Raw genomic sequence first — 68401 nt, forward strand, 5'->3', positions numbered from 1 at the left:
CTTAGGGCAAACGCACATTAAGGAGAGACAGGGAGTGAGGGAAGGAGGGGGAGGAGAGAGTTGGAACCTCCTTGCTTCGTAAGAGCAAAGTCTGGCGGCCAGGCCTCAGAGTCTTTCTGACCCGCCTCGGGCCCCGAGGGGACCCTTGGTGGCAGTGGCATTAATAAGTGGCTTAGTTCTGCCGTCCACTGTGGGGCTAGTGAACTTCGGTTCAGGGAGAACAGGCTTGCTCTGGGTCACAGGGCAAAGCGAGCCATGGGGCTGGAATTTTCACTTCCTCTGGAAGTCCCACGCACCTGACCTCAGAGGCTGCTGCCATATGTGTGTGTGTTTCCCCAGGGGATTGTGGTTCATGGCTCTTCTGAGCAGTAGGTCAGCCTGGGTAAGACGACAGAGTTCGAGCTTTCCGACCGGTAATGGAAACAAGGCCAACACCCAGAAACACGAAAACATTGACATCAGACAAGCGAGTTAGAAAACACGTCCCGTTCCCTAAATGTGGCAACGGGGACATTCGAGCGGCGTCACGGGTTCTAATCCTGGCTGTGAGTGTTGTCTGCCGGTGGCCCACAGAGCAATTCTCCGGCAATCCGGAGAATTGCCTTGGTGGACAGGAGCCATCTAGTCATGGCACCCCGTTGCGGGCGATTGGCCGTGAAGACTTTATGACACAGGGCTACAAAATCCCATCCCCTTGTGTTGAGATGGAACAGCCCTGTGCTGCCACTGACTCCAGAACTCCCAGAGCATCTGGCTGTGGTCAAACCTCAGCTGAAAACAGCCTTGCCTGGCCTCTCCATCTGCCCCTTCCTGCTTCCCCTCTTTTTTCTTTTCTTTCTTTCTTTCTTTCTTTCTTTCTTTCTTTCTAGAGAGAGACAGAGAGACAGAATGTAAGGAGGAGAGGGGCAGAGAGAGAGGGAGACACAGAATCCGAAGTAGGCTCCAGGCTCTGGGCTGACAGCTCAGACGACGCGGGGCTTGAACCCACGAATCTCGAGATCATGACCTGAGCCAAAATCGGATGCTTAACCGACGGAGCCACCCAGGCGCCCCCTGCTTCCCCTCTCTGACCGGCTGTCATCCCAAGAGCTCTCCCTTCCCGTGCCCTGTGCACAAAAACCTCCGTCTCAGATTCCGCGTCTAAGGAACTCAACCAAACTAGCAAGTGGGACCAGCACAAGGCAAAGTTAAGGGGACCTCGTTTGCCAGAAGAGCTTGGAGCTTGTGGACAGACCAACTGGAAGGAAATCCTTCAACCTGCTCCCAGCTGGGTAACTGACATTTAAAGTTCAGCAGGTTAGGGGCGCCTGGGTGGCTCAGTCGGTTAAGCGTCCGACTTCGGCTCAGGTCATGATCTCACGGTCCGTGAGTTCGAGCCCCACGTCGGGCTCTGTGCTGACAGCTCAGAGCCCGGATCCTGCTTCGGATTCTGTGTCTCCCTCTCTCTCTGACCCTCCCCCATTCATGCTCTGTCTCTCTCTGTCTCAAAAAATAAATAAACATTAAAAAAGTAAATAAATAAAAAAATAAAGTTCAGCAGGTCAAAGGGGCCCACTCCACTTTCTCCAGCATGGGGCTCCCGGGTTCCAGCGTCACACAGAGAAAAATTGCCCCCTCCCTGACCCCTGGTGAAGGCACTCAAAGGGACAGGGTCCGTGGGGTGTCTCTTTCTTCACATGATCAGCCCCTCAAGAGGCACACGAGGAGGAAAGCCGATGGAAAGGAAAAGGTATCTCCTCCCTGCATCTCCGCTCTTCTCCAAACCACCTTCTTCCTTTCTCCATCACCCCCAAGACCACCCACCACTTCTGCAGCTGCCGCCCAAACATCCACCAGGTGCCAGGCACCCCTCCAGGCACTGGGATACGGCGATGATCACCACGGAGCGGCCTGGCTCCCCGAGAGTTTGCGTTCCTGTCAGTGGAGGCTGGAAAAGGGACATAAGTCTATTAAACAGAAATAATACTGACTACTGTAAGGAAGAAACAGCAGTTATTTAGAGAGAGACTGAGTCCTAGGGGGATAGGCCACTTTGGATAGGGGTCAGAGAAGGCCGCTGGGAGCTGACCCTTGAGCAGAGCCATCAGCACCAAGAGGCCAGTCCAGCAAAGATTTGGGGCAAGGGCATCCAGGCAGAGGGAGCAGCATGTCCTGAGGGACATCAAATATGTCCAGACTGGGAGATCCAGGGAGATCTCTGGGGAGCCTCTCGAGATTGTTTTCCCTTCCGTCTGGTTCCTCACAGGGATCATGATGAAAGCAAGAACTCGCCTATATCTGCCTGACCTTCATACACGTTCACGTCGAGGCTCATCGTGACAAGGGAGAGAGCTCTTTGCTGGGGTAGCCTCTCCTCTTCCGGACGGCGAGCTAGGTCCTTGAGAAGGACAGAGGACAGCCTCGTGTTCTCTTTTCAGGGCCTCAGGGAGCACTGGTACAGACTGCAGGCTCCCGCGTGCCAGGGGTAGGGGGTGACAAAGCTTCCTGACCATGCGCAATGCTCCCTCTTACTTCCCTCTGGATGCAAATGCCTTGGAAACTGACCAACCAAGACGGTCCTTTTTGGCAACGTGGGCCCCACATGCTGCTTCGAGCCCAGCGAGCAGGGAGCTTGCGCTCTTCTCCCAGGAGATGCGGAGCCGGGCAAGGTTACCGGTTAACGTCCCAGCAGGCTCCCTGCCGAGGCCTTCTCCCCCAGGCATCCTCACCCAGTGGCTCAGCTCAGCCCCAAAGCTGGCTTCCTTCCTCCAGCCTCCGAGCCGTCTGGGCACCAGCGTGGCTCACGACGGTCTAGTTTACTTACTTGGTCAGGAAGACATCCGAGGTCCTCAGTGATAGGTCAGATGATTCGACTCCTATCCCAAGGCACAGGGGGCCGTCTACTTGCTTTTGTCATTTCAGGGAGGTCCTGGAGGGTTTCTCTTTCGGGCCCTTCAAAAGCCATTCTCCACCAGCCACTGTGGGCAACACAAAGAGAGACCCAGACCCTGCACGAGGGAGATGACTGTCCCTCTGCCTCTGCCCTGACCACCACTCTGGCAGGGAGGAGAGTGAGAGGCTGGGGAGGGGACCGACAGAGAGGAGGCGGGAAGGCAGGCCAGATGGGGCAAAGGCAAAGGAAATGGGTGGCCAGTCTGAAGACAGACGGACAGAGTGGGGGGTGGGCAGGCGTCAGAGCAGGGGGTACTCAGAGGAGTGGGTGTGACTACCCAGGGGCTGAGGAACGGGCAGAGGTCACTTCATTCAAAGGAGGCGCGGCTCAGTTCTGCGGCAGCCCAGCAGAGAAAGGGGGGTACCTCTCGTGGTGGGCGCCCCCACCCCACCCATGCCGAGCCTCCAGAAGAGCTGGTCCTGGATCCGGACGAGGCCTGCATGTGGGGCAGACTGGATTAGAGCCACACAACCCGGGCAACTCCTCCCTCCGCACGCAGCTGAGGGGCAGGACATGCTCCCTTGGGATCCCCGGCTTCCCACGAAGCTAAGTCCTAACAGAGCTGGGGTCCACACCTGCCACCCTTCTCCACCTAAACCGACACAGCCAACACCGAGAGGGACACGGTGACTTCTAGACTCCCTTTAACTCTTTTTTTTATTTATTTTTTTAATTTTTTTTCAACGTTTATTTATTTTTGGGACAGAGAGAGACAGAGCATGAACGGGGGAGGGGCAGAGAGAGAGGGAGACGCAGAATCGGAAACAGGCTCCAGGCTCTGAGCCATCAGCCCAGAGCCTGACGCGGGGCTCGAACTCACGGACCGCGAGATCGTGACCTGGCTGAAGTCGGACACTCAACCGACTGCGCCACCCAGGAGCCCCATAGACTCCCTTTAACTCTTAAACAACGTCTGATTCTACGAGACTGGGGCGTCAGGGTCACCTCAGGGTAATAAGGGAGATGCAGGGGTCAGAGCGGCTAAGCTGTGAGTGGCTGTTTGGTGGGGGGGTGGGCAGTGTTTGCAAAATCCGGGCCACATGAACAATAACAATATTGTGGGATACTTGACTGTAAGTCACATTCCACAGGGTCGGTCCTCTCAGTGACGCTGTCTGGCGAGCAGAGCTGGTACGACATCATTCAGGTGTCCCTCCAGAGAGGCGAGCAGGACGGGCCTCCACTTCCTGTGCCCGTCACCCTGCCCGCGACCTTCAGGGTCTCCCTTTTAGGTGCTGGAAGGAAGCTGAGAGCTGCAATCCTCCCAAAAGACCCCTCCAGACTCACTCACAGCACTCGCTGGAGGCAGACCCGCCAAAAATCAATCGGCAGATTGATTTGCAAATCGAATCGATTTCCCTCCCCAACTCATCGATATTTACTTAACTTCTACTTCATAGAGCAAAATCAATTCAGCTTATTCCCTCCTGGAGCGCCCAAGCTAGAAATGATCTCTCCCCGCTCTAAACTTCAAGCCTGTCTTGCAGAAAGACGGCTTATCACATCATTCAAGGCTGGTCTCCCCCATCTGCTCCGCCTCCCCGAGCTTGTGTTTCTAGCCAGGAGAGTTTCGGCAAGAGACCTCGCCTCCCCAAGGCCGAAGTGTTGACCGTTGCTCAGACAACAAGGCCCAAGCCTCTTTTTCTGATGCTTTTAGCCCTTTGAACTTGCTCGGGTAACTGGAGAGCCCTGGGGAACCAGGAACAATTGGAGGTGTTCCTGTCCTTTACCAGAATACCTTCCAAAGGGATTGGCCATTTAAGTGGAAAAGGACACCATCCAAGTACAAGGGGCAATCGGGAAATTCTTCTATAACTTGGGAGCGAGCAAAGCTTTCTTAATCCTGACTCAACACCCAGAAGCAATACAAGGGAAGATTAATAAGTTGCAAGGAATTGAAGTTTTGCGTGGCAAAAAAAAGTTAAAGTAGATTGAAATAAATACGGAAGTAAAATGAAAGAGACAAATGATCAACTAGTTAAAAAAAAAAAAGATTCACAACTTGCATCACAGAGAACGCGTTAATGTTATTAGCGTAGAAAGAGCCCCTCGTGTAAGTTAAAAGCCCAACCACCGGGGAGAAAAATGTACTAAAAATATAACCGGTTTTCGGAAGAGGCAAGGCAAGTGTTTCCAAACCACAGGGAAAGATGGTCAACCTCACTTAGTGAAAGAAATGCAAATTGCCCCAAGGAACTATTGCTGGCTGATCAGGCTGGCCAAAATCCAAAAGTTTAACAAAATCCTCTTTTGTCCCGGCCTGAGAAAACAAATAGTCTCACACTTTGCCGATGTGAATGCGAAATGGGACTGTCCCTACGGAAGGGAGTTTGCCAATAAACTGCATGATCCGTTGATCCTGCAATCCCACTTCTAGGAATCTATCCTACGGATCCACTGCAAATAATACAAAAAGACGGAGGGATGTGGCTGTTGATTGCAGCTCTGTTTTTAATAACCAATAAACGAGAGTACATCCACACAACAGAGTACTCCAGAGCCGTAAGAAGAATGAGGAAGTTTCCCCCAAAAGATTAAAAACAGAATTATCGTTTGAAAATATCGCTGGCACCTGGGTGGCTCAGTCGGTTGAGCGTCCAACTTCGGCTCAGGTCATAACCTCACGGCTCGTGAGTTCGAGCCCCGCGTCGGGCTCTGCGCTGACAGCTCGGAGCCTGGAGCCTGCTTCGGATTCCGTGTCTCCCTCTCTCTCTCTGCCCCTCCCCCAGTCTCACTCTCTCTGTCTCTCAAAAATAAAATAAAAACATTAAAAAAAAATTAGAAGCAGACACTCGGAGAGGCAGTCCTGGGTCAAGTGAGACCCAATCAGACAACGCTTGTGAGATGGGGGTGGGGCGGTGTCTAACATTCCCCTGGAAGAAGAAGGAGGTCTGCCACCCTCAATGCTGCTGGAAGATAGCCTGGGGATGAAGCTCCATGGGTAGGAGCAGACCTGAGAGGGAATTGCAGAGGCGTGGGGCCAGAGCCTTGATGAAACCGTGCCTCAAGTCCACTTCCTGATTTCTCAGCCACATGAGCCAATAAATCTCCCCCGTTGCTAAGCTAGTGTGGGTTGGGTTTTGTTGCTGGAAATCAAAACCCTCCTGACCCAGGCAGACCTCCCTGCTCTCTCATCCATCCACCTCAGGCACAACCTCAGAAGCCACGGCCCTCTGCGTTGGTTTTTCCCTGGAGGTCTCTCACGGGGTCTGGCCAAGAGGCAACCGCACCCATGCCCTCCATCTTACGTCAACAGTGAAGAGAGTCAATCTGAAATCCAGGAACTTTTCGGAAACATCCCCCTTCCTAGATGTGGTGGAGAGTGACAGAAGGTCCTGGAAGCTGGGCTTTCGGCACTTTCGTTGTTCCTTCTCATGCCTTCGAGGCCCTCCTAGGGATAACCTGATAGACAGAATTCCCTGATTCCATTCACTTGTTTCATAAGCATTTACTAAACCCCTGTGTGGGCTGCCCCATCAGGGGTCCTGGGCAAACAGAGAGGGGTGAGGAGCCAAGGACGAGCTGGAGCGGAGGGCCGAGTGATCTGGGCAGGGGGCAGGGGTGAGGAACGGCTAGGAGTGTGGGCCCTGAATTCAAACCGTGGGTGTTCTTGGGCAGGTTACTCTGTAGTCCCCTGCCTCAGTTTCCTCATCCGTCAAGTGGCATGTTTGATATATACTTAGTAAAGACTCAACAAGCATTAGCTTTTATCATTCATCAGTACTTTTTATTATGATCAGATTCTTTTTTAAGAAAAGGGACTGAGTAAACCCCACTCAGCTGGATAGCTTGGGCCTGAGGACCCCCTCCCTTGGAATGCAGGAGTTCAGGGCTGAAGGGGTGACTAGGTTGATGGGGCTTAAGGCACACTCCAGAGACCAATTCCAACTCGTGAGATTCCTAAGAGGAAGAATGGAGGAGGGGCCCTCCCTTAGTCCCAGTTAAGTGCAGAGAACCGTATCTCAAAGAGGGAAGGACCCTTCTGGGGCAAGGATTCGACCTTTCCACAGCTCCATTCAGCCACCCAGAGTTTGCTCAGAGGCGCTGTCATGGGCCAGGGCCAGGAGCGGAGATGACAGAGAGCTTCCTGTGTCCACTGAGTCCTCAGTCTCCTCTTGGCAACAGAGGAATGATAGTGCTGTGGCACACAAGTGCCTACTGTCACTCGGGAAAGGCTGAAGGGACCCCCGTTAGAGGAGGAAGGAGATTAGCTCCCATCTTGGAAGCTTCCTGGCAGAGGCAGGGTTTGGACTGGAGTTTGGGAGAAGGGTAGGTCTGATATGTCAAAGGGGACAGCTTTGGGGAGGAAAGACTTAAGCGCAGGGACGGGGGTGCAGCCCACACAGGACACAGTGCTAATGGACAGGCAGGAGGGACAATGGGAGGGGATGAGACCTCATGCGGCCCCAGCCTGCTCTGCCACCTGTCAGGCAACTGTGTCCGGCACGCAGGGGCGGCTTCTGGAAGCAATTGCCCCGAAACGTGAGTATCGCTCAGAAGGACAAGGAAAAGCCAAGGGAAGTGTCAGGAACTTGGATGGCCCCTCAACAGATTTCCTCATTGGTTTGATTCCAACTCTCGTTTCCTTCTGTCTGACTCCTGATTAGAAAGTTCGGGCATTTGGAATGTGTTCTGACCAGTTATGAGCCATGCTTTGTTAGCTGAGTGACTGAACGAAAGTGTGAGATCAGGTAGCCTCAAAGGCACATTCCTGGCTTGAAAACTCTGCCCGATGAAGGAATTTGTTGCCATTCAGATGATGTTAAAGGCAAATTGAACGGGGGACACCCGGGTGGCTCAGCTGAGCATCCAACTTAGGCTCAGGTCATATCTCGAGGTTCGTGAGTTCAAGTCCCACATCGGGCTCACTACTATCAGCACAGAGCCCATTTCAGATCCTCTGTCCCCCTCTCTCTGCTCCTCCCCTCTGTGCACGCTCTCAGAAAATAACTAAAACGTTTTTTTTAAAAAGACAAATGGACTGGAGAACTGATTGCAAATGACAGAAAACATGTCTATTCCTGCATCTGGGGATACAGGCCATTTTAATCATCACACATAGCAATGGCTGGAGGGAGAGAACGGTTCCCCAGAGGAGAATCCGGATCTAGTATAACCAGAAGGAGGTGGTGAATGTTGGGGAAGTAGGTGTGAATCTTGGGGAAAAAATCACCAACTCCAGAAAAAAGCAGGGCATCCGGGTTCCTCCCACTGTTACCACATGCACACCCAAAATGTTGAAAGAACAGCAGAACAGGTAAGCGAGTAGGAAAAAAAAAAAAAAAAAAACAACTAGATATTTAATTCTGACTAATTGTTCCGGGGAATTAAAAAAGGCAGGGATGTTTTTGAAAGGGGGTTCCGTGCAGCTAGAACTAAAGAGGTAGGAAAGGAAAGGGCAGGCAGTCTCCCCTCCCTTGGGAAAGCTGTCCTGGGTCTGACTTAGGCAGACAGGCTTCTTCTAAGCATCAGTCCTAGACCACAAGCTTTGTTAGAAAGTCCTCTACCGAGAAAGCTGAGGGGGCACTCAGGGCCGTGCCGGGGAGGTGGGATTGCCCCAGTTGGGAAGGGGGTCATGTTAAGTGCCCTGATAAGTAGTCAGCTTCAGCTCCAGGTACCCAGAGGCTTTTTGGGAAGAGTTTACTTGATGCTCAGATCCTATGTTTGGAATGAGGGGTTGTGAGCCCTTGGAGGAGGTGTTACCCACAAATCCCAACCCTGGGGCGTCCACCAGTGGCTAAGCAGAGGTCTCCGGGCCCCATGGGGAGCACTGTAGGTCTGAGGAACCAGCCTCGGTCCCTATTAAAAGTATGTTCTAGAAGTATCCTCAGGTCTCAAGAGTGGGTCTGGACCCAGCTGCCCTGCTCAGCGATGCCACTGAATAACCAAGGGTCCCCAGGCTTCCCGGTCATCTCCGAAGCCTGCCAGCCACAAGCATCAGGCTCAGGAGATAGAACTCAAGTCCAAGCCCACAAACTGAGCCTTGCAGGACCCCCAGTAGCGTCTTCTGAAGAATCGCCAGCTCCCACCAAGCAGACTCCAGCTACTAATCAAATCAAACTGCTGATGTTGAAAATCACCATTTGCTGCTGGTGCGATCATAGCGACTCCTTTAAAAGCGCCGACCGCCCGCTTGGATGCCTCGAATTTTCAGAATTGCAGTCGAGGCCTCAGGGCCCCTGATCTGGAAAACTGCTGCACAGCTAGGCTCCGGGTTCCGGTCACAGCCTGTCTCCGGCCAGCTGTGCTACCTCAAGTGAGGCAGTCACTGAACCTCTCTGACCTGCGGTCTCCCCCTCTGCTTACAGCCTGGCTACCTGCCCCACTTCCTCCTTAGAGGCCTCGTTGGTTCCAGCCACCATAAGGTGTCAACTCAGTTTGTGTAAACACTGTGGCATGTTATGTTTACAGGATGATAACGACTCCAAGAATCCTCTGGTCCCGTCTCCAGGAAGCACATGGCCCGTTCTCTAGTAGAGAGAACCAATCCTTTGACATGTGTACCCAGGCCCCTTGGGGCCTCCCACAGATTCCTCCAGTTGAGGACACATTCTGTGGCCACAGATGCAGACAAAGGGGACCAGTCCTCAGAGCAGGGAGCCCGTGACCTTGGCATCACTGTCCCCAGCTGGTGGTCACAGCCCCCAATGCCTCGTAGTGTCCCCAGGTCTCTCCTGCAGAATAAGCCTCACACCCCCAGACAGACTCATCTGCATGCTCTGTGAGTGAGGTAGAAAGAGGGAGAAAGAGGTGGAAAGAGCCAACCTGTGAGACAAGGGCTGGGCGGGAGGCCTGTCCCTCAACAACAGGGAACGTGAGTAGGAGCTGAGATCTGAAATGAAATCCAGCACGTAGTTGTCCGAGAATGGACATTCTCCACTCTGCAGAGGGGAGGGAGGGAAGCCTCTCAGAGGATATGTGAGCTGGCTTCTGAAGACTGGGTCGTTTTTCAGGCAGAAAGTTCAGGGCAAAGGGACTGGCTGTGCCAAGTTCTCCAGGTATGAGGGCATCACTGCTGGGCCGCGGGGAAGGGCTGGAGAGGAGGTCCCGGAGGGGAGTGCTGGGCAGCGGGCAGGGCCTCGGGACACACAGAAGAGTCACACTTGTGTTCTTCTTTTAAAGTAGGCTTCGAGCCCAGCGCAGAGCCCAATGCGGGGGCTTTAACTCATGACCCTGAGATCACGACCTGAGTTGAGATCAAGAGTCGGATGCCTAACCGACTGAGCCACCCAGGCACCCCCACTCTTTCCTTGTTTTTAATTGAGGTATAGTTGACCCACAATGTTATGTTCGTTTTGGGTGGAAAAGTCACACTTCTCCCCCACCCCCCAGCCCCCAGGGCAGTGGAGAACCCTTGGGGAGCCTTTCATAAAGTTGGGAGGGGCAGAAAAGAGACAAGAGGGGCAAGGCCACAGGTGGGAGCACACACAGGCAGGAAACAAGGAGCCTGGCCCAGATGACTGGGGCCTCCTCTCCCCAACCGGCATCAGAAGACACCTCCAGCTATAGGCAAAGCGTGGACACCGTGAAAGACCGAGGACGTCACAAGCGTCGGTTTTCCCAATGGAGGTGCTCCCAGCCCTCTCTGCCCGGCCCCTGCCAAAGCGAGTGCCTCACCCTTCTCTTTCCCTCCTTCTAAGCCCACTGGCACTGCTCCCCACCTGCCACCTCTCCTACTGGTGGAGGCAGTGTGGGGGCAGGGGCGTGACTGAGCTCAGACTGGGTAACATGGGAACGCCACGGAGCTGGGTACCAGGCCATGGGGCGTAGTATGAATTGTGACGATGAGGACACCCACAGTGGGGGAGGGGGCAGCCAGGGTAGCACGGGGGAGGGCTGGCTCCAGATACCGTAAATAAATACAGGCAATAAAGTTCAGAAAAGCCAGGTGACCTCTCCAAGGTATCTCCAAGGGCAGATAGTCATGGGGTCTTTTAGAAGGACATCATCAAAGGCAAGATCCTTGACCTCCAAAGGCCTCCAGTCCAAAGGCAGAGGCCAGCTCTCCACTGGGCATGATGATTCTAGAAGAGATCTCCAGGGCTGCAAGCTGCTAGAAATGGAAGGGCTCCTGGGCTGTGCTGGGGTCTGGGGACACAATGTAACACGCAGCTCAAAGTCCAGTGGGAAGGTAGACAAGCAAACAACAGCCAGGGCCCGAGGGATAAGGTCCCCAGAGAGACATGGTGTGCTGGGCTCTCCCAGCGGGAGCTCCCACAGAGGCAGGAAGCCCTGAGTTGCCTTAAATACGGGGGCCTTCCACGCTCAATCATCCTCAACATCCCAGGTCATGGCTTTGGCCTTAACCTCTTGGAAAGGGGGGATCCGGAGCCCCTAGACTTTGAGTCTACACTGCCTCTGGGTTTTCAAGAAGTGTGTTAAGGCCAAGTTCTCCGAATCGCGGCTGCATCGTCTAGAAATGTACCGGAATCCGCCTCGGTGTCATTCTTTCCAGTTTTGAAGTTTCCGAACTCCAACTTCCTGCACACTTCACTTTCCTGAACCTCGGGGTTAATCCCAGACACTTGAGACGTTAGCTGTTCACTTAAAACATCAACCCAGTCCCTCCCGGTCCCCACCAAGGTTTCCAGCCCTGGGATTTTTCTTCAGCGTCCTCACCTTTGCACCAACTACCTGGGGCTCCGCTTTTTCACATACACATCACGCGATATACACATTCTAGCAACAAGTTTATCGTTGTTTTTAACGACCACGCTGTATTCCACCTTGTGTCCTGGTCTACGTTTTCAGCTTGTGTTTCTGCCAGTGACCATGGCCTTGGGCAAGCCTGGCCTCCTACAGGTCTCTCACCTCTTTATTTGTAAAACATGGTGACGGTGGAAACTCCCAAGTCTTTTCACAGCCTTAATGTTGCAAGTGTCTTATGACTTTCCAGCTGTGGAGTCCTAAACTGTAATCCTAGGGTGACAGTCCCTAGAAGGGAGAGGCCTCACTGTGGGGTGGGACGGCGCTGAGGAAGAAACAGGTAGGAAAAGTGATTACCACTAGCCCCGTTCCTTGGCTGGGTGATCCAGATCCCTTCGTTGTTAGTCGAGCCTAGGCAACGAGCCACATTCGAAGATGGGGGTGTTACCCACTCACTCCTCATAGTGAAGCTACAGCCCTCCAAGCCTCCTAGTCTTTCCCGCCCCTCGATGACAAAGCACTTTTGGAGTCAAAGCTCAAACCCTCCAGACCAGCAGAGTGCTGAGTCACGGTGGGACAGCAGTTGTCGACCACAACCCCACCCCCTGCACCCCCACCCCCCCACCCCGCCTCTTCCCCCTCCAGTTCTGGAATAAGCCAGTGTCTTCCAGAAAAAATAAAAACAAAAGCAACGACAACAACAAAAAAAACTAGCCCGGCTCTTCTCTGGCTTGCCCTCCCTCCCGCCGCTCCCAGCCCCAAGAGGTGGCTGTCCCGGGAGGCCAGCCAAACGCCCCGCCTCCTCCAAGTCACGAGGAGCTGGGGCTGGAGGGGCAGGGAGGCGAAATCCTGGTCAGCAAAGGTCCAGAGGGCAGGTCGCAGCTTTGAAAGAATCTAGAGGCTTGGAAATGGCAGTTCTAACACTCAGGGTTCCCAGAAGGTGGGGAATGGCAAGCAAACACACACACACACACACACACACACACACACACACACACACACACACACACTCAGCCCAGCACAAGATTTCCCTTTCATTCTTCCCAGCCAGCCTCTCCCAATGGCTTACCACAGTCAAAGCTCTCCCTCATGACTGCAACTGTGTTTTTATCTGAGCACAGAGCCAATACTCATTATTGAAACCTACTTTCTGCAATAGACCGACTTCCTTCAGGTGGGTCCAATGTCATGCCGGGTCTGTCCGCCTGGATGTCCTGGGGGCCCCGAAAGTCAGCACCCAGGGTCCAAAAGCAAGCTTGCCTTCCCTCCAACCTGCATTTCGTCCCACACTCACCCAGCTCCTAGGGGCTGGGAGCTCTCTTGCCCACCCCCCCACTCCTTACTTCCACCCTTCGCACTACCAATCAGCCACCTCGTCCTGTCTATTCTGTCCCCCTCATATCTCACATCTTCTTGCTGTCTCCTCTGCTGAGAACCAGGGCTGTTCCCTCCCAACCAGTAACCAGCCCTCTTGCCTGACTGTAATCCACCCTCCGCATTCAATCCTGCAGCCGTCTTCTGTTTGCTCGACGGATACAGAGCACCTAGTAACAAGCGTCTTGCAAAATGCTGAAAGTGCAGGATGAAGGCAGAAACAACCCTGCCCTCCAGGAGCTTACAGTATCCAGCAGGAAAGATAAGCAAAAAGTGACTTATGCGTGCATGACATATAATCATACACACAAGTATTCTATACTTTAGTTATTCGTTGTCACTACTTAACCAAGCTACAAATATCAACTCAATTTGTCATTTGTATTTTTTTTTATATTTATTTTTCAGAGAGAGACAGAGTGCGAGTGGGGAGGGACAGAAAGAGAAGGAGACACAGAATCTGAAGCAGGTTCCAGGCTCTGAGATGTCAGCATCGAGCCCAACGTGGGGCTTGAACTCAAGAACCGTGAGATCATGAACTGAGCCGAAGTCGGAAGCTTAACTGACTGAGCCACCCAGGCGCCCCTGTCATTTGTATTTTTAACTTGGTTTATGGCATCTTTTGCCTTACAGCTTGTTGTTTTATGATTCCATTGATGTGAAATTCTAGAACGTGCGAAGTCAATCAATATTGAAGAATGTCAGAAGCTGGTTGTCTTGGGGGGCACGGAGAAAACGTCTGGAAAGGGATACAAAGGAACTTCTAGGATAATGGAAATCTTCTGTATCTTGTTTCAGCTGGATTCAAGGGTCAACAGTGGCCCTTAATCAAGCATGTAAGATTCTGTGCATTTTATTGTAATTTAAAAAATTAAATCACTCGTTTTTGCAAAGAAAAAACAGTTTTGTTGGCTTTTTATCTACTTGATTCCAGCCTGTTCCATATTCCTATAGCTATACCCACAATTTTTCTTCTAGGTATGCCTCCCTCAAAGATGTAACTACATGTATTTTGGACTTACCAAGTTTTTGTAGGACCATACCCTCTGTTCTTTTTCCTTGAGTGCTCTGTACAACTGAAAGGACTTACTAGGAACAATTTTATTTTATTTTATTATTTTTAAATTTTTTAATATTTATTTTTGAGAGAGACAGAGTGTGAGCGGGGGAGGGGCAGAGAAAGAGGGAGACACAGAATCCAAAGCAGGCTCCAGGCTCTGAGCTGTCAGCACAGAGCCCACAACACGGGGCTCAAACCCACGAACCCTGAGATCATGACGTGAGCCGAAGTCAGACGCTTAACCCACTGAGCCACCCAGGTGGCCCGGAACAATTTTAATTCATTTTCACAAACTCTGTGTGAGCCATGTCCTTGATTTTGGTCACTGTCCTGAGGATTCACCTTAATCAGCATTTGCTACTCAAAGTATTTCTCCATTTTATTTTTTACTGGTTGAAAAAGACAAACAGTTCTAGCTTCAATACCACAAGTCCCAGAAATTTTGGATTCTCTCTGTTCCTCTTGCAAATAGGCCAAGTCTGTCCTAAATTCCTTCTTCCTGTAATCAAGTGCAGCTGATCACCAAGGTAGTTGTAGTAACTTTCAGGTTTGCAAACTTGTTGCAACAATTTGGAGCTCTTACAGGAATTGGGAGTGTCATCGATTTTCTCTTTGGCAGATTCTTTCTCTTCTGAAGACACTGGCCGTTTTTATTTGGCACAATCTCATCGTTGATCGTCCTCCGCATTGTCTCGTGGCGGCCAGGTGCCACTCTCCCACGTGTCTGAGTCTGTCACCTGCTCTCTGTGTCACTGGACCTCTTCAGCCATCCAACTTTTCATTTTTTTTAAGTAGTCAATCTGCCAACTGCCCCTTTATGGCTTTTTACAACCTCAAAAGAACACTCCCTACTCCAGAATTTTAAAAGATAATCTCCTAGATATTCGTTTAGTAACTTCATGGGTGTTTTTGTTTTTTAAAGGCTTGGATCTTTAATCTGTCTGGAACACATTTTGAAATACAATGAGTCATTTTTTTTTCATATGACTCTCCATTGTTTCAACATCATTTGTTGAACCCATTCTTTCTCCCCAAATTTGAAAGGTCACTTCGGCATCTACGAAGTTCCCATAAGTACCCGAATAGGACTGTTAACACTGATAGATCATCGCTTCCTGAGCCGGTACCAACTGCTTAGACGACTTTATATAGTACTTTTTAAATATCAGAGGGCAAATCGGGCCCTGAGGGCAAACCCTCAGAACCTTTTTTCCGACAAATGCTTATCAGCTATTCTCCACATGCATTCTTCCAAATTTAGGATCATTTCGTCAAGTTCCAAAATGTACCATGGAGTTTTACAGAAATTGCATTGAATCTATAGGTTTCCATGGGGGACAAATGACGTCTTCACAAAACTGAGGTTGGCTATCCATGGTGTTTCTTCCTTTATGCAGGTTTTCTTTTCTGGCCAGCAGCAAACATTTCTAATTCTCTTCGTATACTTCCTGTTCACTTTATTCCTAGGTACTTTAAGCTTCTGTTGCCAGTGTAAGTTAAAAATACTTTTTTCTTGTAACATTTTCTAACTGCTGTTTACTGCTAATATAGGAGAGCTTTTCTATGGATTCAGTATAAGATTTCCAAAAATAAAACTAATGTAGTATCTCCCTGCTTAGAAACCCTTTAGTGTCTCCAGATCGCCCAGGATAGAATTTAACCCCTTTTTATGGCCCACAGCCTGTCCCCACCTTGACCCTCTATCAGCCTTCCAGAATTCTCCAACATAGACTCTATCTTCCAGGCCAACACTTTCTTAAGGTACCTTGATTAGGCCATCCATTTCCACACCTTTGCATATGCTGTTCTCCCCGCTTGGAATTCCCTTCCCCATCTCCCTCCCTCCCTCCCTCCACTCCACCTTCTTTCTAGCTTTTTCTTCAAACTTAGCTCAACTGTCACTTCCCTTGGGAAGCCTGCCCTGATCTCCTATCCCAGACACGCTAAGGCACCCCTTGTCTATGCTCTCCCAGCAGCCTTCTGCTTATTATTTTTTGTAGTTCTAGCCCCACTAAAATTTTCTTCCTGAAAGTAACATGTGCTCGTTCATTTTGAAAGGAGTGTAGCAAAGACCCAAGAAAGAGAAATCACAGTAATTCCATCAGCAACTTCTTTTTTTAGTAGAGCTCCTTCCCTTTTTAAGGTTGGGGAGTTCAGTTTCCAGTCTCATGTCTGTGAGCACCCCGAAAGGGGTCTTGGATAGGTCTCCCACTTGCGTTGAAGGAACCCGGTTAAGAACAGTGAACCTCGAAGCCAGCGGACTGGGAATCTGGAAGACAGGAGCCCGGGCCTAACTCCATTTCTGCCATCCCCGAATCCACACCTACTTGTGCCTGGGACACAGCTGCAAGCCACACCCAGTAGCCCTGCCCTTCCAGGGTTCCTTGCACCTGTCACGCAGGTCATTCACCGGCTTCTCTCCAAGGGTAACCCCAGGAGATGTCTCCTGTAAGTGGGGCCCATAAAAGAGGCCATCTCAAAATGGCCTCATGGCTTCGTCTCCAGATCCAAGCGGCTTCTCCTGTCTTTTCTTTAGAAAAGAAAATCGTCCTCTGGATTTTCTCGGAAGCCCAGGCGGCCCACCCCGCCAGGACTCCCTGGGGAAGGCCCTGTCCATGCCTCTCGGGAAACAGCCCGCCCAGCCTTTGTTGTAGAAGCTGCAGGAGGAGCCATATTTGCTTTCGGCAAAAGGCGGACGGGGTCGGAAGGGCGGGGGACAACCAGGGACGGGCCGAGGCCTGCGGTTTGCTCCTTGCTAGACCTTGAGGAAGAGAAAGCCAGCCTTATCCCAGCCACATCTCTGACTCACACGGCCTCCTAGGGCCTATGTTTCCAGTTTCCCAATTTGCATGACGAGGAAGTCGCCTCGAGTGTGGTTAACTGGGGCCCTACCGCTCGGATTTGTAACGTGCCCTTGGCCAAGAGCCTCGGGGAGCCCGCCCAGGGCCTCAGGAATCGCCCCGACGCCCCGGGAGCCAGGGGCGCTTTCCGTCGGCTCCGGGACCCGGGACGCCCTGGGCCCCGGGCTCCGAGCTGGGCTTCCTGCCCTTCCGCACGTCTTCCCCACAATTGCACCAAAGGCGCGGCCCAGCGCAAGGACGCCTCCGGCCCCACGCGCGGCGGGACACGCGCGGCCTCCCCCGGCGGCGCCGCCCTCCCCCAGGGCCCCAGGGGCGGGGCCGCGCGCCCACCGGAAGAGGCGGGGCCTGTCCCGGCGGGCGGGCGGCTTGATTGGCCCGAGCGGGCCTGACGCCCGATCCCGCTATAAGTGCGGGGCCGCGGCCATCTGCGCCACAGTCTGCCGAGAGTCGCCGCGGTTTCCTGCTTCAACAGTGCTTGGACGGAACCCGGCGCTCGACCACCCCCCCTCCGGCCGGCCGCCCAGAGCCAGCCCTCCGCCATCTCCTCACAGCGCCCTCGGACCGCCCCAAGGCTCCCGCCGCCGCTCCAGCGCCGCCACCGCCCGCCGCCGCCGCCTCTCCTCAGCCGCCGCCATGACGACCGCGTCCCCCTCGCAGGTGCGCCAGAACTACCACCAGGACTCGGAGGCCGCCATCAACCGCCAGATCAACCTGGAGCTCTACGCCTCCTACGTCTACCTGTCCATGGTGAGCGCGGGCGCGGCTTCTCCGGGTCGCGGGCGGCGGGGCGGGGCGGGGCGGGGGTGTGGCTAACGGGCGGCCTCTCCCGCCTCCGCGCGCGCCCTGCAAGAAAATGGACGTTGCTCGAGGTCTCCCGGGACTTGCGCAGACATTCTGGCGAGTTCGCCCTTTCCGAGTGTCCCCTGGCAGGGCCGCCTCCGCGCACCCCCTCTATATCTGAAGAGAGCCTGGTTTGCTGAAACCCTGGCGTCAGCCACGGTTGCGACCAGTACGATCCTGCAGCGAGGAAGGTGGTTTTGGCCTTTCCGTCCCTTCCCCTGCGTCGATCACGTGATCCTGAGGTCGTCCTTTGGCTTGGGTAACAGGCGAAGTGGTCCAGCCCCCATCCTCTCCCCACCCCCACCGCCCCCCCCCCCACCTTCGGGTATGGCTGAGCCTGCTGGGTAATGGTGTCGGATAGCAACGGCCGGGAGGGGCGGGGGTGGTCTGGTGCTAAGTGGCTTATCTCCTGTAGGCTGACCACTCTGGAGCAGCCGTCGCCACCCCTCTGTTGTGCTTATCTCTGGGTCCCACTTGAATCGAAGCGCGGAAATCTCCCGTTGCGAGGACACAGTTGTCTTAGTCATCCGTCCTTTTGCCTGGATACTTAATTCCTTATCTTTTTGGTGCCTGAGAGTTGTGGCCCTCTAACTGAACCCGTGGTTTTCGGATAAAGTACACCACCAGTAACTGGGCAAAGAATTTTTCCATGCGCCAATCAGTGGGCTCCGTTTTCCAAAATCCTGGTTTTGAGGCGAGGTGGTGGGAGTTTTACTTAGAATTGTCTTATGATTGTGCAAATTATCCAAGAATAGACATGTTCCAGATGCATTTGAAAACAGGCCTGGATTTCCATGACTGCCGTGCCATTTGAGGAATACCTGAATACAGCAAGTGTCTAAAACTGCATCGGGTTTTTTTTTGTTTTTGTTTTGTTTTCTGCTGGCAACATATTTGTATTCAGGGTTTTTGTTTTGCTTTTTTTTTTTTTTTTTTTTTTTTTGCTTTCTGCTGGCAATGTATTTGTATACATTAGCATTGCCCACAGCTCACCATCCCTAATGGGTTAATTTTAGAAATTTGTTAAATTTAGAAATTTTACAGGCTGCTGTAAGCTGGCAAGTTCATGTTCTGACAGGGGTTAACCAGGGAGTAGAGAGAGAAGGCACTATTTGTACAGGGTAAATACTCCCACACCCTCTCCAATCAAATTGGACATTGGGCGGAAGAACTTTGCACTAATACAGAGCCTTAAGAAATTCCATGCTGGGGGCAATTCCATGATATTCTAAAGGTTCCTTGTAGTGAACTTTCAATTTCAAGGACCAAATAAAGACACAATAATTACTGTTGTGTTCATTCCAGGAACACAACCTGCCCCCAGTCTCCTTCAGCACAGATCCCTTTCTTGCTGCGCTTTGAGAAAGACAGACTTAGGCCAGCAGAGTGCCTTTCTTGGGACTCCTTAGCCTAACATTGATGTTCCCCTTTCAGTCTTACTATTTTGACCGTGATGATGTGGCTTTGAAGAACTTTGCCAAATATTTTCTTCACCAATCTCATGAGGAGAGGGAACATGCTGAGAAGCTGATGAAGCTGCAGAACCAGCGAGGTGGCCGAATCTTCCTTCAGGATATCAAGGTGAACGAAAGATCCTAGAGGTGCCATGCCTCCTAAGTAAGCTACCTAGCAGTCCTCGGGTGTCAGGAATCACTCGGAAGCTAGCAGTTGCCCTGGTAAAACGAGGCAGCTTCGGGATTTTGTGCTTTTTTTAGGCTTAACCATCTAAGCTAAAGGCAGCAAAGAGTAGTGGGCGAGGGTGTTAAGTTGGAAGCTGTTGCAGGAGAAACTTGGATGCCCCTTGTGAAGCGCACGTTTGAGGTGCTTGCTGACTTGTGGGCTGGTAGAGGCTGCAGGTGCGTTGACCTGACCTCCTCTCGTTCAGAAACCAGACCGTGACGATTGGGAGAACGGGCTGAATGCGATGGAGTGTGCGTTACACTTGGAAAAGAGTGTGAATCAGTCACTACTGGAACTGCACAAACTGGCCACTGACAAAAACGACCCCCATGTGAGTACTGACAGCCGGGGAGCCCATGGAGGGAACCGTCTGCCTCTCCTGGCAAAGCTTACCAATAACGTTCTTCCCCATTTCTGTTTTCTAGTTGTGTGACTTCATTGAGACGCATTATCTGAATGAGCAGGTGAAGTCCATCAAAGAACTGGGTGACCACGTAACCAACCTGCGCAAGATGGGGGCTCCCGAATCTGGCATGGCAGAGTATCTCTTTGACAAGCACACCTTGGGAAACAGTGATAATGAGAGCTAAGCCTTAGGCTGTCTTCCCATCGCCACACGGGTGACTTCCCTGGTCACCGAGGCAGTGCATGCGTGTTGGGGTTACCTTTCCCTTTTCTAGAAGTTGTACCAAAACATCTACTTAACTTCTTTCATTTGTACCATTCCTTCAAATAAAGTAATTTGGTACCCAGCTGTTGTCTTTTGAGTAGTTGAGATGGGCTAGAATTGGATCTAGGTCCTCTGTGCAAAATCTGTGAGTGCTGCAGTTCAACCACGGTAACCAAATGAAATGCCTAGGAGGATTTGTATTTACTAAACTCTTTAGTTTGGGAAAGATGTCAAGGTTGGGGGTGTGGAATTCAGACAGGACGTAAGGACTCCGGATGCTGAATTTGATGTTTTGAATTACATGTTTTCCGGTGATTCGGTCTAGCTTTCACAATTTTTATGTACAAAAGGCACTTAAAGGCTTAAGTAGTCCTGAAACTACTGATTTTGTTACCCATTAAGCTAACCATTTAATTCAGGCTGTCATACGAACGTATGCTTCAGTGTGGACAGCTATATGGCTACGACTGGATCAGTGTCCCGCTGGTGTACATGCAGGTAGGACCAGGCCGGTGAAGTGTCCCTCTCGGGGAAACAGGCTAAGAGTGTGCTTCATCCCTAGAGAAAATTGAAGAAAGTCAACATGAGTACGGAAGATCTCCACCTCGTTGTTAAAACTAGTTGCGTAGTGTGGCAAAGGTTGGGACATCTGAACTACACAACGCCAGTGAGTAGGGTCAGGAGACCACAGAACCATCTCCTTGCTAACAACTACATTAATGTCCTTTCCCAAACAAGCCACGGTGATTGGTAAGTTTCTGTCTGGCTAGAAACAAAACGGATGGTAGCCCTTTTCAGGCTTTTAATCACAAAGTGTGCATTCTGACCCGGAAGTTACTGCTTGAGAATCTAGAAATAGGAAGTTCCGCTTCCCACATCATGATTGGGGGTGGGGTAGGGTGGGTCTAATGGGTGAAATCCTGAATGTAGGGAAACACCTGCTGGGGTTTTGACAGCTTTGGATGGACCCCCGAGGCAGCATGAAGAGCACGTAGAAGTTCAGAAGTCCTGATGAGTTCCCCAAAGCAGTAAGATACCCCAAGGGACCTGGCCACCCTCACCTTGACCATCTACCAGTTCCCAGGGGTGTAATACTTTCCAGGATCACTGAAGGGTTGTGGGGGAGTGTTCATATGCGGTCACCCAGCTGAGGCTGGGTAGTGAGTGGAGTTCTTAGGTTACCGCCTAGAGTCCCTAGCTCTGCCTCATGGTTTTGGGTCTGCTCCTCCAAAAGTGAGCTCCAGGGATAACATGCCCACCTAAGCCTGGCCTGGTGGGACTCTTCCTGGTGGTATCAGCCTCTTGGGTGAAATGAGCAAAAGCCCTCAGCACTTAACTAGGGCCCTTGCTGAGGTGGCCAGGTGTGTGCCCCAAGGCAATGCAAGGTGTGAGTCCAGCATGCTCTGGCAGTGAGGGAACCGTAGGAAAAATGGCGGAAGGAAGGGTAGGCTCACAGCAAGGGAAGCTGGTGGGGCTTCCCCCCATGTGGGTGGGAGTGTGGGGAGGGCAGGAGGTGAAGTGACCTGGTTAAGGTAGAGAACAGACCTGTCTTCCAAGGCCCAGTAGGGATCTCCATGACTTCTGAGTATTATCTCTATGTTGCTTGACTGGTCCAAATGTGATTCTCTGAGATGTTCCGAGGTCTCCGACATGTCGGTCAGGTTAAACTCAACGGTTTTCTTCTTCATGTGACCCAATTGTGGGTTCTCCGTTGAGGACCCGACGCCATCTGAGAGCAGTTCAAAACTGTTCTCTCTGTCAGGAGTCACAGGCTGTAGGCTCTGGTCTTTGACAGCGCTGTCTGTGCCTGAGACTCTGCGAAGGCCTGAGGGTGCTGACTTCCCAGGTGGGAAGAACATAGGGGTGTGGCTGAGGGGTGTCTGGGGGGCACTGTGGTAGCCTGACCTCCCGTATAGTGCAGCAGTCTCGAAAGCATCATCCTCCTCCTCAATCTTCCAAGGCTTGCCGCCTTCCTGGGTCCTAGAGTGCTGTCTGGCACTCCCGAGTTTCTTGGGCTGGCCCTCTTGGAGAAGGCCTTCTTTCTTGGGTCGCAGTAGTTTGGTCTTTGAGTTCGTCCTGGGGGGATGGTGGTTGTGGGACTGTAGCCCTAGGAAGCGGCCAATGATGCCAGTTTGAGGGTCCTCCTCCTCTTCTGGATTTGCCTGAAACCCCATGTCTTCCTTATGCAGACTGTAAAGGAGACTCGGTTGAGCAGTGGACAAGGACCAAAGCCTGACTTGACTTCTCCTTCACCCCCTCTTTTCCCTCTCTATGGCCCAAAGCCAAAGACACACAGTGTTTCTCACTATGCCTGGACTCACCTCTCTCCCGACCCATCCTCTACTGCCCTGTGAATCCTTCCAGGCCCAGCTCCCCTCACTGTTGTGTGCCTCCCTCTTGCCCGTGTTGACTAACCCCTCCTTGCCCCCCCCCCCCAGCCTGGCACTTAAGGGCTCTGTCTTCATCTCCGTCTTCTCGTGAGCATCCCTCACTCCAGGCGAGCAGAATACTGCTCCCCAGGTCTGGTCAGTCACATGAGGCCCAGGAGTGACTCTGGGCAGGCTGGGGGTTCACGGTTGTAACTGCGGAGCAGCGTATCCACAAAGAAGTCTGGCTTTCTGGAAGCCCAAGGCCTTTGCTCTGCAGGAAAGAGCCCGCCTATCCCAGAGTGTGGCCTGCCCTCGCTCGTGTCCACATTCTCCCCACGCTTCAAGGCCCAGCTCCGGGTCCAGCTGGAGGCCACCTCCCAGGCCAAAGGTGGTCTCTTGTTCTATGTTCCGTGTCCCCCAGGCACCTGGTACTTTGTACCTTGTATCCAGAGTTTGGGCCTTGGGTTTGAGTCCCCTCACTGAATTGTGTGTTCCTTGCAGACAAGGTCTATGTATTACTATTCTCTGTCCTCCACCCAACCTTCAGCTGCCAGAGTACAGACCACATGGAATTCAAAAGCAACTTCCAGAAATGTTTCTGACCCAAGCAAGCCTCCAGCCTTCATGTGATCACTTTTTCAAACCTTCCTCACACCTACTAGAGACTCTCGCTATTTCTAATTATGGCTAAAGAGGATATTTGGTTTTTATTTTTATGTCAATAATTAATTAATTTATTTATTTATTAACATTTATTTTTGAGAGAGCACGAGCAGGGGAGGGGCAGAGAGAGAGAGGGAGACACAGAATCCGAAGCAGGCTCCAAGGCTCTGAGCTGTCAGCACAGAGCCCGACGCGGGGCTCAAACTTGCAAACCGTGAGATCATGACCTGAACTGAAGTCAGATGCTTAACTGACTGAGCCACCCAGACGCCCCAGATATATGGTTTTTTTTTATTTTTTTTATTTTTTTTAACGTTTATTTATTTTTGAGACAGAGAGAGACAGAGCATGAACGGGGGAGGGTCAGAGAGAGGGAGACACAGAATCTGAAACGGGCTCCAGGCTCTGAGCTGTCAGCACAGAGCCCGACGCGGGGCTCGAACTCACGGACCGCGAGATCATGACCTGAGCCGAAGTCGGCTGCCCAACCGACTGAGCCACCCAGGCGCCCCCAGATATATGGTTTTTAAAAGACAATAGTGCTGGGGCACCTGGGTGGCTCAGCTGGTTAAGCACCCGACTTCATCTCAGGTCATGATCTCATGGTTTGTGAATTTGAGCCCCGCATCGGGGGCCCACCATCTGTGCAGAGCCTGCTTGGGATTCTCTCTCTCTCTCTCTCTCTCTCTCTCTCTCTCTCTCTGCCCCTGTCTCGCTTGTGCTTACTCTTTCTCTCTCTCTCAAAAATAAATAAACTTTAAAAAGCCTCTCGAAGAAAAAAAAAGACAACAATGCTTAATACTGTGGAAGAAAATCTTGATGGTTTGGATCCTGACGTGCAGATGACTCTATAAAGTCCTCCCCAGTCTCATACTGGGGAGAGAGGGCTGTCTGGGATGGCCCTTCAGCCCACTGTGACCCTGCTGCAGCTTAGAAGGGATTCGGACGGAATCAGGGAAACAGGACCCATGTGCAGGGGAGTCTGGCTGGCTGCGGTGGGTGACCTGAGGCCTGTGCTCTGTAGCACGGAGCCTGCCCAGAAGTTACCTGTGATGACCCAGCGTCTTGCTGGGGACATGCTTGCCGTCCTTCCCCTCACTTCCTCCCCCTCCCCGCTTTCACTCCCCCTCCAAACACCCTGGCTTATCAGGAAACGTAGTTCCGGACCAGAGCTGGGAACCAGGCTCTGACATCCCAACTGCATCACTGACCACTGACTGCCCTTGAGTAAGTGCCTTCTCTTCTCAGGGCCTGTTTCCAGCTCTGGACGTGGGGGGCCTAGACTGGCTGTACCTCAAATCCCTTACAGCTTTAGGAATTACTAAACAGTACAAGGTAAGGATGTGGAGATAGAAGCAGACACACCTGGTCCACGTGTATCACTTGCTAACTATGTGACCTTGGGCTGGACAACCCACTTAACCTCTCTGAACTTGGGCTTAATCACCTGAAAACCGGAGGTACCAAACCATTGGGAGGAAAAAGAGAGTTTATACAAAGAGCTTAGCAGAATTCCCAGCACTTAGCACACATCCGGTATGTATTAACCAGCGCTATTCTAAGTTTTCAGGCAGGCCCTTGCACTTGGGCTTTTCGACTCACCAAAGTGGTCCCGGGCACTGCTCACCTGATGTTGAAGGTAGAGCCTAAAAAGGAGGGTCGACGATACTGGGCGGAAGCAGCTGTATAGGGGGGTTGTGGTTCTGGATCATTCCAGTACATATCCCGCTCCATTGGGGGCAGGTCCTGGTGCATCTCGTCCACAGCCAACAGGGACACCTGGTTGCCAGGCACAGAAGGAAAATCCAGCAGAAAGGTCAGCCCAAGCAGGACCTTGAATTTGCTAGATGACTTGGAGAGGTCACTTCCCTCTCTCTGGGCCTCAGTTTCCCTACTTGTGAAATGGAGAGACTGATGCCCATCTTCAGCCTCGGAAGTTGGGGTGAGAATCCTGTGAATGAATGGTTGGCTGGGAGGGGGCAGTTCACGGTGAGGCCTTCCTGCAGACCTGTGGGTCCCCTCCCTGGCCTTTTCAGGGAAGGACCACAGGATAGGCGCCCCCTCTCCCCAAATACCTGCAGGCTCCTGTCGACAATCCAGTTGGTCTCAAAGTCATCATCATCCTCTCCAAATGGGTTGATGAGCTGCTCTGCCACCTTGGGGAGAGGTGAGGCTCTGGAAATCCTCAGGTAGATTCCCTGCAGCCTGCTCCCTGGCCTTAAACTTTCAGTTCCTTCTAGTCCCACGCCCCCCTCGATGCCTGGCCTCCCTAACCACCATCTCCAGAGCCAGTATGTCCTTCCCTTTAGGGAAGCTCTTCAGGGAAGAGCTGTCCTTCATTGTGTCACTCAGTACCAGTCATCACTGGTACCTCCCAAACCTATATGCTCCCCGGAGTTCCAGAATTCTGTGCGTTCGTTCATTTACTCATTCCAGTCTTCAAACACTCATTTATTCATTATTTTCTTTCTTTTTTTTTTTTTATTTTTTTTTTAAACATTTATTTATTTTTGGGACAGAGAGAGACAGAGCATGAACGGGGGAGGGGCAGAGAGAGAGGGAGACACAGAATCGGAAACAGGCTCCAGGCTCTGAGCCATCAGCCCAGAGCCTGACGCGGGGCTCGAACTCACGGGCCGCGAGATCGTGACCTGGCTGAAGTCGGACGCTTAACCGACTGCGCCACCCAGGCGCCCCTATTCATTATTTTCAACGCAACAGAGACCTTGAGGCTGTGATCAAATAACGGGTGGCCCAGGCAGGATGAATCCTGGCACTAACCTGTGAAGTCCCCTGACAAAGCCCCGCAGTAGGGGTGAGCTGCACTAAGGGTTCAAGGGACAGCCCGTAAGCCGCTGGGGAATTTCAACCAGAAAAATGGGTGTGATCTGGTTTGAAGCGAAGATGACTGAGGGGCTGAGGGTGTGGATGGGGAAGGAATAGCTGTGTGTGTGTGTGTGTGTGTGTGTGTGTGTGTGTGCGCGCGCGCGCACGCAAACCATGCACAGGAGGGAGGGAGGAGGCAATGTGCCATCACCACCGCTACCAAAAAATAAAGGAAAAAAGGAAGAGACAGAGGGTGGGTGAGAAATGAAGGGAAGATCTGGGGCGCCTGGGTGGCTCAGTCGGTTGAGTGTCTGACTCAGGTCATGATCTCGCGGTCCGTGGGTTCGAGCCCCGCGTTGGGCTCTGTGCTGACAGCTCGGAGTCTGGAGCCTGCTTTGCATTCTGTGCCCCTGCCTCTCTCTGCCCCTCCCCCACTCATGCTCTGTCTTGCTCTGTCTCTCAAAAATAAATGTTAAAAAATTAAAAAAACAAAAAACAGAGGAAAGATAAAGAGATGGAGAGGAAATGGTGCTGTTCAGAACTCCTGTTAGGGACAGCTCCGGGTGTAGTGGGAGGAAAACCTGGAAAAGCCACTTGGGGTGGGGATGAGACACCTTCCCCCTCCTGCCCTGGATAGATTTCTTGAGTAAGGAGAGGTGGTGCTAATCTGCCTTGAAAGGATGGGGGCTAGGGTAGTTAACATCAGGGCTTTTGCTTTACTGAGCAGAGGGGACAAATTTGGGACCAGAGCCTCATCACTGGGGACGGTGAGGAGTTGCCTCGCCAGTGGGGTCAGCTACTGCCATCTTAGTCCATACATTTCCCTTGTTCCGGACAGATGTTTGGAGAACGTTCTCTTGAGGGGACATCTAATGGTTTGACAACTGAGCTTTCCCTGTCTCTTCCTGCCGGCTATGCCCTAGGCCTCGGGTGAAGCGCTGGGATCAGACACAGGCCTCTGGCGGGTCCTGCTCTTCTCTGGGTCTCAGTTTCTTCCTATGTTAAGACACGGGGAAGGAGGAGACCAGAGGGTGGTGGGCGGGGCCCAGCAGCCCACTTTCCACATTTGAGACTCTCCTTTCCTGGCTGAGCATGGACCTCCTGGCCGTGACCTCACCCGGTCTTGTGAGGCAGAGAATCTCACCTTCAGCCAGCCAGCATAGAAAAAGAACTGCAGGAACGTGAAAACGGGCACAACGAGGTCCAGCTCGTGGCCAGGATAGGCCTTGGCCGGGTTCAGAAACTGCCGCCCGATCAAGCAAGCCAGGAAGAAGCTGTAAACCGCCACGGTCACCACCTGGGAGGAAAGGGAGGTGGCAGCAGAAATGAGCTGGGGGAGGCCCTGAAGTCAGGAAGCTCCCTAGGCTGGGAGAACGAGACCTTGCTCTGACTTGTGCAGTCCAGTGACTCTGGGTCTCTGTGATCTCTAAAACAGGGATGACAAACTGAGGGTCGATGGGGGGTGGGAGGGAGGGGAGGGTGGGTGATGGGTACTGAGGAGGGCACCTGTTGGGATGAGCGCTGGGCGTTGTATGGAAACCAATCTGACCATAAATTTCCTATTAAAAAAATAGATAAATAAAAAAATAAAAAATAAAATAAAATAAAGTAGGGATGATCACACTGCCTCTGCTGGGCTGAACCAGGCAGGAGCCCGGACTCTTCCAACTTGGCACTGGAGAGGACCCGCAAAGTCCAGATCTAACTTCCAGGGGAGCCTCGTAGCCCCTAAGTGAGCCCTTCCTATGACAGGCTGTTTCCCCAAGTCCTACCAGCACCCCCCACCTCGTTTCCCAAATGGGCAGCTTCACTGGCCTAGTCCTCACCTGTGTGTACACCAGTGGGATACTGATCCAGTCATAGGCAAACAGGAGTCCACACTGAGTACGCAAGACGTTCATCTCCTGGGGAGCAGGAGGGAGGGTTGGGGTTCTGCCCACTGTGTGCTCTCCCAAGCTTAAACCTTCATGGTCCAGCCCTGGCTGTGTGGTCATGGGCGGCTCCCTTAACCTCTCTGTGCCTCAGCCTCCTCATCTATCAAAAAGGAACCAGGATCTCCGAGGCTCACTCTAGAGAGGAAGTGGGAAGGGAACTGGGGGCCAGGGGCCACGGTGGGTTGTGGAATGCTGTTGGACAAAATCCTACAATCTCAAGGCAGGTTCTGGGAAGACCCTCAAGCCTCCTCTTTGTACGAAACTTTGTGCAACCTCGGGCACAACCGTCCCCACTCTGCAACGGCCCCATCTGTGTCGGGAAGCTCACGTTCAACAGGCTCTGGAGCAGGACAGGGTCCCGGATTCGACCTCCGATCCACGCCTTCATTGACAGGTTGGCAAACCACACCCAGGGCACCCAGAACGTGTTGTGCGGCAAGCTCAGCTTTTCTAAGTGCTTGCGTTCCGCGGGGGTCATAAAGCCTGCGGGGTGGAGTTAAGAAGGCGGCAGGTGGGGGAACCTGCAGAAGGGATGGGCTGGCAGGGGTGGCCAGGCCAGGCCTTGCCGAAGCCCAGGATTTAGGGCCAAGTTCATTGGGACCTTTGAGCTTCTTTGCCATCCTCTTTCAACAAATAATTACTGAGTGCCTACTATGTGCTGTTCTGGCCTGAGCACGCGAGAAGTGTCTGTCTTCTTAATGAGGACCAGCTCAGGTAAGGGCCAGGGAAGGTCAGAGACTGAAAACCCGCAGAGCTGGACGGGGAAGGACAGAGGCAGGCAGACCGGTACTTTCTTGCCGATTCCCAAAGCCCCACTCCGGGCCCTCAGTCCCCACTCTTCTCTCATCCCTCAAGGGTCCCTTAGCCATATCTCAAAACCCTCTCCTCGCGTGGTTCCCCGGGCCTCGCCCCACCCACCTTCGCGCACCTGACTCCGCCCCGCCCAATTCGATCCAGGTGTCGACCCCATCCCCACCCGATCATCAGCAGGCAGGCCTCTGGCTCCACCCACCGGCCCTGCCCCCGCCCCGCCAGCCCCGCCGGCCCCGCCCACCTGCTTTCACCAGATGCTGGGAACTGGGAAAGCGCTTGTAGACTGCGGCGCTGACGCTGCGCAGGATCAGTACGTTGCCCAGGTTGGCGTAGCGGATGAGCGTGCGCCGCAGCAGCCGGCCTTGCTCGTCCTTGCCCTCCACCAAGCCCGACACCAGGTTCATAAGGCGATCGGGCCATGGCAGGTTCTCGTACTGGTTCCACCAGCGGGTCACGACCAGCGTCACGTAGAAGCCTGGGCAGGAGAAGGGGGAGGGGGGCGAGGCCAGGGCCCAGGCTGCGGCCAGAGCCAAACAAGGGCGACGCCTGGTTTCTCCATCTTTGTGATGGGAGCGGGGCCCAGCCCCAACCCTCCTGGAAGGCACTCAGCAGGGGAAGACCATCGCCGCAGAAAGGCGCAAGAGCCCCAAGCTCTCGCTCCCAGAGGCCCCCCGCTTAACCCAGAAATCTGCCAGACCCCTCCCCTCCTGCGCACAGGCTCCAGGGACCCTGTCAGGGCTGCCCTCAGAAACTGGGGTCTTGAGTGCCAACAGCAGGACGTCCTTCCTAATGTCTAACTTCATTCCGTCTGGGGGCAGTCCCCCCATTTCTGTGAACTGCCAAGAGGCACTGACATTCCAGTGGCCTTCACCAGCTAGTTCCTCGTAGTGTCCCCGTCTGGAGCCTGGAGCAGCCCCTGGGACCCCCACGTTCAGAAGGGGGAGCTCACCCAGCACGAAGGAAATGGGGATGAGCTGGATGTAGCTGTCGCAATACAGAGTCAGTTTCTCAAACATCACCTGCTGTTCCTCCGTGAGGGCCATCCTGGGGGGGAGGGGGATGTGTAGACATGACTGAGACAGGTACCACGTCCACCCAGGCCTAGGGTAGGAATGTGACTGCCGCTTTGCTCCCCCACCCTTCCCTGCCCCTTTCACTGGCCCAACCCGGTCTTCTCTGGCAACCCCAAACCCCAAGGGGGCCTCTGCTCCATGGCTGGAAGAGGCCCCCTCAGGAGGTTTTCTGTGAGCTATAGGAAGGTCTCGCCAGGAGTTAGTTTCAGGCACCACTGACCCCCTTTTAAAGGATCCCAAGCAGGTTCAAATAGCATTTGGTGTTTAAAAAGCGTGTGAGACGCCTGGGTGGCTCAGTCGGTTGGGCGGCTGACTTCCGTTCGTGTCATGATCTCACAGTCCGTGGGTTTGAGCCCCACATCAGGCTCGGTGCTGACAGCTCAGAGCCTGGAGCCTGCTTCGGATTCTGTGTCTCCTTCTCTCTCTCTGCCCCCCCCCCCTTGTGTGCGTGTGCATGCTCTCGCAAAAATAAATAAACATTAAAAAAATATTTTTAATAAAAATATGGATGGGGGAGGGGGTTGAATAGGTGGAGCCCAGAGGACTTTTAGGGCAGTGAAACTACTGTGTATGATACTAAAATGGTGAATACATATCATTGCGCATCTGTCCAAACCCACAGAATGCACAACACCGAGTGTGGACCTTGGTGTAAACTATGAACTTTGGGTGACAATGATGTGACCGTGTGGGTTCATCCATTACAACACATAGGCCACTTTGCCGTGGGACGTTGATAGTGGGGGAGGCTGTGTGTGTTCGAGGGAGAATATGGAAACTCTCTACCTTCTGTTCAATTTTGCTATCAACCTAAAACTCTCAGAAATGAACTCTAATTTTTCTTAAAAAAGGATCTTGATGGCCTAGTAACAACCAAAGAAAATCAATGTGCTTTGTTATTGGCACTGTAATTACTAATCCAAGAACTTTCCCTATGTAAGAGCCCTTCAATCCATTTCGGTCATAAGTGCTGTTTTCCACTCAAAATGCTTTCGTATATTCTGTGATTATGTCTGTCCTATATTTTATTGTTTAAATAAACATGTTTATTGGAGGGGGAAAAAGTATGGTCTGGGATTGAGCTTGTGTGGGACTCAGGAAAACAGGCTGGCTGAGTGGGACCAGGTAAGGCCTGGGTTCCCGGGCTTGTCCCTGAGTTGGGAGAAAGATACTCCTGGCCTGCCGTGAGCTGCCCTCCCAGTCTGACTCCTTTTATGTCCTCCCAACCCCCAGCCCCCAGCCCCCAGCCCCCAGCCCCCAGCCCCCAGGGCTTGGCTAGGAGCTCAGGTCAGCCTTATAGGACTCTGGTCCTGTAAGAGCGTCCCCCTAGTTGTTCCAAGCCCCAGCTGCACCCCTCCCAGGCCCCACCCCAGCCTGTCCCCCTGCACCTGTAAATGAAACGGATGATGTAGTAGCTGAGCAAGAAGATGAGGAACTCGCCATAGATCAGCTTGTAGATGCTGCCGCGCCAGCACAGGAGCAGGCGGGAGAAGGAGCCTAAGCGGGCATTAGCCACTTGGCTTGAGTAGGTGACGGTCATGACTGAGCACGGGGGGGCACGCTAGTAGACAGACAGGAGAGGGACACCGATGAGGGCCTGGCAGGGAGCAGGGGTCTTGGTCAGAACTTGCCTGGGCATCATGAGTGATGTTAGCTAGGACTCCTCCCTGCTCTGGGCCTCAGCTTTCCTGTCTGGACACTGGGAGGGGGATGAGGTGGCCTCAAAGGCCCTTTTGGCTCTTCTTGACTGTGGGACATGGGAAGCCAGGGAAGTGAGCCCAGAGCTGCCCACAGCCTTGGCAGAGAAGACACAGATAGGTCTGTGCCCTTAAGTTGTCTGACAGAGGTAATGACAACAGCAATAGCCAAGTCCACACATTGGGCTTGGTCCCCTGAGCCCATCTTGTTCACTATCTCCCCAAGCACCCTCAGCCACTTTGGACCAAGACTGGTGAGGGGCCTCGTCGGTCTTGTCCACTTCCCTGTCCCCACTGCCCAGAACAGAGTCTGGCTGGTAGAGATGCTCAAATAATGTTTACTGATCAGTGACCCCAGGGCCTTTGCACTTGCTAATCCTTGTGCCTGGAGGATGCTCTTCCTAATCCGTGTGGCTCATTCCCACTTCGGGTCGTCTGCTCAGAAAGGATGCCGCCAACTACTCTACCTGGAGATAGCCTCCCAGTGCCACTGGTTCTCTGTCCCCTCATCTTATCGATTTTTCTCCATAGCATTTCTCTTGTTATACTTGAATTGGATGTCTGCCTATTCCCGCCTTAGAATGGAAGCTCCCACTGTGTTCTCATAGCAGGTGCTCAGGAAAAACTTCCCGAAGCAATGGCTGCCACCTGCCCTCCCCCTACTCACTCTGATGCAGCTGGGGTGGCTGTCTTTGTGCCTTGTGCACACCAAACTCATTCCCACCTCAGAGACTTTGCACACACACACACACACACACACACACCGGTGCCCCCCCCCCGCCCCCCCACGTGCACACGTGCAGCCCATGTGTCCGCATCACCCGCACTGTTGCAAGGACAGCCATCTACCCCAGGGGCCCTCAAAGCCCCGGCCCCGCCTGCCTGGGCCAACCGCTACTCACAGGAGGAGCTCCAGTCCTCTCAGGGAATCCCACGACATTTCTGGCCACTGGACCGATGGGACTCTTGGGGGTCCTGCGGCCAGTGACCCTGCCCACGCTTCAGGACCAGCCCTGCCCATGCGTGTGTTAGGCGGTCACTTGACTGCCTAATCCAGGGCCTCCACAAAGGAGCCCTTGTTTTGGCCCCTCCTCATAATCTGCACATTAACAGCCGGCACAGCCTGGCCAGGGCCCCTCTAATTCCTTCCTGGGGGCTGTGGGGGCTGAGACCAGGGCTAGAATTTGGGGCAACTCCCTTCCACCATGGGCCCAATCCCGCCATTTTCTCTGGCCTCTCAAATCCAGAGACTGAAGGATCTGTTTCTAACGGCTGAGGTCTTGCAGGGAGAGCTGTGGGGAGTGGGGCCGGGGCCCTGGTCCTCATCTCCGGTGCCAAGAGCTACACGAGAGAGGGAGCCCCGGCCCAGGCCCTTCGGGGTTTGGGCAGCACGGAGGGCAGTGGAAAGAACACTGGACCATGGTCCGAAGTCCTGGCTTCCAGTCCTGGCTCTGCCACCCGTGTGGCTGACCCCAGTGGGTCTCTGCATCTCCCTAGGCCTCAGTGTCCCTATCCAAAAAGGATGGCCTCGCTCTAGGCCTCATCACCTTTTTAAGAGTGACATTGGTCTTCCTATGCTGGTGAGGAGCTCTGATTGGCTGATGGTGACATCATAGGCTTTTCGGGCTGTGATTGGCTGGCAGAATCCAGTTAGTGGGTTGGTTCGTAGCTACGGAAGAAGGCTGGGGTAGGAGGCTGCTGTGTGGGGGCTGGGCCTGGTGAAGGATGACGCAGCAGCCTCGGTGTTTTTGTTGCTGGCTTTTAGCCAGCCCACGCAAAATGGGGGTATGTACCCAGGTCCCCAAGGGCAGCTGGTTAACGTCTCAGCACCTGCTTCCAAACAGTTTAATACATCAATCTATACGCAAAGGCCCTAAGCCCCTGGAAATGATGGCTGTCCAGGACAGGCTCCTCTTGTGAAAGCTGGAAGCCCCAGGGGCTTTTGGTCTTCAGCGAGTGGCCATAGGAAGGGTCTGGAATGTATACGAAACATGCAGCTTCTCGGGATCTTGTTCCAGAGTCCGATTCTGCGACCGGGTTGGGGGTCGTGGGGGAGGGGCGGGCTGCATTTCTTAAGAGCGCTGCTGGCCCACGTCTGAAGAAAGCCCTGATTTACAAAATGACCTCGAGCCTTAAAATCAATCCACGCCTTCCCTCCCTCCCCCCTCTCCTCCCTCCATCCCTTTCTCCCTCGTCTCTCTTTCCCTCTCTCTGACATACTCCTGAGTGTTCACAATGCTGAGATTGCAGGTGACTTTTGTGCGCACCACTTTCGCCCTTGTAATTCCCCGCCTACGGGGAAAACTTACCGTTTCACAACCACCTTGCGTATTTTTCTAATCACAGCAAACAACAAGGCCATTGCAATTAGGAGGGGGGGGGGGTGGTCTCTTCGAGGACGATTTGCTACATGCTGCCTGTGCAGTGGGAAACATCTTTCCCATCGCTGTCCTTCCCTTGAGCCTCAGCGTCCTCGTCTGGAAAATGGGACAATAGCACTACCTCAGCAATGAGAACATGGGTGATGATTCAGTCAAACCAGTGGTTCTCGTGCCCGGCTGCCGGCCCCTGCCGGCCCCTAGTTCTCGTGCCCGGCTGCCCACCCCTGCAGATTCGGTTGGGTGGACGGGCCCCAGACCCTGATGTTTTCTCAAGTTCCTCAGGCAAGGCCAATGGACAACGTGGGTTGAGAATCACTGCTGGAAGGGTTAATTCCCTACCTTGCATTCCGTCTTCCCCCACCCAGAAATATCTACACTCCAGGGAGAGCTCTCCACTTAGCAGATGCTCAATATATTTTTAGTTAGAACTGAAACATGTGCCTAGCACCCGTCTGGCGCGGGCATGCTCACTTAACGTTAGCTGAAGGAGTGAATGAAACACCTCCCTTTTTGCGCGCTCAGGTTCCTGCCTCCCCTATAATGGCCACTGGAGGGCGCCCCTGACTCGCTGGCTCCGGCCACGGAAGCCCTGTTGGCTGATGAGCGGTCTGTAGGGACCCTGGAGCTGGCCCTGGAGGCTCCCTCTTCTCCTTCACCCTGACCAGCAGCTGTAGAGCCATGAAAGAGAGTCGGAAGACACCGTGGCAACCGGAGCTCTCTCTCTCCCCTGAACTTCAGGTTCCTTGCCGATATCCCAAAAGTCCTACCAGGACCAGCTGACAGTGCTGTGCCCCCCCTCCTTCCCCTCCCAGATGCCCCAGGATATCCACAGACACACCCGGTGAGAAGCTGCTCCTGGCCCCAGCCCAGTGCTAAGACAGGTAGACCCTAGGCATAATCGGGGTCTTTTCCAGTGGCTCCCAGCCATGAAAATGTCCCCAAGCCTGCATCTCAGGCACACAGAGAGGCTACAGCAAGCACTGATCGACCCACGCTGTGCTTGGACAAAGGGCCCCAGGATTGACCCCTGCAAGGATGGAGTCCACCCCAGTCAGGGTCATCCTTTTCTGCTTTCTGTCCCACAAAGTAGTCCTCCAACAAACCATTTCTGATGCCGGAATCAAGCCTCATCCGATTCCTCCTGCGTCCAAAAATTCATAGTCAAATAAAAACGAAGGAAACTTTTCAATAACTTTAACACAAAATGGCAAGTCCTAGTATCTGTGTCAGGGACACAGAGGTCAGGGAAACTGTTACACGGAAGGGATCATTTCAGCCGGGTCCTGAGGCATGGGTAGGAGTTCGCCGGAGCTGAGAAGGACGGAGGGGTATTACATATAAGGAAAAGTCCGTGCAAAGTCACGGAGGCATTTCTGAGGGACAGTTCGGTAGGGTATTATTATCTACATTTTACAGAGGAGGACCCTGAAGCTCAAGGCCTGTTGTGTCCAAGGCCACACAGCTATAAAAGGCTAGGCTGGGGCTGAAATCTGGATCTTTTCATTTTGAATCCTGTGGCTTTTTCATGACCCGCCATCACCTCTCTAGTGGATGTCAGTTTTGGGGGGTGGGGTGGGGGCAGAGGCTTACTCTTAGGGTAGTGGTCTCTGTTGGGGTTAAAGGGAGGTCCAGGGGGATAGGAGACGCACAGAAGAGACGCTGACCGCAGCAGAGCCATAGCTCTCGAGGCCACCAGCGGAGAGCCATCTCCGGAGGCAGACAAAGCAGAGCTGGGAAGATGGGGGGAGGTTCCGGGGACAGAATGCTATGGTCTTTTCATCTAGAATCACCATGGCAACAGGAGCATCACAGAGGGCCTGCCACTGTGCCCTTCCAGGCCTGCCCCAGCTGGGCAGGAAGCAGAGGACACAGCTTGGCTGGGGGGCAGTGGGCAGGAGGCCCTGGGGTGGTCCAACCAGCCCTGGATGCTGCCTCCCGGCTCTGTGTAGGGTACTTCCCGGCCCGCACCCCTCTCTTAGGCCAATCACAGAAAGAACAGGGCAGAAGCCAAGAGAGAAAAAGGAAGGGGCTGGGCATATCTGGTCAGAGGAGGGGAGGGACCCTACCAGCCTGGGGCCTGTAAGTAATACAGATAACAACATCTCTACACTGGGGCCAGCAGCCCCGATCCCTGAAGGGCTGGGTAGACTCAACACCCCAAGAGACGAACACATGAGCTCCGGCTCCTGTAGAAAGACAACGGGGACGGGGAGAGGCTGGGACACGCTGGGACACGCCGGGCCCAGCTTCACCAAGCCCAGTCCTGCCAATGACAATGGAATAGCATCGAATGGTCTGGAGCCAGCCCAGCCGGATACGAAAGGCAAGAGGATTCACCACAGCCTCGCGGAGAACGCTGGGATCTCCGAGCGGCCCTGTCCCCATGGACTCTGCCCCACTGAGGCCAGCCAGGTGAGGCGCAGACCCCATCCACAACCCCCTTCCCCACCAGCTTAGAGCTGGGGCTAATGGGCAGGTGAGGAGGTGGGGGAGAACCCCAGGCCAGTCTTCTCCTGAAGAACCGCGCGGGGTTTAAGAAGACCTGGGTGCCGTCACACCTTCACTACATGCGAGTCAGTAGCCTCAGGCTTCCTGATCTTTGGAATGGGCACATTAACGGCTGTGAGAGAACACAGATGGCTGCTCATCCACCCGCTTACTTGGTGGACAAAGACACCGAGGCGTAGAGAAAGGAATGGACTTACCTCAAGTCACAAAGAATTAGAGGCAGAGCTGGGAGGGTGTGAGGAGGCCACCTGTCCAGGTCAGAGCAGTGCGTCCCTTCACTGTTCCGGGACGTTCCTGCTGTTCAGCTCCCACGGGTGCGTGCTGAATGTCAGCTGTGCTTAGCCCCGTGCTGGGCATTGTGGGAGGGGAAGAGAAGAAGTTATGGTTTCCCCGATATCTTGAGCGTTTACTGGGTGCCAGGCAGTGCACGGAGCGCTATTTCGAAATGGTTTCATCTCATCATCAGAACTGGGGAACAGGAAGTGTTATCCACCTGTTACAGGTAGGTGTCAAGGCCCAGAGAGAAGCGAAGTACCTCGTCCGAGCCTCCACTCACACCGGAGTCTCAAGGCCGTTGCAGACTGCCTCCTGGCCCTCGGTTACGGACCCCGGGTTGGTCGGCGGGTCAGGCTGCCTGGCAGCGGTGTCCTGGAGGGGACTCCTCTGCTCTGTGGGCAGCTGGACCAGGCGGCCAGATCAGGTGGGAGTCTGTGTGCCAGTTTCCAGGGCAGTCTTCTCCAGGAGGGGGCCAGGTGGGTGAAACAGACCCAAGGGCAGTGGGGAGGATGGCAGATGGGCGGGCCAGCTGAGGAGTAAGCCATGTTGGTGGCTATCTGTTAGGTCGACGGGACCACCCAGCAAGCCGCCTTGAGTGGCCTTGAAGTGTCTCAGCCCCAGGTTGCCCGGACAACCACAGCTTCAACCCTTCTTCTCCACCGCAGCCTGGGGTTTCAGAGTTAGCAAATAAAAACAGAGGGCAGTCAGTCACATCTGAATTTCGGATAAACCTCAGTGGGTCCTACACTGCATAGGCCCCGGGGGGGGGGGGGGGGGGGAGGGCATCCAGAAGCAAGAGTCTTCTCTGTGTGGGCATCTCAGCTGTGGTGCACCTGCTTCATCTGCTGCTTGGGCTGCTGATTTCAGGAGCTTGGCTGCTCCAGGGGAGGTCGGGGGAAGCTTGCTGGGAATGCAGACTCTCAGGTCCCACCCTAGCCCGCTAGATCAGAATCTGCACTTTAACAAGATCCCCCGGGAGGTCTGTGTGCACCTGACAGTTGGACAGCCTTGTTTCACACAGCAACAGAAGCGATTTAAGTTTATTCTGGCACCGCATGTTTATTGTAGGCAGCTAGGAAAATGCAGCGCGGTGAAGAAAACCAACATCGCCGAAGATTATCATTTTGATGTATTTCCTTCCTGTCTTTTAACATCGAGGTAAAATGCACATACCATCAGAGTCACGATTTTAACCGTTTTCCATGTACGATTAATTCAGTGGCTTTACTTCATCCAACCATCGCCACTAATTCTAGAACATTTTCGTCACCCGGATGGAAACTCGGTACCTATTACGCAGTCACTCCCCATTCACCCCTTTCTCCCATCCCTGGTAACCATCAATCTACTTCTGTCTCTATGGCTTTGCCTTTTCTTGACATTTCATATAAATGGAATCAAAGAACGTTTGTCCTTTTATGTCTGGCTTCTTTCCCTTGGCCTAATGTTTTCAAGGTTCAGCCACATTATAGCACATGTTGGTGCTTTATTCCTTTCTGGGTTGAATAATATTCCACCGTATGGATATACCCCAGTTTGTTTATTCCTTCCTTGGTTGATGGACATCTAGATTGTTTCCATTTTTTTTTATCTACGATGTATATTTATAGACATGTTTTTCTTTAAACGTTCAGTTCTTTGGGGTATATACCTAGGAGTGAAATTGTTGGATCACATGGTAATTCTCTGGCTAACTTCTCAAGGAGCTGCCTGTTTTCCACAGTGGCTGTACTATTCTACATTCTTACCAGCACTGCCTGATGGATTCCTGTTTCTCCATCTTGTTATTTTCCTTAAAAAACAAAACAAAACAAAACAAAAACAAAAACTAAAACAAAACCATGCTATCTTAGTGGTGTCTCCTTGTGGTTTTGACTCGCATTTCCCTCATGACAAATGATGTTGAACCTCTCATGTGCCTATTGGTTATTTACATGTCTTCATTGGAGAAATGTCTACCCAAGTCCTTTGCCCATCTTTTAATTGGATTGTATTCCTATTGTTTGAGTTATAAGAGTTCTTTATATATTCTGGATGCTAGACTCTTACAAGATATACATGATTCACAACTATTTTTCCCCATTCTTTGGTTTGTTTTTTCACCTTCTTGAGAATGTTCTTTGATGCACAAAAGGTTTTTTTTGTTTGTTTGTTTTTAGGGGTGCCTGTGTGGCTCAATTGGTTAAGCGTCCCACTTCAGCTCAGGTTATGATCTCACAGTTCATGAGTTTGAGCCCCACATCGGGCTCTGTGCTGATAGCTCAGAGCCTGGAGCCTGCTTCAGATTCTGTGTCTCCCTCTCTCTCTGCCCTTTCTCCACTCACGTCTGTCTCTGTTTCTCAAAAATAAACATTAAAAAAACTTTTTTAAAGTTTTTTTTTGTTTTTTTGTTTTTTGTTTTTTGTTTTTACAAAGTTCAGTTCATTTTTTCTTTTGTTCTTTGTTCTTTTGGTGTCATATCTAAGAAATCATTACCAAATCCAAGGTCATAAAAATTTACTGTTAAGTTTTCTAATGGTTCTGTAGCTCCAGGTCTTACACGTAGGTCTTTGACATATTTTGAGTTAATTTTTGCATGTGGTGAGAGGTAGGGGTGCAACTTCATTCTTTTTCCTTGTCTTTTTCTTTCTCTTTCTCTTTCTCTTTTTCTTTTTCTTTTTCTTTTTCTTTTCTTTTCTTTTCTTTCTCTTTCTCTTTTTCTTTTTCTTTTTCTTTTCTTTTCTTTCTTTTTTTTTTTTTGAGAGAGGGAGAGAGAGAGTGCAAGCCAGGGAGGGGAAAAAAAGAGAGGTAGACAGTGGATCCGAAGCAGGCTCTGTGCTGACGGCAACAGCTTGATGTGGGGTTCAAACCCACAAACCATGAGATCATGACCTGAATTGAAGTCAGACGCTTAACCTACTGAGCCTCCCAGGTGCCCTGTCTTTTTTTTCCTTTTTAAGTAATCTCTACACCCAACGTGGGGCTCGAACTCAGACCCTGAGATCAAGAGTCACATGCTCTACCAACTGAGCCATCCAGGTCCCCCCCACCGACTCTTTTCTTTTGCATGCAGATATCCAGTTGTCCAAGCACTATTATTTGAAAAGATTATTCTTTCCCCACTGAATGGTCTTGCCACTCTTGTTGAAAATCACTTGTCAATAGATGTGTGGGTTTACTTCTGGACTCCTGATTTTATTCCATTCGTCTGTATATCTTTATGCCAGTACCACACTGTTTTGGTTGTGTAGCTTTGTAGAAGTTTTGAAATTGGGAAGTGCGAGTTCTCCAATTTTGTTTTTCCATTTCACGATTGTTTGGGCCATGTAAGATCCCTTAAAATTCCATATGAATTTGAGGATCAACTTGCTCATTTCTGCAAAAAAGACAGTTGGAATTTTGATGGAGATTGCGTTGAGTCTGTAGATCACTTTGCTTTCTTTACAATATTGTTTCTTTACAGTCCATGAACATAGGATGTCTTTTCATTTACTTAGATCTGTTTAAATTTCTTTCAACAATGTTTTGTAGTTTTCAGTGTACAAGTCTTGTACTCCTTTGTTAATCTTATTCCTAAATATTTTATTATTTTTTATAATATTATAAATGAAGTTTTCTTTTTTTTAATGTTTATTTTTGGGAGAGAGAGAGAGAGAGAGAGAGAGTGTGTGAGTGGGGGAGGGGCAGAGAGAGAGGGAGATACAGAATCCTAAGCAGGCTCCAGGCTCTGAGCTGTCAGCACAGAGCCTGATGCAGGGGGCTCAAACTCACAAACCGTGAGATCATGAACTGAGCTGAAGTCGGACGCCTAACCGATTGAGCCACCCAGGCACCCCAGTGAAGTTGTTTTTCTAAATTTCTTTTTCAGATTGTTCATTGCTAGTATATAGAAATACAACTGATTTTTGCATATTGATCTGATATTCTGCAACTTTGCTGAATTCATTTATTAGCTATGATAGTGTCTGTGTGGATTCTTTAGGATTTTCTACATATAAGATTACACCATCTACAAATAGAGACAGTTTTACTACTTCTCTTCCAATTTGGTTGCCTTTTATTTACTTTCTTCCCATGGCTAAAACTTCCAGTAAAATGTTGAATAGAAGTGGCAAGACCAGACATCCTCGTAGTGTTTCTGATCTTAGGAGGAAAGCTTTTAGTCTTTCACCAGTGAGTATGATATTAACTGTGGATTTTCACAGATCTCCGTTATTGAGCTAAGAAAGTACCCTCTGAGTCCTAGTTTTATGAGTATTTTTATCATGAAAGGTGTTAGGTGGGTTTTTCCCCCCAAACTTTGTTTATTGTGGTAAAATGTAACACAACATAACATTTAAAATTTTACCCGTTTCTTTTTTTTTTAATATATGTATTTATTTTGATAGAGAGAGAGAGAATGCCAAACAGACTCCAGCACAGAGCCCAATATGGGGCTTGAACTCACCAACCATGAGATCATGACCTGAGCTAAAATCAAGAGTCAGACGCTTACCTGACTGAGCCACCCAGTGATCATTCCAACAAATGCCCTCCTTAATGCCCATCACCCATTTGGATCATCCTCCTACCCAACACCCCTCCAGCAACCCTCAGTTTGTTCTCTGTATTTAAGAGTCTCTTATGGTTTCCCTCCCTCTCTGTTCTTATGTTCTTCTTCCTTCCCTTCCCCTATGTTCATCTGTTGTGTTTCTTAAATTCCACATATGAAGGAAATGATGTGTTTGTCTTTCTCAGACTAACTTATTTCGCTTAGCATGATACAATCTAGTTCCATCCAGGTTGTTGCAAATGGCAAGATTTCATTCTTTTTGATTGCCAAATAATAGTCCATTGTGTATATATATACCATATCTTTATCCATTCATCAGTCAATGGACATTGGGTTCTTTCCATACTTTGGCTATTGTCAGTAGTGCTGCTATAAACATTTGTGTGTAGGTGCCCCCTTTGAATCAGCATTTTTGTATCCTTTGGATAAATACCTGGTAGTGCAATGTCTGGTCTTAGGTTAGCTCTATTTTTAATTTTTTGAGGAACCTCCACACTGTTCTCCAGGGTGGCTGCACCAGTTTGCATTCCCACCAACAGTGCAAAAGGGTTTCCTTTTCTCTGCATCCTCACCAACATTTGTTGTCTCCTGAGTTGTTAATTTTAGCCATTCTGAGAGGAGTGAGGTGGTATCTCATTGTGGTTTTGATTTGTATTTCCTGATGATGAGTGATGTTGAGCATCTTTTTTGCATGTCTGTTCGCCATCTGGATGTCTTCTTTGGAAAAATGTCTGTTCATATCTTTTGACCATTTCTTCACTGGATCACTTGTTTTTTGGGATTGAGTTTGATAAGTTCTTTATAGATTTGGGATAATAACCCTTTGCCCAATATGTCATTTGCAAATATCTTCTCCCATTCTGTCAGTTGCCTTTTAATTTTGTTGATCGTGCAGAAGCTTTTTATCTTGATGAGGTCCCAATAGTTCATTTCTAAGTATCTCATATAAGTGGAATCATACAGTATTTATCTTTTTGTGACTGGCTTATTTCACTTACCATAATATTTTCAAGGTTCATCAGTAAGGGTGTTGGGTTTTATCAAATTATTTTTCATCCGTTGACATGGTCATGCAACTCTTTTCCTCTATTCCATTAATACTGTGTATTACATTGATTAATGTTCATAAGTTGAACCGCCTTTGCATTCTTGGGATAAATCCCACTTGCCCATACAGTATGATCATTTTAATTGCTGGATTCAAATGTCTCAGTATTTTGTTGATAATTTTTGCATCTATATTCATAAGGAATATTGGTCTATAGATATCTTTCCTTATAATTTCTTTGTCTGGCCTTAGTATCAAAGTAACACTGGCATCATGGAATGAATTAGGAAGCAGAGTCTATTTTTTGGAAAAGTTTGAGAAAGATTGGTATTCATTTTTCTTTAAATGTTTGAGAGAGTTTACCAGTGAAACAATCTGGTCCTAGCATTTTCTTTACTGGAAATTTTTTGTTTACTTTCACAGTCTCTTCTTATGGGTCTATTCAGGTTTCTATTTGTTCTCGAGTCAGTTTTAGTAGTTTGTGTCTTCTAGGAAATTTTCTTTTCATCTAGATTGTCTGATTTTTTGATATATAATTATTCATCATATTATCTTACAATCCTTTTTGTATCTATGAAGTTGATAGCAATGTCCCTACTTTCATTCCTGATTTTAGTGATTTGAATATTTTATCTCTATGTTTTGTCATTCTGACTAAACATTCATCAATTTTGTTAACTCCTTTCAAAGAAGCAACTTTTGTTTTTATTGATTCTCTTTGTTGTTTTTCAATTCTGTATTTCCTTTATTTCCACTCCAATCTTTAATTCCTTCCTTCTGCTGACTTTGGGTTTAGTTTGGTTTTTTTCTAAGTTCCTTAAGTTGAGGTTTAGGGTGGGACTTGAGTGAGGTTGAGTTATGAGGTTGGAGACTCTGTAAATATCTTGCTACCAAAGGGAGCACCAGTCTGAGAATACAGTTAAACCAGGAAGAGGACAAGAGAGACATTGGATCTTGAGGACAGTGCTTGAGCCCCTGAAACAGTCCATGTCTAAAGCAAGTCCTACTTCTGGACATTCAGTTACATATTCAATACATTTTCTTTGGGCCCATTTAAAAAAAGTTGGAAGTTTAGTTATTGATTTGAGATCTTTCTTCTGTTTAATATAGGTATTTTCTGTTTAATATAGGTATTTACAGCTATAAACTTACCGCTAAGAACTGCTTCTATTACTTTCCATAAGTTTTGATATGCTGTTTTTATTTTCATTCATCTCATCTAATTTCCCTTGTGATTTCTTTTTATGCCATTGGGCATGTAAAAGTATTATTGTATTTTCACATATTGCATTTATTAATTTCTGGTTTCATGTCATTGTGGTCAGAGAAAATACTTCAAATGCATTCAGTAGTTTTAAATGTATTGAGACTTGTTTTGTGGTGTAAACATGGTTTATCCTGAGGGATGTTCCATGCTTACTTGAGAAGAATGTATATTCTGCTGTTGTTGGGTGGAGTTAGGTCTAGTTGGTTTATAGTGTTGTTCAATGCTTCTATTTCTTTGTTTGTCTTTTGTGTAGTAGTTCTATCCATTACTGAAAATGGAATATTGGAGGGGCACCTGGGTGGCTCAGTTGATTAAGTGTCCGACTTTGGCTCAGGTCATGATCTCATGATCGGTAAGTTCGAGCCCTGCATTGTGCTCTCTGCTGTCAGTGAGGAGCCTCCTTCAGATCCTCTGCCCCTTTCCTGCTTGTGCTCTCTCTCTCTCTCTCTCTCAAAAGTAAATAAACATTAAAAAAAAAAAAAAAGGAAATGGAGTATTGGAGTCCTTATTATTATTGTAATGTTTATTTCTCTCTTAAGTATATGTTTATTATTGTTATATCTTCTTGATGGATTGAGCTTGTTATCATTATATAATACCTCTCTTTTAATAATTTATAGTTATAGATAAAAAAATATAAATAATTTATAAAGTCTTTTTAAATAATTTTTGCCTTAAAGCCTATTTTTAAAATAGTAGTACAGCCATTTCATCTCTCTTTTTGTTAATTTTTGGCATGGATTATCTTTTCCATCCTTTCACTTTTAACCTATTTGAGTTTTTGAGCCAAAGAAAGACTCTTGTGACAGCATATAATTGCATTATGTGTTTTTTTAATCCATTCCATTAACCTCTGTCTTTTAATTAGAGAATTTAATCTATTTATATTTAATGCAATTACTAATAAGAACTTACTTGTGCCACTTTGTTTGCTATATGTCTTATATCTTGTTGTTTCTCAATTCCTCCTTCTTTTGTGCTAGACGTTTTCTTTTTTTTTTTTTAATGTTCATTTATTTTTGACAGAAAGAGAGACAGAGCATGCGTGGGGGAGGGGCAGAGAGAGAGGGAGACACAGAATTGGAAGCAGGCTCCAGGCTCCGAGCTGTCAGCACAGAGCCCAACGTGGGGCTTGAACTCACAGACCGCGAGATCATGACCTGAGCCCAAGTCGGACACTCAACTGACTGAGCCGCTCAGGTGCCCTGGTGTTAGATGTTTTCTAATGTAACATTTTGATTCCCTTGTTGTTTCTGTTACCAGATATATTTTATTTTCTTAGTTGTTGACCTGCGGATTACAATTAACATCTTAATTTATAACAATCTAGTTCAAATTAATACCAATTTAGTTTTGATAGTATAAAAAAATTTTGTTCTTCTATAGCTCCATTCCCTGTCCTTTATGTTTTTAGCATCACAAATTACATCTTTATACATTGGTATCCATCAGCATAGATTTATAATTATTACAGTTGTCCTTTAAATTATATAAGAAAAAAAGAAGAGTTACATTAAAAGAATTCATCATTGCTGACTTTTATATTTACTTATATCAGTGTTCATTTCTTCATATGGATTTGAGTTACTGTCTACTATCCTTTCATATCAGCCTGAAGGACTCTCTTTAACATTTCTTGTAAAGAAAATCTACTAGTGACAAATTCTCATAATTTTTGTTATTCTGGAAATGTCTTGATTTATCTTTAATTCCTGAAGGATAGTTTTGCCAGATAAAAATTCCTTGCTGCCTTTTCCTTCCCTTTCAGAACTTCAAATATATTATCCCACTTCCTTATGGCCCCCAAAGTTTCTGATGAGAAATCAGCTGGAGAATCTGAGGTTCTCTTGTATGTGATTAGTCACTTTTCTCGCTCTAAAGATTCTCTTTTTGGTTTTGGCCTTCTGCGGTTTGATTATGTCCTGGTGTGGATCTCTTTGAGTTTATCTTACTTGAAGTTAATTAAGCTTCCTGGATGTGTAGATTAAGTCTTGCTTCAAATTTAGAAGTTTTTAGCCATTATATCTTTCTTATTTTTCCCCTGCCCCTTCTTCTGGGATTTCCACTATGCATTTGTTAGTATGCATGATGTTGTCTCATACATCTCTTTGGTTCTGTTTCTTTCTTTTCATGTTTTTTTTTCCTTTCTGTTCCACAGCCTGGGTAATCTCAATTGATTTATCTTCAAGTAGACTGACTCTTTCTTCTGCTTGCTCAAATCTGTTGTTGAACAACTCTAGTCAATTTTTCATTTCAGCTAATTCTCTTTAAATCCAGAATTTGTTTCTGTGTTATAGCTTTTGTTTCCTTATTAATATTTTCTGACTGGTGAGATAAATAATTATCATGTTTTCCTTTAGTTCTTTACATATGGTTTCCTTTATATCTTTGAGTATATTTTAAATAGTTGATTTAAAGTCTTTGTCTTCTATATCCAATATCTGTGGTTCCTCAAGGACATCCCCCCCCCCACCCCCGCCATGTATAAGCCATGCTCCCTTTGCATGCATCATATTTTTTTTTCTAAACTGGATCTTTTGAGTATTATAATGAAACAACTCTGGGAATAGGATTTCCTACGATGCTAAGACTTGTTGCTGCTTGTGATAGAAATTGTTGTTTATTAGTTTAGTGACTTTTCAGGAACTAACTTTGGAAAGTCTATTTTTTGTTGTCCATGGCCACCAAAGTCTCTGTGTCATTAGCTTAGTGGTCAGTTAGTCATTTGACAGAGTTTTCCTTAAATGCCTAGAACAGCAACAACAAAACCTCCTAGTCTTTGCAGATGAGCACTGTATGTAGATTGGGAAATGCCTTCAACAATTTGTCATGCAATTTACAGCTCTACTTTGGCCCTCATTTCCTGCTTGCAGAGAATCTGGTGATCAGCTAGAGGTAAGATCTTAGGGCCTTGTCAGGGCTTTTCTGAGCATGTACCTAGCCCCGGGCATGCATATGGACCTCTATTCCCAGGAATATGTAGGAGCTTTTTGTTTTTGTGTTTTTGTTTTGAGAGAGAGAGAGAGAGAGAGAGAGCATGTACATGAGCAGGGGAAAGGAGCAGAGGGGCAGAGGGGGAGAGAGAGAGAGAGAGAGAGAGAGAGAGAGAGAGAGAGAGAGAATCTTAAGCAGGCTCCACGCTCAGTGTGGAGCCTGACATGGGGCTTCGTCCCACAACTCTGGGAACATGACCTGAACCGAAATCAAGAGTCAGACACTCAACTGACTGAGCCACCCAGGTGCCGCTGTAGGAGCTTTTCAAAGTCCTTGTTCCCTAAATCATTTTATCCTCCAGCCTTTCTTCCTAAGCTTTTTTATTTGCTTGTTGTTTTCTCCAAATGCGATCGTTTGTCCCAGTTGGCAGCAGCCAATCGCATGGCCTTTATGTATTTTCAACAAATGCCCCCTCGGTTCTGGGAGAGTTCTGAATTAGGCAAAATAAAGGCAAGCCCTTTGAGCCAGACATGCAGAGAGCCGCCAGACAGGTCAAAACAAACAGCCCCAATACTTTCTGTAGCAAGTCTGTTCTGCTTCCTCTAATACTAGGAACTCACACCAGGAATATTGTCTTCAAGGTTACTGTCTTCAAGAGGCTGCCACAGAGCTGGCGAGCGGGGGATGGCCAAAGTAAGTAAAATTATCATGAAGTTTTCTTGGTGAAATTCAGCTGTTTCTTTCTTGTTTTTTTTTTTTTTTAATGTTTATTTATTTATTTTGAGGCAGAGTAAGCAGGGGGAGGAACAGAGAGAGAGAGAGGGAGAGAGAGAATCCCAAGCAAGCTCTGCACAGTCAGCAGAGCCTGACATGGGACTTGATGTCATGAACGGTGAGAGCATGACCCGAGCTGAAATCAAGAGTTGGATGCTTAATCAACTGAGCCACCCCGGCGCCCCTGTTGTTTGTTTCTTGATAAGTGTTCACCTGGTTGCTCTAAACTTTGAGCTGTTTCCAGAGTTCTGGTAAAACTGATTTTGATAGTTTTGCCAGTTTGTTAGCTGCTTTTGTGAAGTGATGGACTCTAGGAGTTCCCTACATCCTCAGTTTTTTTTTTTTTTAAGTGTAGAATTTTTATGTGAAAATAATTACCTTGTATATAAAAATCTGCATACTGATTTTTTCACTTGATGTTATACCATAAAATTTTCTATTTACTTGTATTATTCTTCATATAAATATCCACCTTAGTAGTTCATTTGGCAAATATTTATTGGGTACCATTTACCTGGTGGTCACTCTTCCAGGGACTGAGTATACAGTGGTGAGTGAAACAAGGCCCTGTCCTCACACAGCTTACATTGGAGTAGAGAGTGAAGTAAGTGACATATAAATATTCATTCACTGTCGTTGCTGTTTAAAGTTCTATTATAAGGGGCGCCTGGGTGGCTCAGTCGGTTGAGCGTCCGACTTCAGCTCAGGTCACGATCTCGCAGTCCGTGAGTTCGAGCCCCGCGTTGGGCTCTGGGCTGATGGCTCAGAGCCTGGAGCCTGCTTCTGATTCTGTGTCTCCCTCTCTCTCTGTGCCTCCCCCGTTCATGCTCTGCTTCTCTCTGTCTCAAAAATAAATAAATGGTAAAAAAAGAAATTAAAAAAAAAGAAAATTAATTATTTAAAAAAAATAATAAAAAAATAAAGTTCTATTATAAGAACTATGTTCTTATAGTAGATAATAGAACTAAGTTCTATTACAGAACTATGATAGGATGAAAACTGCCCCCCACCCCACCCTGCCGCCCCGCCAAAGACATCAGGTCCTAGTCCCGGAAACGTGTGGATGTTACCCTATTGAAAACAGGATCCTTGCAGCTGTGATTAAGTTAAGGATCTTGAAGTGTGTGGATATTATCCTGCATTATCAGGGTGGGCCCCAAGTTCAATCACATGCCTCTTTATAAGAGAGAGGAAGAGGAGATTTGACATGGACGGAAGAGGAAAAGCAAAGTGATCATTGGAAGCAGAAATTGGAGTGAAACTAAGGAATGCCAGCAGTTTCCCAGAGCTGGAAGATGCAAGGAACAGAAGTCTCCCCTATACCCTTGAGAGGGGACACGGACCTACCAACATCTTCGTTTGGGCACAGTGATAGTCATTTTGGACTTTGGGCATCCAGAATGGTGTGAAATAAATTTCTGTTGCGAAAAGCCATCTAGTTTGTGTTAATTTGTTTCAGTTACCATAGCAAACTAATACAAATTTTGGAATCGAATAGTATGCTGCTGTAGCAAACACCTAAAAATGTGAAGATAGATTTGGAATGGGTAATGGGTAGAAGCTGGAAGAATTTCGAGAAGCACTGTTAGAAGCACTTGTCCGTGATAAACTTGGATTTTAGCTGAGGTGATTCCCAAGCAAAATGTTAAAGATATGGCCTGGTTTTTTCTTGCTGATTATCATAAAATGAGAGAGGAAAAAGATATCTCAGGGAAAGAACTGTTACACCAAAAGGAACCAGCACACGATGATGGGGGAAATTTGCAACCTTTCCGAACTGTGAAATATACTAATATTAGGCGATTTACTGTTAGAACAATGTGCTCTAGGGAGAAGGCCATGGGTGTGGTTGAACAGCTTTTTGCTAGTCTTGAGGATATTAAGTGTATGACTCATAGATCCATTCAACCATCTCAGCAGAAGCCAGGAATAGAGATAGAATTATCCAGGAGAGATCTGTGGAGGGCTGTCTGTAATGATGTGAATCTCTGTGACATACACAGGAGACCCACAAGACTTTTGAGAGTTACACCAGCAGAAACGCTGGAAAGGGACAGAGATGGAAAGGGACAGAGACGGAATGGAATGAAGGAAGGCTATTGGACCCCAACGATTCTAGAGGCAGGAAATAGGCTTATAAAATGACCCAGCTTCACACATGTGCCTACTGTTAAGAAAAACGAAGAATGACAAAAGGGATTAACCTCAAGCCCAGAGGGCAGAGCCTTGGACCTGGAAGTCAGAACCACAGATGTGGAGGCAGGAACTGTGGGTGACAGAGGATTAGTCCTACACCTTGAAAACTAGAGGAATTTGTCCTGCTGGATTTTGAAATTACCTGGGACCAGTCCCTTTCTCTCTTCCATTTTCTCCCTTTTGGAGTAAAGATGTGTGTAACTGTTATGCTATGCCCATTCCATCATATTAGGCGAACAGATTACTTGTTACTAGTTTCACAGTTTTAGAAATGGAGAAGAACTTTTTTCCCCCCAGAATGGACTCTATCCAATCTTACAAACCTAGTTTAGATGAATTTTGGGGGTTTCAGCTGATTATATTTAGATGAGATTTTGGGCTTGAGTTGATATTATAATGCGTTAAGACTTTTGGAGATGTTGGGATAGGGTGAATGTATTTTGTGTGTGTGACAGACTGATGGCAGACTGCAGAAAACTGGGGGGGGGGGGGAGGGCTTCCCTCCCCCCCCAACATATCAGAGTCTAACCCCTAAACCAATATATTGTGCCTTACATAAAAACAGGATCTTTGCAAATGTGATCAAGTTAAGCATTTTGACATGGGGAGATTATCCTGGATCATCCAGGGGGGCTCGAAATGCAACCACGAGTGTCCTTATGAGGGGGAGCCAGAGTGACATTTGTCACAAATGAAAGAGGAGAAGACAATGTGAAGATAATGGAGAAGTGGTGTGGCTACAAGCCAAGGAATACTAGCTACCTCCAGACCCCGGAAGAGGCAAGGAACAAACTCTCCCCTACTGCCTCCAGAGGGAGTAGAGACCAACTGACATCTTCACTGAGGCCCGGTGATCCTGGTTTTGGACATCTGGCCTCCAGAATGGTGGAAAAATAAATTTCTGTTGTTTTAAGCCTCCTGGTTTGTGGTAACTGGATACAGTTGCTATAGGAACTGTAAACGAATAACACGATGCATTTATCTAGCCCCTGCTCATTGGACACTTGGATTGCTATTATGAACAGTCTTGCACACGTTCCCTGGTGCAAATGTGCTAGAATTGTTGTAGCACATATACCTGGGACTGGAATTGCTTGGTCACGGCACACACAAATGTTCAATTCTAGAAGGTAATGTCAAATTGCTCACCGAAACAGTTATCAATTTACACTCATACCAATGCTATAGTTGTTGTGGATGGATGTGCGTTTTGTTCATCACTTGGTATTATCCGATTTCTTAATTTTTGCCAATCCCAGTGAACGTAAGATGCTCTCTCGCTGTGGTTTTATTTTAATTTCCCTGATAACCAACGTGATTAGGTTTCAGTATCTTTTCAAACCCTTATTGGCCATTTGTAATGTTTCTTCTCTTAAATGCTCGTTCATATCTTTTGCCCATTTTTCTAATTATTTTATATATATTTTTTAATTGACTTGAGAGTTCCTGTTCCTTTTACATTCTAGATACTACAACTTTGTTGGTTATGGCTCCTCTTTTTATTTTTTATTATCACTATTTTTAATGTTTTTATTTTTGAGAGAGAGAGTGCAAACAGGGGCGGAGCAGAGAGAGAGGGAGACACAGAATCCGAAGCAGGCTCCAGGCTCTGAGCTGTCAGCACGGAGCCCGACACAGGGCTCGAACTCACAAACTGCGAGATCCTGACCTGAGCTGAAGTTGGACACTCAACCGACGGAGCCTCCCAGGTGCCCCATGGCTCATCTTTTTATTTACTTTATGGTGTCAGTTGATGAAAAGAAGTTCTCAGTTTTAATGTAGTTGGATTTATCAGTCTTCCTTCATGGTTAGCGCTTTTTATGTTTTTTTTTTATTAAAAATTTGTTTTAATGTTTATTTATTTTTGAGAGAGAAAGAGACAGAGCATGAGCAGGGAAGGGGCAGAGGGAGTGGGAGAGACAGAATCCAAAGCAGGCTTCAGGCTCTGAGCTATCAGCACAGAGCCTGATATGGGGCTTGAACCCATGAACTGCAAGATCATGACCTGAGCCGAAGTCGGACGTTCAACTGACTGAGCCACCCAAGCGCCCCTATTTTTGTTTAGAATCCTTCCTTTCGTGGGGCACCTGGCTGGCTCTATCAGGAGAGTATATGACTCTTGATTTTGGGGTTGTGGATTCGAACCTCACATGTTGGGTGTAGAAATTACTTAAAAATCTTTCCTTTCTCTGAAGTAAAAAAGATATTCTCCTACAATTTTTTCTAAGAGTTTTTCTTTCCATATGTAATCAAGCTGGAATTAATTTTTCTGCATAGTGTGAGATAGGGTTCCAATTATCTTATCCACATAGACTCGATCAGTTGTTCCTACATGATGTATTTGATGGTCCCTTCCTTTCCCCACTGATCAGCAAGGCTATATCTGAACATCAGAGCTCCAGATATGTGTTGGTCTTTTTCTGGTTTCGATTTCATCAGTCTATATATGTTCATTCTTGAGCTAATGTCATACTGTTTTTAGTACTAGAGTTTTATAAGTCCTGATAGCTGGGGAGTAAGGAAGTGCCTCATTCTTCAGGGATGTCTTAGATATTTTTACTCTTCTATATAAATTTTAAAATCAGCATGTCATATTTAAGAAAAATGCTGTTGGAACTTTTATTACAATTGCATCGAATACGTAGATCGAGTTCGAGAAAACTGGCATTTTGGCGAAATACCTAGTTTTAGAATTTGTATCATTTTGATATTTTTATTATTGGAATAATTTAGATTATATAATAATACTGTAATTAGTATAATTTTATAATTTGTATCCAAAATTAAAATTTCCTCTATAATAAGTCTTGCAAGTGTTTTGTTAGATTTATGATAGGTTCTTATCGTTTATTGCTATAATAAATAATGTATTTTTAAAATTCTATTTTTCCAACTTCTACCAGTGTACAGAAATGTGAATAATTTTTATATTGATATTATAGCCAACCTTTTTGCCAAGCTCTCTTTTTATAATAATAGATATAGATAATAGATAATAATAATAGGACTCTATGGAGTCCTTTGGGTTTTGTTTTTTTTTCCAAGATTTTATTTAAATTCAAGTTAGTTAGCAGATAGTGTAGTATTGGTTTCAGGAGTCGAATTTAGTGATTCATCACTTATGTATAACACCCAGTGCTCATCACAAGTGCCCTCTTTATTAAAAAAAAATTTTTTTAATGTTTTATTTCTTTTTGAGATAGAGACAGAGTACGAGTGGGGGAGAGGCAGAGAGAGCAGGAGACAGAATCCACAAAGCAGGCTCCAGGCTCTGAGCCGTCAGCACAGAGCCCGACGCAGGGCTTGAACTCACAAACTGTGAGATCATGACCTGAGCCAAAGTCAGATGCTTAACTGACTGAGCCACCCAGGTGCCCCACAAGTGCCTTCTTTAAAGCCTATCATCCATTTACCCCATCTCCCCCCAACCTCCCCTCCAGTTTGTTCTCTATAGTTAAACCTTTGAGTTTGACATGTAGACAATCATTTAGGAAAAAGAAGAGTTCTGATTTTTCTTTTCCAATATTTGTGTCTTAAATTTCTTTTTCTAGTCTTATTGCACTGCCTACAATCACCAATATAGTATAGAATAGAAGCAATGATAGCAGCCATGCCTGTCTCACTCCTGATTTTAAAAGATTGTTTCTAGAATTTCAGCATTAAGAATATTTGGCAAAAAAAAGAAAAAAAAGAAAAAAGAAAGAATGATATTGGCTGTGGGGTGTTGGTGGATACTCTTCATCAATTTAATAAAGTTCCCTCTCATTCCCAGGTTTCCAAGTACTTTTTTTTTTTTTTTTCCAACGTTTATTTATTTTTGGGACAGAGAGAGACAGAGCATGAACGGGGGAGGGGCAGAGAGAGAGGGAGACACAGAATCGGAAACAGGCTCCAGGCTCTGAGCCATCAGCCCAGAGCCTGACGCGGGGCTCGAACTCACGGACCGCGAGATCGTGACCTGGCTGAAGTCGGACGCTTAACCGACTGCGCCACCCAGGCGCCCCTCCAAATACTTTTTAAAATAAATTGTTTTGTCCACTAATATCTTCTCAGCACCCAACACAGATGCTCAATGCATGTTGCATGAATGAATGAATGAACATGTTTACTGGACTCCTATTTCTTTTCTTTTTCTTATTGATTTTTGTGAATTCTTTATGTATTAAAGATGTCAACACTTTGCCACTTGCTGGGAATATTTTCCCTAGGCCTTTTGCCTTTTAATTTTGGTTATTTTTTGGCGAAAGGAGGAAGATGGAGAAGTTTTAAATTTTAATGTAAACAGACCTATTGATTTTTTCCTGTTGAGGTCTCTTCAAATGCATCTAAGTTTAGAAAGCCTTTACCTCTCAGGATATTTGATAAGTTCATTTCTATTTTCTATGCACACTGCTGTTAATTTAATCTTCCCATAGCAGGGCTCTGATCACGTCACTCCCCTGCTCAAAAATGTTTAACTGTCTCCTTGGAGCCTTTAGAATAAAGTCCAAACTCTTTAACTTGGCCTCTAACACTTTTCGTGATTCATTCCGAGACTGCCTGTGCAGTCTTTTCTCTAGTGTCCCCCAAATCAGCTTGAGCTCCAGCCAAAGGGAAGAGTTGGCTTCTCTCTGTGTGCCCTGCTCTGTCCCACCTCCAAGCCTTTGTTCCTGGCGTTCCTTGGCATAGAATGCCATCCTCCATTTTGTATATTTAAATCCTGCTTGTTCTTCAAGCCCTCTTTTCTCAAAAAAAGCCTCACCTTACCCTTTGAGAGGATAAATGGTAGAGGGATGAGAACATGAGCTTTTGGAGTTAGACAATGTGGATTAAAATCCTAATTTCTTGGGGCGCCTGGGTGGCTCAGTCGGAGAAGCATGCAACTGTTGATCTCAAGGTCTTGAGTTTGAGCCCGCACATTGAGTGCAGAGATTACTTAAACAAATAAATAAACTTAAAAAAAAAAAAAGAGTCCCTGCCTCATCCCACCATTTTGGAAGGGAGTGAGGTGGGGCCAACCCACCCCCTCTAGCCACATCTGCCTCTGAAAGTTTGGCGGCCGGAGAACTTTCCTGCTCAGGTGCTGGGAGTGGCCAAACAGGTTCCACCTCCAGGAATCTAACCCAGGCCTCCAGGCACCTCGGTGGGACTCCCACACCCATCTGGGCTCAAAGGAATCCCCTCCCTCCTTTCTTCAAGTGAGCTCCAAAGGTTTTATTGCTGGGAAATATTTAAGTCTCCAAAGGGGTCCACTGGAACGTCCTGTTCCTTCTCATCAGCACCCACAATATGATGGCGAGGCAAGTAGAGCAAAGGTAACCTTTTCAATTTCAAAGTGAGCAAACTGAGGCTCAAACTATCTTCCATATAGTTGGGTCTAGGACTTGTGTGTCTTGTCAGCCTGCTTCAAGGGACTCTGGGAGGCCTGAGCAGCTGTGTTGGGGAATCTGGGAGACCTCTGGTCCCAGGGTGGGAGAAGGTGCAGGAATTCTGGCTACCAGAGCCTCCAGCCTTTTGTCTGCAGTGGGTTAACGCTCTCAGAGGCTGGCAGCGAGCCTAGCGTCTGTGTGTTCTCTTTGTGAACCTTCAGTACCCCACTTGCGTAGGTTATCCTTTTTTATTTTTAATGTTTATTTACTTTTGAGAGAGAGAGAGAGACAGAACGCTAGTGGGGGAGGGGCAGAGAGAGGGAGACACAGAGTCCAAAGCAGGCTCCAGGCTCTGAGCCATCAGCACAGAGCCTGATGCAGGGCTTGAACTCATGAGCGGTGAGACCATGACCTGAGCCAAAGTCAGACGCTTAACCGACTAAGCCACCCAGACGCCCCTTGTCTGCGTCCTTTAAGGAAGAGGAAGGATGATGATTCAGTGGCGGGGGGGTGTGTGTCTCTGGGGCTGGAGACGAGGGTGGGAACATGAAAATAATGAGAAGACTGAGCTTAGGTTCTGGAGCCCTGGGTTCTAGCTCTACACGCAGCACGCTGCATCACCTGGGATGGTCTACTCTCTCTGGACCCCAATTGTTCTTTCTGTAAAGTGGGGATAGTAGCAGATGGACCCATCTCTGTGGTGGAATCTTCGCAATCTTAGTGTTCTCAAAGTGCTGTCCTGGGCCTTGACCCCTCCCCGAGCCCAGACTGTCTCCAGGGCCTGACCTCACCAGGTTGGCCCCACCAAATCTCTGACACCATTTGGCTGCCTCCACCCTCTGCTCTGTCCTCCTCTCGGGGGCCTGAGGCTCATTCCGTCTCCCCACCGCACTGGGGCTGGCCAGCCAGTGGTCTTGGTCAGGTCTGGGCAGGGCGTTGGGGGAGGGGGGGGCGCTCCAGACTCATATTTGACCTCTTGAGCCTCTCTCTCTCTCCCTGGAGCCAGCATCCTCTCCCCGCCCCTCTTGAAATCTGAGCTCAGGGACCCAGGGAGGACTGTAGCTGCAAAACATTCCATCCAGTTGTCCAAACACTCAGCACAGCTGGCCGAGGGAGGGGTGGCCAGAGCCGAGCTCTCAGGGAGCCCTCGGGCTGTTGTTTTCCTGGGAATGGTGGAGTCCTCCCAAGGAGGGCCAGCCCTGGATGCCCCGAGGGGGTTCACGGGGCCGAGGATAAAGGTAGAGCTCCCAACACGCACACTCTAGGGCTTGCCCCAGGCCTCGCTTCCCAGGGCCCGGCTCCTGGTGGGGAAGATCCAGGTCCGCCCGGCCAGGTGCTGCGGGTGGCCTTGTGAGCATCCTCGTGATGGGGCCCAGGGCTCCTTGCGGGGGGAAGGGCAGCGGGGATGATGAGATAGCAAGCCCGGGAAGTGACTTCGGGGAGCAGCTTTTACTGGCAAGCAGTCCCCGGCTGCCTCTTGGCTCTGACTCACCAGTGACCCTGGACGAGCCTCCAAGTCAGTTTCCTCATCTGCAACAGCGAGGCCTGGGCCTCTTCTGGCTCCGATTTTTTTCTAAGTCACAGCCAAGGACAAGGCCCTTAAAGCTCCCCATGAAGTCCCAGCTATGCCTAAATGTCCAGAAGGTAGCATTTTTTCTCTACAGCCCCCAAAGCGACTCTGACTCCGTTTCCTCCCCGAGGGGCTGGCTGGTGCTTAGCAGCGAGGGGACTATCTCTTATACACTTTGTCACCAGCCGGACTGAGCTCCTTTCCCTCCTGCCATGTTGGGGTGATGGAGAGACCCTCGCCCCCCTCCCGCCTTTCCACACTTCCTGTTTTCCATTAATTGTTTCCAGGTGGGCCCAGAGGTTGCCCTGCAGAGGAAGGTGGGGGCACGAGAGAATTTAGCAGGGGATCCGTGAGGAGCAAAAACAGGAAGGGGGTGGGAGCAGGCCATGGAAAATTCACTGCCAGGAAAGGCAAGGCCAGCATCTGGTTTGCATTAGGCTGAGAGCATCGAAGCCCAAAGCCTGAGTAGGAGATATTGTTATCCGCGGGGCAGGGCTGGGGGGTGGGGGGTGTGACTGCTAGTCAGGAACTGGCGGCTTCTCCCCCACGGGGAACTCAGAGGCTGACAGGAAAGAAGAGGGAAGGTGAGGGAGAAAGGAGTAGAGAGAAATGAAACTCTCATTTCAAGGGGTGGCAGACCCTTCACAGATGTTACCTTCTGTGATGTTCACAACCTCACCGGGGACAATCGTGCCCGTTTCACAGATGAGGAAACTGAGTCCCAGAGAGGTGAGGTGATTTGCCCCAAGGCCACAGGGCCAAGGAACCGCAGAAGCAGGATTAGATTTCAAGCCAAATGAGACAGGGTGAAACACACAAACTATCTTGGGTAGACTGAGGCTGACCACGTCCCGGACAAGGGGGTCCTGAGGATTTGGTGGTGAGTGCGGGCCAGCCTCTGCCCACGGGGCCACTCATTTCTCGTGGGGGTGTCCGACCGTTCCAATCGTCATGACACAAGGTGGACATCTGTCTGAGGGCTCCCCCCCTCCCATGCCACAGGGGAAGGCTTGCTGGCGGAGGGGGTATTCGCAAAAGAGATTTATCAGCAGGGGGTAGGATGTGCTGTAGGGGACATTGTGTGAGGAAAGCGGAGGTGTAGGGCATGTCTGGGGCAGTAGCAGCTGGCCTGGTGTGCCTTAGAGGGTGAGATTCCATATTACAGTTGGGGAAACCGAGGCACAGAACGTAACATGCCCAAAGGTTTATAGTCTAGAAGTGGGGTGTGAATCCGGCCTGACACCGGGCCTGCGCTCCTCACTGCTACACTGAGGTGTCCATGCACGCCGGTGGTTGATATCGAGGGGATATCGAGGCCAGGGATGGGGGGTGGGGCAGGTGGAGGTTCTTGCCCAAGGCCACACAACCGACTGGTGATAGATAGAGCCTGGGCTGGACGGGCTCTTTCCAACTCAGCAACCTGGCCAAGGAGGGGACAGACAGCTCCGTCTTCAGGCCGAGTGAAAGCCTGGGGCCTTGGGCATGTAAAGGAAAGTTCCCACGACCCCTTAGGGTGTCTTACCTTTCCTGGCCCAGAGCCCGGGAAGGAGGGCCCCAGAGCCGTCTGCTGCCCACTGAGCCACGGGAGTTAATAATTACGGGGTTTCAGGAGATAGAGGCCTGCTGGGAGGGGCCTCCCTCCTGGGCTGCTGCTTCTCAGAGATAGCAAAGGTTAGCGTGAGGCTCAGCCCAGGGGTGGGGGAGAAGGGCTTCTGCTGCTCGCCTGCTTGGCAGTCTCCGGAGGGACCTTCAGGCTGGCCCTGGCAATGGATGCCCCCAAGGAGCACACCAGGTGTCCTGCCCGAGGGACATGCCCCGTGTTCCTGGCAATGAGCTCGGGGGCTGTCCGCTACGCTCCATCGGTTCTGGGACCTGCCCTTGACGGGAACTTGGGAGAGGAGCCTTGGGACCCAGACAGGTGAGCTAGTGACCTTGATCATAGAGGGGAGGGGAGGAGGATTCCTGCCACTCTGCAGGGGCACTGGGGAGGAGTGGGTGAGAGGCCAGGCTCCTGACGGGGGGACTGGCATGGAATCATGAGGGATTTCATGAGCCTCCTACAAGGTCAGTTGCCAAGGGGTGACCCTGATTCTCTAACTTGGTGGCTGTACAGACACAGAATCTGAGGCTCAGAGAGGGCAAGGCACATCTCCTGGGTCACACAGTGAGCTGAGGAGAGACCTAAGTTCAGAATCAGGGCCTGGGTCATCCAGGCCGGCAGTTTCCTGCTCATCTGTTTCCAGCCAAGGGTCTGTGGTCAGGGCTGTCAGGTGGGGATGGGGATGGCAGGGAGGAGGGTGGGGAAGGGCAGTGTTTTAAAGGCAGAGGACACACCTTTCACTTCTCCCTCCCCTCCAGCTGTCCAGGCCTCTCCTAGGCTCCCCGTTTGTTGTCTGACTGCACGTAGCTGCAGCCTCTAGTGAGTTCTCTGGCTTCTGGGCTGTCCTTCCAGAAAACTGGTGTCAGGGGTCTCAGCCCCATCACCCCTGGCTGTGTGATATCAAATAGGTTCCCGAACTTCTCTGAGCCTATCCTTTGCAGCTGAGGAGCAGAGCTCAATGGGCGGTGGGAGGAGCTAGTGAGACCCGGGAATCCACTGGATGACCACTGGATGTATAGATGACGTGATGTTTTTTGGTAGTACTTGGGTGTCCGTGCTCCCAGAGTGGCGATCCCACATCTGTCCTTGGAGGCCTCGCTTAAGGGCCTCCACAGCCCACTAGCCATCCCCCCTCCTGCTAAGGACTCTTCCTCTGGGCTGACACCCTCTCCATGCCTTATCTCCCACCAGTCTGGGTTACCCTGACTTGGACCAGGTCTTATCTCCTGCCCAGGCTTATGAAGTCTTGGAGGGTAAAGGCCCTGTCCTGAGCTCTATTTGTGTCTTTTCCTCCTTCCTCTAAATAACGAACAGAGCACGTGTCGGGAAGACCACTGTTGCTCAACGCTTATTTGGTGTAGAATTCAAGTCAACAAACATGATGACATCTGCTTTGGGCCAGACTCTGGGATGGGCTGGGGTAGGTGGAGAAACACTGCACCGAGAAGGACCTGGTCCCTGCCCTTGAGAAACCACAGTCGGGGAAACAATTGCCCCACAGAGTGAAGGGCGTTGGAGGCCTGGGTAGAATGATTCTGGTAAGTCAGAAGGGATGTCACAGTGGCCTGCACAGGTTGTGCACTGCACGAGGTGCCAGCCAAGGGAGTGAGTGAGCAAGGCATGAAATCTAGCCTGCCCTCCACTCGCCAAGTCCTGTACCTTGGCATGGGCTGTGCCCACCTGGAAAAGCAGTACTGTTTTCTATTTTTGACAAGGACACCATGCACTTAGCAAGGTGTGCCCTGGGCAAGCCGTGACCCTGGAAGTGGAAGTCCTTGTGAGTATGTCTCCCACCCCCTTCTCCCTCCCATATCGGAGCCCCAGGATAATAGAGCATGCATCTGCAATTTCCCTTTGGATCCCTAGCCCTTGTATGGTCCACAGTTTGTGTTCCGAAGGGGTACATGAACAAATGGACGAATGAAAGAAATGTGTGTCCCCAAATGAAGACCTGACAAATTCAAGCCTGTGGTTTCAGCTCTGTGGGCTCGGAAGAGTAGTGCCCTGAGTTCTGGTAGCTTCTGGAAGGGAAGCACCTCCTTCCTCCTGGCCTCCCAGGCCTCCCTAGACATGGAGGGTGGAAGCTACCGACCCTGGCGGGAGATTAGAGCTATATTCTCACTGGATCCAGCCCTGGGCTGAAGTCGAGGCCAGTGATCAGTGCTCAGGACGGGTGACAGAGGGACGGAGGGACTCAGGAACAGGAAGACCAGTGGTCTGGGATGCAGAAAAAGGTTTTGCAGAGGACGTGAGACCAGAAGGGTGTGCTTGGTGGGGGTGCATTCCCCTTAATTACAGATGCTGGGGAAAGGCAGGGAAGGGACGGGCAGTGAACCCGCTGTTCAGAACAAGACGGAAAGGCCCCTTTGCGGGGCTGGCGGGGGGTGCCCGGGGTTGAAGACTCGGGCCAAAGGTGGGTCCTCCCTTGGGAAAAGCGGATAGGCACTCAGAGTAAACCCGAGGAAACTTGTTTTGGGGGCCTGGCCCCTTTCCCACCACGCAGGAGCAGGCACAGAGCGGGGGGGGAGGGCAAGGAAGAAGAGCCCCGGGGGGGGGGGGCGGGGTGTGGGCGTGGGAGGGCGTCAGCAGGCTCTCGGTGACGAGTCGCTAAGCTTCTTGATGCAGCGGTGGCCCAGGGCTAGGGCCTCCCTGCGCCGGGGCCGCGGGGGGCCTAGAGACGAGTCGGCCGCGGGCTGCGGAGCGCTGCGCGAGGCGCAGGACGCCGACACCGGGCTCCTCCCCCCCGGCTCCCGCGGGCGCACCGTCCCGGGGCGCGCGGCCGGCGGAGGGGCGGGGCCGGGCACGTGTCCTCGGGCCACCCCCTCGGCCACGTGACCCGCGGAGGGCAGGGGCGGGCTGGGCCGGGGGGCCGCGCGGCCGGCGGGGCTGCGGGAGGGACTGACAGGCGGCGGGCGGGGACGCGGCGCCGGGCGGCGCAGGGAGCTCGCGGCGGCGCCGGGATGTGGAGCGGGTAGGTCCGCGCGCGCTCGCCGCACCGCGCCGGCTCGGGCCGCGGCAGCCCCCCCGGGGGTTGGGGGTCCCTGCCGCGTGTGCCCCCTGCCCGCGGCGGAGGGGCCCCCTGTGGCCCGAGGACGGGCGAGCCAACTCGGGGCGGAGGTGGAAGGACACCCGGCGGGGGGCGGTCGGGGGTCTCCGGGAGGGTGGGGACTGTGAAGGGTGGGCGGCAGACCTTCCCCGGCGGGACGGCGCCAATTCCTAGCTCCTCTGGAGCGCCAGTGAGGAGGGAGGCAGCGGGGGGTGCAAGCCAGAGTAAGTCTGGGGGGCGCGCCTGGAGGAGGGGGCCCCCAAGCCTGGATGAACCTTTGGAAAGCAGTGCAGTGGGGGAAAGGGGGCCGGGTCTCTGCCAAGGTCGCTAGTAAGTTGATGGAGCTCCGTCTGGGGCTGCTGGCTCCGGCCTGGCTCGGAGGTGTGGGGTGGGACCTCCCTGCGGGCTGAAGGACGGCGGCACGGCCGTGGGGCCCGGCTTGGTGGCCCCAGTCCCCGTGACTGTTTATTGGCTGTCAGGGGTGATCCCAGTCTCTGGCCCACCTGGCGTGGGACCCCTGCCCTGGCCGTGCGGAAAGCCTGTGGTCTTGTCAGGAACTTGGGCAAACACTTCCTCTTCCCCATAGCCTGGAAAGGCCAGGTCCTGGAAGAGATGTGGCCAGAGTGGGGTGGGTTGTATTCCTGTCAAGAACTGGGCCAACTGGGTGGTCCCAGGACAGGGCCCCTTCCCAGCCACAGCTGGGGAGTGAGGGAAGCCTCTCGGGAGACTGGCAGGTTGGAGAGGTTTCTGATGTGGGCTGGGTCCACTTTACTCCAGGCGCCCAGCAAAGCTGGAGCTGAGATGCTAGGGAGTTGTGGGGCTTTGTCCCCAGCAGGGGGTGCTGAGAGAAAGGGCTCCTGGTAGGGGTGAGGTGTGGAGAGGGGTGAGACTCTTAAAGGGCGAAAGTTGAAGCGGAGCCTGTGTGTTCTTTGGAAACCTAAACACCACACCATGACCACTACCACCCCCACCCCGCCCAAGAAGAGTGAGTTTCCGGAAAAAGTGGTTAATGTGGAACCTGGTGAGATTAGCGCAATCCTTGCCTGAGGTTAACTGTGTTTAAGGGGCAGCCTAGTCTGGAAGAAGCTTGTGACCCCACGTGTTGGGGCCACCCAGGCAAAACACAGTCGCTGAGTTGCTGTGTGATCTTGAGCATATGGCTTCACTTCTCTGGGTCTCTGGATGAAATGAGCAGGTGATCCAGGCGTGATCCAGGCCCAGAGTGCCCTTCCCTGGAGGCATCCAGGCCAGGGCCAGACAGACAGGGCTGGGAGCCGTCAACAGATAGACGCTCTCTTTAAAGACAAAGTCAAAAAGACTCCAGGTCTTGGAGAAGACCCCTAGTCCGGCCTCCCTGCCATATTTCCAAGAGCCTTCTGGATGAACCAGGCTGCCAAGCTGACCTCCCCACGCCATGATCCTCAATATAGCTCACGTTTTGCATGTACGTTTGGACCCCTAGGGCCTCAGGTACAGAGCACCTAGCAGGTGCTTTATAAATGCAGATGGAAAGCATAGGGGGCAGAAGGAGGAGCTGGACCTGGAAATGAGAGGCAGAGTTTTGGGGTTCCCCTGAGCACTGCATTTTTATGGACCCCCCTCCCCCGACTTGGATATTGGAGGCAGGGACTGAAGAAGGATCAGGGGCCAAACTGTCAGCATCCACTGGGGGTCTGGTGTCCTGGAAACTCATCCAGACCCCAGCAGGAGCTGGAAGGGACCCTGCTTGGGGTCACACTTACCCACGTAAGTCTGACTGAGCTGCTTGGGCTTGTGGCCTCCAGTGGCTCATGACAGTCTGGGTAGGTATATATTTGGGCTCTCATTCTAGAGTATGAGTCGGGGATCAGGAGTCAGTGGCCCTGGCTAAGCTGTCAATGTCCCTGGGGTTTCGTTTTCTCATCGGTAGGTGAGGAATAGCAGCTGTTGATGGCTGGGTCCTGGTGCCAGTTCGCCCCCTTGGCCCCGGACCCAGGGCTGCTCTCCTAGGGTGGGTGGCAGGGGCAGGACTCTGCAGGAGCTTAGGCAGGCCCTCTTCCTGGGGACTCCGTGAGCAGGAGCCCTGAACTCTGAACCCAGAGGCAGCTCCCCCATAACTGGGATACTCCCCTCCCCATTTCCCACAGTTTCCCACGTCCACAGTCTTGGTGGCCAAACCTGCTCTGAGGCGGTGAGGACAGCATCTTGGGTATATCTGCGGCTGACATGGTGCTGGGCACTTGGGGCTCGGTCAGCAAAGACCAGAAATTGAGTTCTGGGCTAGTTTTCTGCCGCTAAGCAGCCACATGCCATTGGTCTAGCCCCCTGGTCTCAGTTTCCCTATCTGACAGATGGGGCCAATCATACTTCTCTCTAGAGAGGGCCAGTCTCTGACTTACCCCTCAGGAATGAAACAAGCCCCCCCAACCTCCCAGGGATGGAGGACTGTGTCCTAGCAGGCAGGCCCCTGGGGGAGGGGGGGGGTTGGCGCTCCAGGGCTGCACATAGGCTGTGTGGCCTTGAGCAGGTCACTTAACTGCTCTGGGTGTTGATTACCCTATGGGGCTTGGATCTGTGAGCCCCTGCCGGTTGGGCCGAGGTCACAGGGGTCTACAGGCTCAGACTTCCTCCGAAGTATGAAGCCTGGGGGCTTCAGGAGCAGGAGGGCGGGTGTCCTCCCTGGGAAGCAGTCATTCACCTTTCCCAGCTGCTGCTTCCGGGGAAGCTCTCCTGGATCTAACTAACCCCGCCCCCCCACCAGCCCCTGCCCCCTCAACCGGTGGAGCTATATTTCCTGCACTTGTGTGGAGCTCAGACCCTCATGAGAATCCTGCTTGTCCTAGACTCTCCCCAGGTCTGCCCAGGATTTGTGCCCAATAGGGTGGTGGAGGAGGGCGAGCAAAATGAGTTAGAATGTGGTCCGAAGGCGGCTCCGTGTGCAGTCATGCAGATTGGGTGGATCGGGGCTGGTGGGGTGCCTAGCACACGATGGGCGCTCACTATATATCTATTGGACTTTCAAGGTCATAGGGCATCAGATTCTTCTAGGACTAAGCAGGAGGATGTGAGGCATGTGCTGTGTGCCCCCTTGCTCGGCGCCCACCCTCCCAGACCTTGTGTTGGCTCCCGGTGGAGACACGGGGCTGGATTTCTTGTCTGGGCTGGGACCGGGTTGGCAGCCCTGGGGCTGTGGCGGGGAACGGTTTGCTTGGTCTGGTCCACCGGGTTCAGGTGTCCAACCTCCCTGCTTTCCATCCCGAGGCTGTTGCTGACCTCCGCCCTCCAGCTCTGTTTCCCCCTTGCACCTTCTCTCCCCGCCCCCCACCCCACTCTGGGGTCCCACTCTGTTTGCAGGCCTGGCCTCCTGTTCCTATGTATGAAATATATGACACCCTTGTCCTATTCTTCTGGAACCATCCCTTCTCAACCCTGGCAGTGGCTGCTCCTCAGACCTCCAGGCTGGCTCTCTGGCCCTAGGCACTGCAGTTTGTTTTTTTTTCCCCTGTCCCTCTCTCCAGCCCCAGGTCGTGCCACAGTCCCCCCAGCCCTGAGTCTTTTGTGTCTCTGTGGCCTGTGCACAGCCCCCTCCCGGCCCACAGACTTCCTCAAACCCCATCTGCATCCCGCCCCACTTCTCCAAAACCACCATTCATCTTTCCTCCCGTCTGGATTTTTCCGGCTGACGCGTCACATGATGCGATAGAGCTGGGACTCTGGGTTCAGTTCCCACCCTGTCACTTTTTGGCTGTCTGTTCCGGTCAGGTCGCCACCCCTCTCTGAACATCACGTGCCTCATCGTCCAAAGCGGGCTAGGGAGAGCATCTCCCTGCCGCGGCATCGTGAGGTTGGGACTCGAACACGGCTTGACGGTTTGGAGCTGTAGGCTTAACCCCTCTCTGTCAGCTCAGCCTGGCCGGGCTTGCTGGCCAGTCAGGGAGCCTCTGCAGGAAGCCTTTCCTGGGACCCCCCGCGGCCCCCAGACCGGAGTCACCTGGCTGTCAGCCTCAGTGCCCTCAGGGCTTACGGAAACACCTGTGGGTGCATGAGCACGAGTCTCAACTGGGCCCCTGTGCCGTGGCACCACCCTGTAGACCGGATCAGCCGAAGCCGCCCTGTTGGCCCCCGGGCAGAGGCTAGCGGTCCCATTGTGTCCCGTTGGTCCCAGCTCTGCTCCCTCCAATTCCAGAGCCTCCCTAACCAGCTCCTTCCAGCTTCTTTAATGAACCTGTCATGCCCATCAGCACAGGGATCTTTAATTCAAAGAGGTGACCTGGGCCCTGGTCAGTGGACAGGGAGAGACCGCGGGACAGAAAGACCTCATGGCGGGCCGGTTGGGCTGGAGATGGGAAGAGGTATGCAGGATCCTCGATGGGCCCTCCTGGCCCCTGGGAGTGACCTCTGCACAGGCCCTCCTGGTCCAGTGGAGGTTTCCGGGTGACTGAAGACCATAGAATCCAGGGGACCTGATTCTCATTTTGCCATTTTTTGTGGATGGAGACAAAGCCATGCTGGCTGGCCTAGGGCAGGATTGGCAGGGGTGAGGATTGCATTACTGCACCCCCACCCCCTTGTGTGTTTCCTGGGGAAGTGACCCAGTGGGGCCTTTCCTGTATAAACTGTCGTGGGCTCCGGGCAGTGGAGCCGGTTCAGGATGGAGGGTGTTGGATGCTCCCACTTTCCTCTGACCTTGACTCTTACTATCTCCTGCCTCTAACCCCTTCCCAGGGGCCCCTGCAGCGTATTGTGGATGCTGGACTCTGTTTCTGCGGGGAATGGGGACTGAAAAGGTTCCAACAGAGGGCCGTGGACCAGGGCTGAGGGGCGGGGAGGGGGTGCGGTGTGGTAGCCCATGCCTGTCCAAGGAGTGCAGGTGGTCCCGTTGAGGTTTGCCAGCCTTTGGTTTGGGATGCTAAAGTGTGTGAAGCTGGGGCTGGACCTGTGGGGCCTAGGGCCCCTCCTGAAATTTCTGAGTCGCCTCACAGCCTAGAAGTGTGAGGGGAGGGCCTACAGATTCAAGCATCCCTTCCAGTACCGAGGTGGGGGGGGGGTGTCTTTCCTGAACCCCTGGCCCCGGCATTGGGTGGTTCGTGACTACGGGGTGGACATGTTCTTCATATGCTTTCAGCCATTAGGATTTTTTGAGTTGGGCTTTTTCACTGGGGAAACGGGGGGCAGGGAGGATGGGAGATGGGTAGTGGGGAGGCCACTGTTGCCTCTGGCTGCAAAAGAGGGCCCCCATCCTTCCCGGCAGGGGGCTGAAGTGAGAGCCTGTTGGGAAACTAAGGGGGGGCAGTCCAGCCATAACCCCAGCCCATGCCCTTGGGACCAGCAGGAGGGTTAGTGTCTTTCACTCGGGCCGGGGGCCCAGACCATACTGGTGGCCCTCGTGGGAGGGGCTGGAGGTCTTTTTCTCCTCGGCGGGGACATGGCTGATATGTGGGGTGGTCCTTGCAGAGGGAAAGGCACTGGGGCTGGGTGTCTGAATCCTGGAATCCTGCCTGGGTCACCCCCACCCTTGGCCCACAGTTCTCACCCATCCTGTTGAAATGTGCAGTCCTCGAGTTGGGGTCTGCCACCCGCCCCCCCCCCCCCCACCCCCAAGCCTGAGTGACTATGGCCATCCTCTCTCACCTGAAGAAATGGCACTGGGCCCGGGGCCTCCAGACTCTCAGCGGGAAGGACCTCCCTGAGGCCTGCGGTTTCAGCCGCGGGACCCAGAGCCCGGGCAGGCACAGTAGGGGTATCTGCCAAATGTGGCCACAGACGGCACGGTCTTTACATGGTGCTTCTCCAGTGACTCTAGGTCATTACCCCCGTCCCACAGGTGGGAAGCAGCTTCAGAGAACTTTGGTGACATTCGCAGGGGCTGGCGCGTACCCCAGCTCAGAGCCTGGCATGGACCCTGGCTTTGCCCTCCTGGGAGGCAGTGTCTGGGCCTGAGCAGAGGCTGAGAAGTTGGTCGGGCCAGAATTGGGTCAGATTTCCCTGCTGCGGCAAGGAGTCGTCTCCTGAGTCCACCCGGGGCCTTTAGACCTTGACCCTGAGGCTGATGCAGTGATTTCATACTCACCCCCCCCCCACCCACCCGGTGGGGGCTTCAGGCCAAAGACCTGGCTGCCCATCCTGCACAGCCACCCACCAGCTGTGTGAACCCGGGCAAGTTCTGCACTTCTGTAGACTCTGTCCCTCATCTGTGGGATGGGGACAGTCCCACAAATGCTACTGAGAGCCCTAAATGAGAGGGCATGGGCAGAGTATCCCAGCATCTGGCATGGTGGGAGTCCCCTGGGTGCGGACCCCAGCCCAGGGCTGCCATAGTGCTGCCATAGCCCCTCCTCGAGCCTCAGGGACCCCTTGCCAACGAGACTCTCCCCCACCCCCAAGGGTATTAGGAAAGATCTTTGGCATAAATGCTGTTGATGGAGTGACAGATGTGTTTTCTCACTTCATCTATCAGTCCCCGGTCCCTGCCAGGCAGGACTCAGCCAAGGAACCATGAGGCCACACTCTGGGCCAGTTCCAAAGCCTGGGGCAGGCCAAACTAGGTGCCTGGACAGGGCCACGTGAAGGGCTGGGAATGGGCTCATTGCGGGGGTCCCTGGGTCCCCAGCCCCTTTGTGTTACCTGGGAGGGGCACCGACGTTCAGGGGCTTCTTGGTGACCGTGCCGGGGTCCAGATGACAGGGAGGAGCAGCTGATCCCCAGTCTTGCCTTTCACACTTTCCCCTCAGCAATCCTGAGTCTCACGACCCCTTGGCCTCGTCTTTCCTCCCTCCTGTGTGGGCCCCGCTGAGCCCCCTCCCCTCCACTTCCCCACTGTTATCAGTGGCCTGGCCCAGCCACTCACCCTCAGCCCAGCCACCGAGGCTCAGAAGCTGCTGGCTCAGGAGCTGCCAGCTTTTGCTGACTGAGCGAGTCCAGAGGTGCTGTCTTGGCACAAACCAGTGCCGGCCGGGCCCTCTCCCTTCCTGCCTCCCTCCCTCCCCAGGGTCTGTTGCAAAGTGAGGGGTGTGGATGGACAGTGGGGGGTGGGGGACAGAGGCTGATGGCCCCCTCACTACCTCTAGGGTCTTCAACTTCAGGGAGAGAAGGATCCTGGGGCCCAGAGAAGGGTGTTTGCCTGAGCTCACAAGGCAGACCAGCGGAGAGAGCCCAGACTGCTCCCCACAGGGAGCAGGAAGACAGTCCGCCTGGCCTGGGCTATTTGGCAAAACTTTCCTACCTCAGCGATGCCTGCCCTGGCTGGGTCCTTCCTCTCCCCGCCACCCTAAATGGGGTATAATTTGCATAAAATTTGCATTACCGATAGCCAAGAAGGCGGTTCCCACTTAAGTGCCTCCTGGGTGCCAAGGTTTTATGCAGGTCACATCCATCCAGTGACCCTGGAGGTAGGGCCATTGGGATCGTCCCCACTTTGTAGAAGTGGAAACTCAGATTCTCAGCACTGATGCATTTCCAGTCTTCTGCTGGACAGATAAACTGAGCACCTACTGTGTGCCAAGCTC

At 51.0% G+C, this 68401-nt stretch overlaps 4 protein-coding genes across 10 annotated transcripts in view; 3 read left to right on the plus strand and 1 right to left on the minus strand.

Moving 5' to 3' along the window:
* The first annotated feature begins 17281 nt into the window (after positions 1-17281).
* Positions 17282-20145, plus strand: FTH1 (ferritin heavy chain 1). Its single transcript, XM_047823746.1, has 4 exons — positions 17282-17620; positions 19148-19294; positions 19599-19724; positions 19819-20145. Exons 1-4 carry the CDS (start codon positions 17507-17509, stop codon positions 19981-19983), a joined length of 552 nt encoding a protein of 183 aa, XP_047679702.1. The 5' UTR covers positions 17282-17506; the 3' UTR covers positions 19984-20145.
* Positions 20146-20487: 342 nt separating this feature from the next.
* BEST1 (bestrophin 1) lies at positions 20488-35548 on the minus strand. The gene is made up of 11 exons (XM_047878652.1): positions 35410-35548; positions 31130-31302; positions 29618-29712; positions 28910-29143; positions 28184-28338; positions 27748-27825; positions 27066-27218; positions 25171-25251; positions 24723-24874; positions 21609-22253; positions 20488-20621 (listed from the first exon to the last, which is right to left on the minus strand). The coding sequence occupies exons 1-11, from the start codon at positions 35524-35526 to the stop codon at positions 20603-20605; spliced, it is 1902 nt and encodes a 633-aa protein (XP_047734608.1). The 5' UTR covers positions 35527-35548; the 3' UTR covers positions 20488-20602.
* A 96-nt stretch (positions 35549-35644) lies between these two features.
* On the plus strand, positions 35645-48591 carry LOC125177032 (uncharacterized). Of its 5 annotated transcripts, none has more exons than XM_047879042.1 (4): positions 35645-36231; positions 36830-37079; positions 46996-47076; positions 48343-48591. In XM_047879042.1, exons 1-4 carry the CDS (start codon positions 35992-35994, stop codon positions 48414-48416), a joined length of 645 nt encoding a protein of 214 aa, XP_047734998.1. In that variant the 5' UTR covers positions 35645-35991; the 3' UTR covers positions 48417-48591. The 5 variants fall into 5 exon arrangements, 3 of the variants coding, with proteins under 3 accessions (XP_047734998.1, XP_047734999.1, XP_047735000.1); XM_047879043.1 differs by having other exon boundaries at positions 47025-47076; XM_047879044.1 differs by having other exon boundaries at positions 36830-37027.
* Positions 48592-57950: 9359 nt separating this feature from the next.
* The window catches only part of RAB3IL1 (RAB3A interacting protein like 1), a 20564-nt gene continuing 10113 nt past the window's right edge, over positions 57951-68401 (plus strand). Inside the window, exon 1 of one of the 3 annotated variants that reach the window (XM_047823405.1) lies at positions 57951-58189. In XM_047823405.1, the coding sequence (XP_047679361.1) occupies positions 58038-58189 (152 nt within the window). In that variant the 5' untranslated portion in view covers positions 57951-58037. Of the gene's footprint in view, positions 58190-60781; positions 60843-68401 lie in introns of those variants that run through there. The other 2 variants (XM_047823404.1, XM_047823406.1) reach the window with 2 other exon arrangements.

Source organism: Prionailurus viverrinus, chromosome D1 (genome assembly GCF_022837055.1).
Source record: "Prionailurus viverrinus isolate Anna chromosome D1, UM_Priviv_1.0, whole genome shotgun sequence".
Taxonomy (NCBI): domain Eukaryota; kingdom Metazoa; phylum Chordata; class Mammalia; order Carnivora; family Felidae; genus Prionailurus; species Prionailurus viverrinus.

Bases quoted from the DNA above. Each gene is read 5' to 3' on its own strand.
- FTH1 (XM_047823746.1), top strand. From the start codon at position 17,507: ATGACGACCGCGTCCCCCTCGCAGGTGCGCCAGAACTACCACCAGGAC. The intron at 17,621-19,147 runs GTGAGCGCGGGC...TTCCCCTTTCAG, and splicing joins CCTACGTCTACCTGTCCATG to TCTTACTATTTTGACCGTGA. The intron at 19,725-19,818 runs GTGAGTACTGAC...TCTGTTTTCTAG, and splicing joins CTGACAAAAACGACCCCCAT to TTGTGTGACTTCATTGAGAC.
- BEST1 (XM_047878652.1), bottom strand. From the start codon at position 35,526: ATGGCTCTCCGCTGGTGGCCTCGAGAGCTATGGCTCTGCTGCGGTCAG. The intron at 27,826-28,183 runs GTGAGCTTCCCG...CCTGCTCCCCAG, and splicing joins TGCTCCAGAGCCTGTTGAAC to GAGATGAACGTCTTGCGTAC. The intron at 24,875-25,170 runs GTATTTGGGGAG...CCTGGCAACCAG, and splicing joins TTGTCGACAGGAGCCTGCAG to GTGTCCCTGTTGGCTGTGGA.
- LOC125177032 (XM_047879042.1), top strand. From the start codon at position 35,992: ATGAGCTCCGGCTCCTGTAGAAAGACAACGGGGACGGGGAGAGGCTGG. The intron at 36,232-36,829 runs GTGAGGCGCAGA...CACCTGTTACAG, and splicing joins GCCCCACTGAGGCCAGCCAG to GTAGGTGTCAAGGCCCAGAG. The intron at 37,080-46,995 runs GTGGGTGAAACA...CTCTAATACTAG, and splicing joins CTTCTCCAGGAGGGGGCCAG to GAACTCACACCAGGAATATT.